Below are 71,227 nucleotides of genomic sequence, written 5' to 3'. Positions count from 1 at the left end.
TTTGGAGCTCTGTTGGCGGGGGAGTTTGGGGACTTTTTAGGACAAGGGAACTATGTGCTGCAGGCTGGCCTCTAACTCAGTTCTCTTGCCTTAGTAAGCTTCCTAAGTGTTGGTATTACAGGCACTGTGTTGTATTTTTAAATAGAGCAGGATCTCCCTATGTAGCTGAGAGGTTCATGATAGAACTCAACAGTTCATGGCTTTCGTGGTGGGATGTGGTATATCCTCTGGGCAACATTAAGATCCTCCCAGACTCAGTTCTGAGGGGCTCACTGATGACACCAGACTTCCTGGCCACACACTCTCTTTACCTTCTTCACCCATGCATCAGAAATGGCAGGGCAGACTCTGGGCTTTGCTCGAAATCACTTAAGTTAGGTCCCTGCCGTATTCCCTCATGGAGAGGAGCTTAGGCAGCCGCATGGCTCAGCCTGAGAGATCACTTATATATAGCCTGTTTCCCTCCAGGCAGATACTAGCAGTGACCGCCTCTTCACAGTGAATGATGTCAAAATTGGAGGCTCCAAGTATGGCATCATTAACCTGCAGGGTCTGCAGGCCCCCACGTTCACGGTGCACATGCATGAGAACCTCTACTTCACCAACAGGAAGGTAGGTCCTGCCGCTCCAGCCTTGCAGCTTGCTTGCCTTTGGGCCTAGGGCCCTGCTGTAGTTGCCTACATTCAGAGAGGGAAAGGAGCTTTATGAAGAATGCAGGAAAAGCTGTCTTACCTTTCTGAGGGACAAATGGCTTGTTAGTGCCTGAGAGCCCACAGGAAAAGGAAGGCCCAGAGCATCTTCAGTTGGGAGACAAATTTAGTTGAGGTGGATGGGATGGGGTGTGTGCCTTCACTGGCCATCAGGGCATTCTTTTCTAAAGGATCAGAACTGATGTGGAGGGGTGTGGTCCCTGGAATGTGGGCAGCAGTGATCATAGCTTGGATGGAGTCCTCTGGACATCACACATGTCAGGTGCTCTCTGACCAATAGCAACTTTTTTTTTTTTTTTGGTTTTTCGAGACAGGGTTTCTCTATGGCTTTGGAGCCTGTCCTGGAACTAGCTCTTGTAGACCAGGCTGGTCTCGAACTCACAGAGATCCGCCTGCCTCTGCCTCCCGAGTGCTGGGATTAAAGGCGTGCGCCACCACCGCCCGGCCAATAGCAACTTTTAAACTGCATCCAAGAGGCTGTGACTTCCTGTTCAAAAGGGACATGAGCCACATGGTTGAAAATGACTTGGGGAGCCAGCTAGAATCTCAGTGCACCAGATGGCTGAGACTGGAGGGTTGCTATTTGCTTGCAGTTAGCCTGAGCTACAACAGTGAGCCTAGCTATATTTTCTTTCCTGTCTCAGAGGAGGCAGAGAAAGGAACAAAAGATGAGAAAATGCAGGTCTGCCTTAGGGGTAGGGGTAGCATGGGACCCTCCTGGTGTGCAAGGGCTGAAGAAGTTTGCTTCTTCTTCCTGTACCTAAGAGCAAAACCTGAAAAAAGAAATCACATGTCAACCTCTCTAATGCTATAACCCTTGAATACAGGTCCTTATGTTGTGGTGACCCTCCAACCATAAAATTATTTTGTTGATATTTCATAACTGTAATTTTGCTGTTATGAATCACAATGTAAATATCTGATAAGCGAGGTATTTGGTATGTGACCTGTGAAAGGACCACTTGACAGCCCTCCTAAAGGGGTCGTGACTCCAGGTTCAGAACCTCTGGATTACGGGTTAACTTAGTAGTAAAGTGTTGGCCTAGTGTGTTCAGAGCTTTGAGTATAGTCTCAATCCTACAGGGGGCGGCTGGTAGGGTCATGTGTTTCTTTTTTAATTTTAAGGGATGTGTAGTATGCATGCATATACACGCACATACATGTGCACGTGTCTCTGTGTCCAGAGACACTGGATCTCCTGGAGCTGGAGTTACTGGCTGTGATACCGGAACCCAAACTCAGGTTGTCTGTAAGATCAGCAAGTGCTGTGCTATCTCTCCAGCCTCTAAAAGCCATTTTTTAGAAAAGCATTTGACCATTATTCCCACGAGCGGCAGTCAACCTAGTTTTCCCTCTCCCTGCTTCCTCTCCAGGTAAACTCTGTGTGTTGGGCCTCACTCAGTCACTTGGATTCCCACATCCTGTATCCTTTAACCTGTGATAGGTCTAATGCACAACCACAACCTGGTATAAACCTAAGCATCTGTGGAGATGGCAGAGGGGGAACGTTCTGTACCCTTGGATCCCTTTCTGGACAAAGACTATACCTGGGTCCAGAGCAGCGTGTCTTCATTAGCAACTGAAGTTCAGAGTTGACTGTTTTGACTGTTGTTGGATGATGATGAAGTTCCTATGTGCCAGGCATCTGGGATTTGGTATGTAATTTCTAGAAACAGCATTAGACCCCAGGAAGCCTAACTCCAGACCCTGCCTCTAACCACTGACATACAGTCTTGGGCTCTTGGGTCACCAGATAGACCCAGTATCCCTGCCAGGGGAGTCAGTGCTTTGGTGAAGGAGTAAAGTAAAAGGGATTAGCACAGTCCTAAAATGGTACCCAGCTGTGAGGCCGGAGGGAGAAAGTAGTGATTAGGGGAACACTGAGGAAGGCAGTGAGGGAAGTACTTTGTTGTTGTTTTGGTTTGTTTATTTTGTTTTTTCGAAACAGGATTTCTTTATAGCTTTGGAGCCTGTCCTGTAACTAGCTCTTGTAGACCAGGCTAGCCTCGAACTCACAGAGATCCGCCTGCCTTTGCCTCCTGAGTGCTAGGATTAAAGGTGTGCACCATCACCGCCCAGCAAGGGAAGTACTTTGACACTGAGCCACAAGACTATATCTCAGACCTGTGCCTTTAGAATACACTGGTTTCTGGCCTCTCAGCAAGCCAATAGGGCTTTGCTCTGAAAACACAGTAACCTACTGGGATTGCCAGCTGGGCTCTCTCTGTAAGATTTAACACACAATCATGACACTTGTCATTATTCATTCCATAGCTGATGAGTTCTTCAGCCTATGTGCTGTCATTGAACTTGAGACTTAGTTCTTCATGTGCACAGGGAAATTCATGTGCAGACATGTTACACTCTGGCCTCCAACAAACTCGCTTCACTCTGAAAACCCTGGTTCTCTGGTAGAAGACAGGAAACAGATTTCCGGGGACTAAGCTCTTAACTGTGACATGTTGTGACATGTTCCTAAGAAACTGAGACCGGATGTGGGAAATGTAAAAAGCGCTGTATCTGGACTTCCTGAGACGTGTTGATGGCCATTTTCTCCCAGAGTAGACCCTGTCCATTACACCTATCCTTAACAGATTTTTTGCAGTCTGTGCCTCATGGGCATTGCAGAGACGCCAGGCTGTGCCACCCTGCTCCCAGCATCACTGTTTGTCGGTACTCACCAAGGTATGACATGTCCTTTCTTTTGTCTTGAGGAAGGCCTGTGTCCTCTGTCTCCCTGAGGGTCTAAGCTAGGTGACCCCAGTTCAGCATATGGGATGGGACGGACTGTGGGAGGGTTCCCAGAGCCTGCCCCAGGAACAGTGCATTTTAGAGTTTGCTGCTTTTTATAAAGCCTTTGTGAGGTCATTTCAGCAACAGAGCAAAGTACCCGTGATAAAGTTCACATGACCAGCCAGCACAAGACGTCAGGACAGTGGGTTGAGCTGCCCTTAGCGACCATTCAGAGGGCGTTGGTTAAGCTCCCAAGTGTGGTAGCCATGTTGGCTGGCTGGATGCAGGTTGATTGCTCCTTCTGGCAGACCTCTGCGTGTGTGCTATGTGCAGACATCAGGCAGAGCTAGCCCAAAGCACAACTATCCCATTCCTATATTCAAGCACATTGCTTGACCTCTGAGTTGGAGGCAGTGCCTACCCCAGCACGTTCCTCATGGAAGTAGATGAGGCCAAGAGCATTTAGCCCTGTCAGGATCTCGCTGCCCAACAGATTTGTGGGACATGTATCTTACCACTTTACAGAAGAGGACAGGCCAAATTTGGCCCCACAGAACTAGTTTTTCAGTATTAGAAGTCTTGATATTAAATTCCCTTAGGGAACGATATGAAGTAAGAGTAGAAATTGGAATGGGATGTGGAGAGCCTTCTGGGATGCTGGTGTCTTAGCTCCTAGTTGGAGTAGTGGACACATGGCTGGATTTCCCCCTTGAGTCTGTCAGTTCATAGTTTCATTGTTTGACTTGAGCACACTGTTGGTGTTGGGACAAGGATTGAAGCCACGTTTCCTGTGACACCACACCGCCCTGTGACAGCTGTTAGCACTATGAAGGCCACAGCCTGGACTGAGGACACGAGTTGTTCCCAAATCATTCTCTAGTTACCACAAAATCCAGTAAAGGTCCCTGTCTTGGTCCTAGAGTTCTGGAGGCTGGGAATTCCAGCAGCACATGCCAGCCTCTGGGGAGGGCAGTCCATTAAGTGCTGATGTCTTTCTACTGTAAATGCACCATTACCACTTTGGAGGCATGAGCTCACCAGATCCTCATCACTTCCCAAAGGCTCCATCCCTGAAATTTTTCAGCATTTGACTTGGGGTGGTTGTTGTAAATCTGGACTCTGGGAGACATCCAGACCACAGCTGGCCTCAGAACAGCTTCTCCCAGTGATGTCCCAGATCTGGTGGTTGCTAGCCTGGTAACATGGAGAGACGTTACTGGGCCTGGACGGCAGCCCTGTTTTCCTTTGCAGGTACAGACCAGCCTGGCATGCTCTGCAGTTTCCGGATCCCTGGTGCCTGGTCCTGTGCCTGGTCCCAGAACACCCAGATAGATAACTGCTTCAGTACAGGTGAGTCCTGGCCACAGACCTGAAGGTCCCACGCAGCGGTCCTCTCCCCAGACTGCCAGCATCTCTGACCTCTGGGACCCATTTCTTGTCTCCACAAGGATTGTCTCGGAGGGTCCTGTTGACCAACGTGGTGACAGGACACCGGCAGTCATATGGGATCAGCAGTGATGTCTTGACTCAGCAATTTGCAATGAAGGTTGGTTGGATCAGGAAGGGTATAACAGAACATCCCTAGATTGACGTGTTTGTGGGAGTCAAACTGGGTTTCCGTGGTATAGCATCTGGGCTGCTGCTTTTACAAGAAAAAAGGCATGGGAATGATCAATGGGTACTTTGTTGTTTTGTTTGTTTGTGATTTTTTTTTTATTGGTTGGTTGGTTTGATTTGATTTGGTTTACTTGAGACAGAATCTTACTATGTAGCCATGGCTGGCCTGGAACTCACTAATGCCAGGCAGGACACACCCTTCCATCCTTAGGCACAGGTGGCAAAAACTGGGCGCTGATCCTCTCTCCACAGACTCCCTTACTGTTCAATGGCTGTCGCTCTGGGGAGATCTTTGCCATTGACCTACGTTCTCCAAGTCAAGCCAAAAGCTGGAAGGCCACCCACATTTTCCATGAGTCAGCAGTGACCTCTGTGCGGGTCCTCAAGGAAGATCAATACCTGATGGCATCAGACATGGCTGGAAAGGTAGGCAATCCTAACTGCCGGCCTCTGAGAGACCCTGGTACCAAGACACCAGGATGGGGATTGCTGCTCCATGTGAGCTTAATCTTGCCTCCATAGAAGTGTAAAGCAGTTAGGGTTCTGGAGAGATGACTCAGCTGTTGTTCCTGAAGTTCTGAGTTCAATTCCCAACAACCATGTAGTGCCTCACAACTATTTGCAATGAGATCTGGTTTCCTCTTCTGGCCTACAAGAGGAACATTGTATACATAGTAAATAAATAAATCTTAAAAAAAAGATAAAGTACAGAAGGGCCTCTAGTTCTGTGGGGCCTCTAGTTCTGTGATTTGATGAACTCAAGCTTTAGGAGTTCGAGGCTTCAGTCTCTATATTCTAAAAAGGCCACTGAAGATCACCTCATCCTCCCAGCTACATACCTGCTAGGCCCTTCCCAAGTAACCCCCGTGCTCTCTCTCCCAGATCAAGCTATGGGACTTGAGGGCCACTAAATGTGTGCGGCAGTATGAAGGTCACGTGAATGAGTATGCCTACCTGCCCCTGCATGTGCACGAGGAGGAAGGAATTCTGGTGGCAGGTGCGTGGGGAACGGGAGATCTCTGTGAGGGCTCCCGCCTCTTAAACAGCAGAGGGAAAAGTGGTAAAACTAGCACTGCACAATGGGAATTATGGGCCACTGACAGCATTACCTCAGAAACAGGCAGGTGATGAACATCAAAACACGGCAGGATTCCATCAGGCATCATCTTGTCCAAACACTGCCCATCCTGCCATTCCTGTCAGAGGATGCTGAGATCCTGGCCTTTTAACATTACCCATGATCTACAGGGGAAGTGCAGCAGTCTCGCCACCAAGCCCTGAGGGAGTTAAAGTAACTAAAGATGGTACTGTGTCCAGGCCACTGCACAAAAACCAGTGTTTGTGTTATGGAACTGTAGGCCCTTGACATGTTCTGTCTTCTTGAAGGCTCACGTGTACTAATGTCTCTACAGACAGCACTCATTCCCTGTTAAATTCTTGGCTAAGCAGCAGCACACTTTAGATGTATAGAAGATAAGCCTTGCTGAGAGCTAGGCACATGTTACAGGGGGGCCTGCTTTTTGGGGTTTTCTGTTCTGCCCAGTTCCCAATAAATCCCAAAGAAAATCACACAGAGGTCTACATAAGTTATAAACTGATTTGCCCATTAGCTCAGGCATCGTATTAGCTCTTATAACTTACATTAGCCCATTATTCTAATATATGTTAGCCACAGGGCTCAGTACCTTTTTCAGTGGGGCAGGTCACATCCTGCTTCTTTCGGTGTTGGGACAGAACTGGGGAGGAATGGGCTTCCTCCTTCCCAGAATTCTCCTGTTCTCATTGCCTCACCTCTACTTCCTGTTTGGTTGTCCCACCTATACTTACTGCCTGGCTGCTGGCCAATCAGCGTTAATTTAAAACATGATTGACAGAATATAGACAATTGTCCCTCACCAGGCACAGGTGTCTGCACAGCTACCAAAGCAAACCCCATACTCCAAGTACATCCTCTGCTGAGGCACACTATGGTTCTACAGTCATTAAGTGCTCAATTGAAATCTGATTGCTGAAGCCCCCACAGATCTCTAGGAGCATGGAGCATCTAGGTGCCACAACCCATTGTGTTCCATGACAATTTGCTCAGAACTAGGAGTCCTGCAGACTTAACTTGAATTCTTCAACCAGAAATAGCTGTCATCTGCTCTGCCAGGATGTAACAAAGTTGAGAGATCTTCCTGCTTAGTTCATCAAAAGGAACCCAGCTGCCTGGCATCTAGATCAGGTGGGCTGGACTCCCACTTGAAGAATCCCTACCCATGAGCGACTGCTGTGTGACAGCCAGCCAGTTTATCCTTGGTACTCTGCACACCTGCAGCTAGTTCGGGTTCTGGAGCAACAGACCGACTCATGGTCTTTTTTTTTTTTAGTTTTTCGAGACAGGGTTTCTCTGTAGCTTTGGAGCCTGTCCTGGCACTAGCACTTGTAGACCAGGCTGGCCTAGAACTCACAGAGCACAGAGATCCACCTGCCTCTGCCTCCTGAGTGCTGGGAATTAAGGCATGCACCACCACTGCCCGGAGTTCCGACTCATGGTCTTAATTTTAAGAATAGATTAGTAGAAATACCTCCCACCATTGGGTTTGTGTTTGGGCCTGAGAGGTCCGAAGAGCATGTCTACATGTCTTTGCATTCTCTGACCTGCTGTGTTGTCTTCCCTCTTTCCTAGTGGGCCAAGACTGCTACACAAGAATCTGGAGCCTCCATGATGCCCAGCTGCTCAGAACCATACCTTCCCCATGCCCCACCTCCAAGGCCAACATTCCTAGTGTGGCCTTTTCTCCTCGCCTTGGGGGTGCCCGGGGATCCCCAGGGTTGCTCATGGCCGTCCAGCAGGACCTTTACTGTTTCTCCTACAGCTCATTCTGTTCAAGCAATTTGGAGGAAGGCAAGTGGGAATGAATGGCAGCTTCCGTTTCTAGTGAGTTTTTTAAGTGGTGCTTGATGTATTCAGATGGTATCCTAGTTCGCGGGCAGTGCAAAATGGTTGACTTGGGGGGCTGGAGTGATGACTCAGCTGTTCAGAGCATTGGCTGCTCTTCCAGAGGACCTGGGTTTGACTCCCCACAACCGTCTTCATCTCCAATTCCAGAGAAGCCAACACCCTCTTCTTCCCCTGGACCAGGCATGCATGTGTAGACGTCACATGCAGGCAAAATACCCATATACATAAAGCAAAGTATAGTTAATAACCGGTAAAGCAGCGGTTAAATTGTGGCCTCGGAGCATGAAATGAAAGGCCTTGTCATGAGAGGTATTTACTGGCTTTGTGTCTGAGGACTCACTGGCTTTGAAGTCATTACACACTGCCTTCTCAGACGGTGCCAGTGAGTTCTGGAGTCTTCTGTTACTGTGCAAGGCATTAGAAGGGGAAGATGGAGTTGGAGAGCCATAGGCAGGCAGGTCTACAAGAGCTAGTTCCAGGACAAGCTCCAAAGCTACACAGAAAATCCCTGCCTCGAAAAGCCAAAAAAAAAAAGGGGGGGGGGGAGATGGAGCTTTTCAAGTGCTCTGGCTCCAAACAATATTCGTGCCTTCTTGAGTTTTCCAGGATGGAAGGGACAGCAGCTTCTGTTACAGTGACTTGAGTGTTAGTTCTAAAGCCCAAGACCAAATTTGACTTTTTTATAATTTTGGAACTGCAGTTTATGAATAGTGTTAAAGTCCTTTCTACTAACTATTTCAATAAAGTAAAAAGAGGTTTGTGTGATGTGTTGTTTCCGCATCTGAATCAGCTCTTGCTTCCTTCAGCTGGGGAAGCGTGGGTCTGCCCAAGGAAATCCCTACCGAGCTTGCCAACGGGGCAGAGACCCTGAGGCCAGCTTTCATAGCTTGCTGGAGACCAGCTTGCTCTGTAACCCCACTGCCGCCCTCTGCTCCTGCACCAGGAGTTTGCTCTTTAGACCTCTCCAACCTCCTTGTCCCCGGCAGTGGAGCAGTGGGGAGGGATTGATAGTCCTCTGGCTGGAGCACGAATAATAACAACCCAGAGACAGATAGTGGGGTTCAACCCGAAGATCAGAGAAGCAAAGCAGCCAACCACTAGAGAGACATTTACCTCTACCAAATCTTCAGACCTAAGGGATGAATGAGATTCTGTCTCCATGAATCCTCACACCTCTGAGTTCCTGTCTCTTCCAGTTTATATTCCTCTCTGCCCAGCCATATTGCTCACCTCCACCTTCCTAGTGCTGAGACACTGGGATTAAAGGTGTGAGCCACCACCACCTGGATCTGATTCTGGCTCGATCTTTGAGTATTCCAGGGTAGCCTTGAGTTCAGAGATCCTTTGGCCTCTGTCTCCTGAGTCTGGGGATAAAAAGTGTGTGCCACCACACCCTGGCCTGTATGGCTGTCTAGTGTGACTGCTTTGCCCTCTGATCTCCAGGCAAGCTTTATTAAAGCACAAATATGCCACTATATCTGGTTCCCTTCCTGTTGGGACTGTGAGTGTCTGACCAGAGGCCTTGGCCTTGACTGAACACAGCTCTCTGTGTCCTAATGACTGTTGTGTTCATCGCAAACATGCAGTAGGCACAGTGCTCCCCATTAAGCAATTACCCATTGAATGTTCTTTTTCCCCAAGAACCCTAATATAAATAACATCCTTGGTAGCTCACATTTTATCTGATCCCTGTAACAATTCATTAAGGAGAGGGAATAAATAGCATGGTTTATATCAGTGTCATCTTACAGACGAGGAAGCCAGGGTCCAGGTTCAGTGGGACAGCATGTGCTCACCAGGGCCAGGGACGAGGCACTGGCCTCCGGTAAAAAGCTGTTGCAATTTTAAACTCCCCTTCAAAGAAGCCGTACCTGAGCAAAGACAAGGATGATCGAGTCCAGCAGCCTGCGAAGTTCAGGCTCTTAGGATAGAATTGTGAAATCGGGGGGTCTAAAGGATAAAGGAGCAATTTAGAGTATGGCCATGGCTAAGCTCACCCAGCAGCAAGCAGTGCGTGTTATTACAGACCATCAGGCTGCTCTGGTCACATGTAGTGCCTGGATCCATGACAAATACCATGGGGGAATGTGGCAACAGAAGCTCACCAAGGGTGGACTATATATGGTATATATTACAAACAGCAAAAGGAGCTAGTTCCATTAACAAGAACATAAAAACTTCAGGCACAGATCCAATTTCCGCCCTGAAGATGATTCTAAGTTGGAAATACAAACATGGTTGCACAATTACCATTACGACAGGACCTTATTTTTCTTCTTTTTTCTTTTTTTAACAACACCTGGAAGCCTGTTTTTGTGTTCCCAACTAGAACAATCTCTAACCCCTGAGCCAGTTGTTGGCAGAGAGAAATATTACTGTTGTCACGTACCATGAACCTCAGAACAATGAGAAAGGTTGGACTGCCAAGCCGTCCTGATCATAACGGAGAGTGGCTTTTAAACTGGCCTCCTACGGAAAAGATACTGACCTTACTGGAAATGCAGACTTCACAGGGAAGGAAAACACAGAAGCAGTCGCTTTGGCACCTCTCAGGGCTTGGTTACTGACACCAGGCAGCGGCTCTGCACTGTAGCTGTGAAACATGAGCACCTCCAGGCAGTGGTGGTGCACACCTTTAATCCCAGCCACTGGGGGGGGGGGGGGGGACCGACAGAGGCAGGGACAGGCGGATCTCTGTGAGTTCGAGGCCAGCCTGGTCAACAGAGCAAGTTCCAGGACAGGTCCCAAAGCTAAAGAGAAACCCTGCCTCGAAAGACCAAAAACAACAAACCCCTGAGCACCAACCACCCACCTTCCAGGACAGTTGGGGAACGCAGCCAAAGCTCACACGATACCTGGCAGTGCAACAGGCAACTAAATGGTTTTCCGACTCCCAGTAAGCCTACCAGCTGAGAGAGCCAGGAGACATATAAGGGTCCCACCAGGCCACTGCTTAAGAGACCACTCAGCCAGGACTAGCCTCCCCTAATCACGGTGCTCATGTCAAGCGACCATCCTTACCTATAAGCTAGCTTTGTGCAGTTCTTTAAAGCCCCGATGAAGGACCCAGAGAGGAAGTGACCTGTGCAGCTGGGGCCAGGGGTTATCTGTGAGGAGAGGGACGGGCTGTTCCTGGAGTGCAGCCATGCCGTTTCTTAACCAGGGTGCTGGTCGGAGTTGTGGCATCCAGCTGGAGAAAACGAACCAAGCTGAGAGGTTTGACGCTTGAAGTTTCTGCAGGCCTTGTTTTCAGCCCACATTTAGCTAGCAACCCCCTCCCTAGCTGAAGCTGGGATTCATTTTTTTGTTTGTTTTTTTGGCCAAGAAAAGAGCCCCTTTCTGATGCCAAGGTGCTTTCTCTCCTCCACTGGACTCAGCATGAAGAAAAGAAGTTTTGCAGATCTCCTGTAAGATCTTCTATGAGAAGATACTGAAATAGGCAGGAGGGTAGAAATGACCCCACCACATGGTTAGCAGGATTCACACTCAAACACCCTAGCAACGACAGAACAAGAGGGTCTTACACAGCCAATTTTCACCTCTCTTCTCAAAAATAAGAGAAGGAGCAGGGGAAATAAATGAAAAAGCAGGGAAAGGAAAAGGTCCGGGCCAGTGTCAGTGGTAACAAAGGGACACGACAGCACAATGGGCCACAGGAAGGAGCGGTTCGGAGGGGCATGGAAGTGGTAAGCACAGGCCTGGGACATACAAGGCCCGCTGAGGCCCAGCACCACAGTTTCCCACGGCCTCTGAAGCCCACTGACCCTCATCTGTAGTTTGGTGTAGTAATGCCCAAACTACACCACGACAAAACCGCACACGGAAGCTCAGACTGAACAGCTGCTGCCAAGCTACAAACCACCAACCCCGCAGGCCAGCCATGTTTGCTCTTGGCTGCAGCTGTCCCTAGCTCTCAGCCCCCACCCCTCCATGTCAGAGTCGAAGAAGAACGTCAGTGTTGTGAGACCTTACAGAGCCCTGTAGTCATGACCAAGAATTCGGAGGCCACAATTCACCTTCTCTAAGTGAAGGGGCATTCACAGCAATCATAAAAATCGGGCCCTTCTTGGCAAGCTAATCTGGGACATGCTGGATACTGACCTGGAAAATGAGGATGAGAGATGCAGTTCAATTGGCAGAGTGCTTGCCTAGCATGCAGGAAGGTTTAGGTTTGAGACCCAACAACATGTAAATCAGGCATGGTGGTGAACACCCGTAACCTGAGCACTTGGAAGGTGGAGGCAAGGATGATCAGAGGTTCAAGTTTGTGCCTGGAGTACATGAAACCTGGGACAGGATATGGGATGTGTGTGTGTGTGTGTGTGTGTGTGTGTGTGTGTGTGTGTGCGCGCGCGCGCGCGCATGCACGCACACGCACGCGGGGACTATAAACTATTAGGAGGCTGGCTAAAACCCATCCTAAATTTAGTGTGGAGACATGCCTCTCTTGCCTTCTGCTCTATTAGCACCAACTAGGAAGGCGCCATGAGAGTAAAGAAGAGCCAACACAGCAGCTGAGCAGGAAGGTTCCTTTATGGTGGTGAACGGGTGACAGTTCTAGAGCAGGCCTCAGAGGCAGAAGGGAGCAGGTCTCAGAAGGACCAATCCATTCCAGGGCTCATGCCAGGCAGATACACACCCAGAAATGACTGCCACATACCTCCCCGAGGCTCCACCCACCCATCAGTTCAATCGATAACAATGCTGCTTTAATTCTTTTTTGGCCACTGATGATGAACTCCACCCCAAGGGAGTTCCGCACAACAGTCTTTCCAGTCATGATCGATGTGACGTCCAGGCTCTTGTTGAGAAACATCTGTTCATTTGATTTCTCTTGCAAGAACCAGAGTATTTTTTCCTTATGATCTGTTGAAATATTTATATATATTTATATATATATATATATATATTTAAAAAAACATAACCAACAGTCCTTTCTGTGCTGTTTCCCTGGGAGGCTTCTCATGATCACCCCTCTCCCCTCTAACAGACAGAGGGGTTATATGTCTGGAAACAAAGAATAAGACACTTTGAGTAATAAAAATTCTAGTGTGACACTCAGAAGCAGGTTGGGACTCCAGGGCAGAGCGGGAGGAGTCGGGCTGGCTCAGGAGTGGGGTGTAGCCTTCTAAGAAAGCCTCGAGGAGACAGATACCCTGCTAGGAGAGACCTGCTTCCTACTGGACACCCCAACTGCAGGGGCCACAAGCACCTGCATTTTGACTTTTTATGTCTCAAGTCCCTGCCCCTCTGCCCCTCTACATACACCAGTGGCTAGCACACAAAGCTGATGATCTCTGCCTAGAACAGGCTAGAATCAAAGACCAGAACTCACGCTGGGAAAGCCTGATAGATCCCCACCCCCGATGCTGCTTCAGGCAAGAGGTTCAAACCAAAGCAGCCATCAAGGCATCCCAGGAGCAGGAGGGGAAAGGGCGGGAAAGCCTCTACCAAGCTCAGGGAGCAGCAGCAAAGGTGACTCTGAACCTGGCTGGCTTCGTGTGGAAGACTGGCACCCAAAGCCACCTTATCCCTGTGCCGGGGACACACTGGGGTACGTCTTCAAAGCAGAAGCAGCCTTAATCACTCCAAATCCCCTCTACATGGATATATGGAGATACAGGTAGATAGATTTATTATTTTTAACTGAAATAAATGTAATGGACTCGGTCCATTCCCCTTTACTGAGAGCTGCTCGGGTCCTGTGCCCTGAGGTGGTTCATGCCTTCAGGTCAACAGCCAGGCTCACCTCCTGAGGGGAAGTGGCCCAGGGACGTGAAAGGAGAGCACACACACCACAACAGGTAACCAGGAGGCCAGCCTCAGTGAGACTTCTGTTTCTAACCCTGAGAACCTAAGGAATTCTGAAGGAATCGGAGAGGGAGCTGGGGTTAAAGGTCACCGGGCTTTTTATTGCAGTTGAAGCAGACTCGGACGGGATGGTCCCAGCCACGAGAGGGGACAGCCCTCCGGTCATGGGAGCACTCATCACAGAAGCCCTGTCCGCAAGCTCGGCAGTGGTGCTTGGAGAGCTTGACGCTGAACTCCTTCCGGCAGCTGTGGCAGTGCAGGATCTCATGGTCGGGCACCCAGTAGGCCGGCCTGGCGGCATCTTTCACCAGGCCTAAATCAGAGAAGGGACGTGAGCAGTTAGGACACTGGAACCCTGCCCCGAGGCCCCCTGCCTGTTCTTGGCTTATCATCCCAACTGCACACAGACCCGTTACTGTGCTGTGTTTTTCAGTTTATTCTTATAATTTTTAAAAGATTATTTATTATGTATAAAGTATTCCATCTGCATGAATGGCTGCAGGCCCAAAAGGACGCCAAGTCTCATTATAGATGATTATGAGTCAGCATGTGGTTGCTGGGAATTGAACTCAGAATCTCTGGAAGAACACTCAGCGCTCTCTCTTAACCCCTGAGCCATCTCTTCAGCCCTTATTCATGTATTTTATGAGACGTGTAGCCCAGGGTGGCATCAGACTCATTGTTGCTGAGGATGACCCTGTACTTCTGATCCTCCTGCCTCCACTTCTCCAGTGCTAGGATTACAGGTACATATCAATGCACCCATGTTATGTAGTGAATTAGAACTAAGGCTGCAGGATTGCCACCCAAACACTCTACCAAGTGAACCACAACCCAGCCCTGCTTTGTGTGGAAGCCAGAGGTAACTTTGTAGAGTCTGTTCTCTTCTTCCACCTTTATTTAAATGGGTTCCAGGGACAGAACTCAGGGCCCTAGGTGCCTTTAATAGCTGAGCAATCTCACCACCAAGCCTGAGTTCAATCCCCAGGGATTACATGGTAGGAGGAGAAAGCCAGTTCCTACAAGTTGTCCTCTCACCTACATATGTGTGCCATGGCCACACCTGCCACACAAACACAATAATAGGTAAATTTGAAAAAAAGGTGTCAGGTTTCCTCCCCTGACCACAGGACCTGTGGCTGAGGCTGAGGCACCATCTGTCTCTATTACACTCTCCAAGTGATCGCAAGGTGAAGCTGCACTCAGACCACACAGACCCTTGCCTCTGTAGTCAGACGTCCAGTCGAACCACAGTACTGAGCATGGATACTACAGGATTAAGCAAGGTGAGTTCATCTCTTAGGGGCTCATTCATCTTTAACAACCCCCTCTAAAGCTATCCTCAACAACCAGGAATCATATGCCTGTGCTTGGAGAGTTGGCTAAGCGGTTAAGAACACTTGTAAGCCGGGTTTGGTGGTGTAAACCTTTAATCCCAGCACTCGGAAAGCAGAGGCAGGCCTGAGTTCAAGGCCAGTGTGGTCTACAGAATGAGTTTCAGGATAGCCAGGGCTACACAGAGAAACCAATTCTCAACAAAACAAAACAAAAACCCAAAACAAAACAGCACTTGTTGCTCTTGCAGTAAAAATCTAAAAGAAAAAAAAAAAAAAGAAAAAGAAAGAAAACACATGCTGAACTCAATCCGATGGCAGCCAGGGGCTATCTGGTAAAAAATCGCCCACATCAAGGAGGCAGCCCATCCTCCCAGGTGGCCAAGAGCAGATGGAATCTGAGCTTCAAGCCAGAGCAAATCCACCTACTCTACACCACTGAGTTAAAAGCACAGGGTGTTTTCTGTACTACCCAGCTAAGTTTGATCTAAGCCCTTTTTTATCCCTAGCAGCCCTGGTCTCTGGTCTCTGGTCTCTCCCCTATCATACACCAAAATACATCCCAGGCCTTACCTACCCTGTCAAGTCCTCCTCCATCCATTACTGGCTTCTCTCTTCTTCCCACTCTGGTGGTAAGTACCCCTCACAATGGGAGCAGAGCAGGAATCTTTTGTTGTTGTTTTGGTTTTTGAGACAGGGTTTCTCTGTGTGTAGCCCTGGCTGTTCTGCTCTGTAGACCTTGAACTCACAGAGATCCACCTGCCTCTGCCTCCTGAGTGCTGGGATTAAAGGTGTGCACCACTACACCAGGTGAGCAGGGATCTTAAATGCTGAGTTAGCAATAGCTTGGCCAATGAGATACCTGAGCAGGTAAAACACAGATCACAGAAGCACACTTCCCATCACTTCAAATGTTAAAGCGTTAGTTGTTTCTACCTCCTCCTTTTCTTTTCTTTTCTTGAGAAAGAATCCTACTATGTATACCTGCTTGGCCTAGAACATGCTATGCAGACCAAACTGGTCTCAAAGTCAGAGACCCCCCCTCCCCTCTCGCCTCTGCTAGTGTCTCCGGATTGATGAGATTAAAAGCCTGTACCACTTCATACATTAGCTTTTTTTCTTTTTTGATTTTTTTTGAGACAGGGTTTCTCTGTGTACCTTTGGAACCTGTACTGGAACTCACTCTGTAGATCAGGCTGACCTCTAACTCAGAGATTCACCTGTCTCTGCCTCCCAAGTGCTGGGATTACAGGACTGTGCCACCACTGCCCAGCCAGTTTTCTTTAAGATTTATTTCTTCATTTATATGTGCATGAGCCATGTGAATGTGGGTGACATGGAAGGCTCTGTCTATCTGTGTGTGTGTACACATGTACACAGACAAATGGAAGCCCCACGAGAGTACAGTATTCCATGGAACTGGAGTTCTAGGTGGTTATGAGCTGTCCAATACCGGTGCTGGAACCTGAACATGGTCCTCCATGAAGGCAGCAAGTGCTCTAAACTACGGAGTCACTTCCCTAGCCCCAAAACAGGAGCTCTTGAAACCCCGAGATACTATGGAGGTTTGCCTGCTACCACGGACTCCATGGGGAAAGGCCAGAGAACACACAGAAGTAGGAGGCTCCACTGAGCGCAGTTCCTAACTCTCCTCCTAAGGTCAGCTTGGAACTCCCAAATCAGTTCAGATCTCCAGGCATGATGCTAATGCCACTAACAGATTCAGCCCAAAAGCAAATGCAGAGCTTCCCTTCATTCCTTGCTGCCAAATTCAATCCAGTAAGCAAGCATGTGAAATGACATCTAGGGCACCCTGAACCCCTCATCCTACCTGCATTACACCAAGAGAGGCACTGCCCAGGCTCACCTAGTGGTATATCAATAGCTGTCACCACGGCGCCCAGGGTGTTCTGCACGGCTTCGCCCACCTTCCGGGCAATCAGTGTTCCACCTTCATCATCTGCCTGCACCTCAGCCACATCTGTGGATGACAAGGGATAGCTGCTGCCTCTCCACAGTCATTTCTCAAGTGGGAACTCAGGGGGCCATGGTGGAACATGCTTCTGGATTCCCACAGTAACTGAAAAGAAGTGACCCTAAAACTGGCAGGGGCAACTCTTGTCCTTTAACCTCCAACTCTCTAGGGATGATTATAATTTATTTTTTAAATCAACCAGATTGGCTCTGGGAGAAAGACCTAGAACTTTCTACAGAAAGAGGACTCAATCTAAGCTTATCTCTGGCTTACCAGAACTCATCAGCTATATGCAGATGTTTTTCTCTAAGAAGCACCAATGAGGGGGCTGGAGAGATGGCTCAGTGGTTAAGAGCACTGGTTGCTCTTCCAGAGGTCCTGAGTTCAATTCCCAGCAACCACATGGTGGCTCACAACCATCTGTAATAAGATCTGGTGCCCTCTTCTGGCATGCATACATTTATTTATGTTATATACATAAATAAATAAATCTTTAAAAAAAAAAAGCACCAATGAGTTCAGAGCTCAGGCCAGGTTCAATCCTGCCTCCCAAATCTCCACCCCCAAAGACCAGCATCATACTGGCCTATGCTAAGAAGGAGCCAGGGGATGCTTGGCCATTGAAGCAACTGCTCTCAGGAGTGACATGGTTGGAGCAATGAGCACCCAGTGCCCAATATTCAGAGAGTGAAGGAGGGTGACTCCCCTTCTCCCTCGCAGCTTCTGAGCCCACGTTACCTAACTGGACATTCCTGGCGTCGTAGCAGTTGTCACACACCCGGACGGGCGCAGGTCCCCAGCCCCGCTCAGGAACTGGCCGTGTCTTGGATGAACAGCTATCGCAGAAGCCCTCACCACAGGCCCGGCAGTGATGCTTGGTGTCGTTGTCTTTGAAGGATGTTGCACACTGGTTGCAGCTCTGTTCCGAGTCCAAAACAAAACAGAGAGGCAGGGGTCCTATATACCTACCTGCTTGACTGGGGAGTGGGCATGAGGACACCCACAAACTCCTAGAGAGGTGGGTTCTAGCTCAGTCAAACCCACACTGTTGTGGAATATTAGTTTAAGATGTGTTACATTCGTTTGTGCTATGGAATATTTAATGATGCAAAGGTGTGTTTCAGTCTTTGTTTGTTTGCTTGTTTTGTTTTGTTTTTTTGAGACAGGGTTTCTCTATAACTTTGGAGCCTGTCCTGGCTCCAAACCTCTTGTAGACCAGGATGGCCTCGAACTCACAGTGATCCGCCTGCCTCTGTCTCCCGAGTGCTGGGATTAAAGCCCAGCTGTGTTTCATTCTTTTATGTTTCACTGGTTTAACTCTGTGAAGCTATGTTACTTTGCCTGCCTAAAGTATCTGATTGGTCTAAGAAAGAGTTAGGTGGCCAATAGCTAGGCAGAAGAGAGAAAGAGGCAGGACTAGAGAGAGGGGCAGAGAGAATAAACAGGAGGAGAACTCTAAGGAAGGGAGTGAGGAGCGAGAATAGGAGTAGGGGAGAATGCCAGGGGCAACCACCCAGTCACATAGCCAACCCTGAATGAAAATGAAGATAAGAATGAAAAAAAGATATATCGAATAAAGAAAGATAAGAAGCCCAGAGACAAAACGTAGTTAAGGAGAAATGGGATAATTCAAGTTTGAAAAGCAGGTTAGAAACAAGCCAAGTTAAGGCCAGCATTCATAAGTAAGAATAAGTCTTGGTGTATTTATTTAAGAGCTGGGTGGTGGGCCCCCAAAGAGTAAAAAACCAACCATGGGGATGGAGAGACGGCTCAGAGGTTAAGAGCACTGACTGTTCTTTCAGAGGTCCCCAGTTCAATTCCTAGCAACCACATAGTGGCTCACAACCACATATAGTGAGATCTGGTACCCTCTTCTGGCTTGCAGGCAGGCAGAACACTATATACATAATAAATAAATATATATTTAAAAAATAAAATAAAATATAAAAAACTATACCCCCTTTTCTAGTTTTAATTCTTCCCTGAATACAGAAAGGAGAGGGGAAGAGTGTTTCCTGTTGCAGGTGTTTGGACAAAAACTGATTCCAGGTTGTGGGTACCCTAGAGAATTGTGGATCAAGACCTCAAAAGCTCCTTTCTCCAGATTCTTTAGCTGTGAATTTTGACATCTAGGCAATATTAATTGGCTCTCACAGGTACGGATATACAATCCATGACAAAGAAAACACAGGATATAAAAGGAAGTCCAGAAGCAAAGAAGCACCCTAAAGCTGAACCCTTCCCAAGCTCCTAGAGTTAACTCTAGGTGGGGGAAAGGTCTGTGCCTCCCTCTTGGAACCAGCTGAGTACCAGGCAAAGTAGCATAAGCAGGGTGGTGTATGTCTGGACTCAAGAGGACTCCTACAACATACCAGGATCTGGGAGTTGGGCCTCCAGTAGGCAGGGGCAATCTGGTCTGTTAGCCAAGAAGTCACAGCCTTAGTAGGTCCAAGGCTAAGCTCAGACACTGATTGAGCCATAAAGTTCATCCCATCCAACAGACGCTGTGCAGCATTGTTGTTGTCCTTCAGAAATGCATCAGTCTGCAATGAAAAAACCATAGGGACTCATTAATCTCTGAGTGCAGGGAGGAAAAGGTGAGGGCTATCTGGGACCAACTCATAACAGTAAGCCACCAGGCAGGGCAGAAGGGAGACAGATTGGCGATCTCACTAGCTGCTTAGCGATATCCCACGCACCAGTCAGCACAGATGGGACTCTCACCGGGGTGACCATGACATCTGATGTACAGGTACTCAACTCAAGACTAAATCTACCCTACAGTACAGAAGGCGATGCATCCCACTGTAACTCCACACTGAGTTCAGCTAGAGAACCTTCCTCCCAGTTCCCCTAATACATGAAAATCTCTAAGAATCCTATAATTGTCAGTATAGTAGATATTACATGTGTATCTAAAACTTGCTGGACTGTGGACTATAGTGGCATTTTATTTGTATTTTAATAAATAAAGCTTGTCTGAAAATCAGAGAGTAAAACAGTCCCACTGGTCAGCCTTACTTACCAGTGGTAAGACACACCTTTACTCCCAATAGTCACACTAGTTGCCATAGAAACCAGGGGTGCATGCCTTTAATCCCAGTGGTGCATGCCATTAATCCCAGAACTAGAGAGGAGTATAAAACAGGGGGAGACAGCTCTCAGGCACAGTCTCATTCTGAGATTCCTGGAGGCAGGATCGCCATTTTGGACTGAGGTCAAGGTAAAAGCCAGTGGCTGGCTATTTTGCTTTTCTGACCTTCAGGTTGAACTCCAATTTCTCTGAGTTTTCATTAATCATGCTTCAGTGAACTCTCAGAATAGTGACCTACCTTATTCCAAGTACCTAGCTCAATTCTGGACATGCAGAACTTTAACAACATACATTAAAATAATGAAAGAACAAATGAATGAACAGACAGACACACAGAATGCAAGATATTCTAGCTCCAAGGACTAAGAAGACTGTAGCTGAGGTGCTGTTTTCATGAGACAGAAACTAAAGTTACTATTTAATTGCTTTCCAAGGCCTTGAGACAAGACAGCCTACACCATCAAGGCCACCAAATCAAATAGGTAGGCTCCAAAAAAAAATCACATGACAACAACAAATGTCTGAAGGCCCAGAAATTCTGTAAGGAGGAGAAAGGCAAAAAATTCTCAACTCTATGTGCCTTCATGACCCAAGAAAGCTCCACGGTGGATTTGCAGAAAGGACTTGATTGCAACTTGTATCTAGACTGCCCATTAATTTGTTCTGCAGCTTGGCTCTATGAAACACTGCTAGACATGAAAAGGATATGACCCCTGGGGCTGGAGAGATGACTCTGAGGTTAAGAGCACTGGCTGCTCTTCCAGAGGTCCAGAGTTCAATTCCCAGCAACCACATGGTGGCTCACAACCATCTGTAATGAGATCTGGTACCCTTTTTTGGTTTGCAAGTAGACATGCAAGCGAAACACTGTATAAAATAAATTAAAAAATTAAAAAAAGAAAATGGCAGGAAAAAATGGCATGTAAAATATAAATGGTCAGGTACTGTTGGGGCATGTGTAAGTCTCAGCTACTCAGAAGGTTCAAGCAAGGAAATTACTTGAGTCTGGGAGCTCAAGGCCAGCCTAAGAGCATAGTGAGGCCCCATCTCTACATAAATAAATGAACAGTAAGAACATATATAAAAGCCTGGCGATGGTGGCGCACGCCTTTAATCCCAGCACTCGGGAGGCAGAGGCAGGCGGATCTCTGTGAGTTCAAGACCAGCCTGGTCTTCAGAGCTAGTTCCAGGACAGGCTCCAAAGCCATAGAGAAACCCTGTCTCAAAAAACAAAAACAAACAAAAAAAAAAAGAACATATATAAAAAATGTACATGTGCATATGGAAAACGAGTAAGAACATACAAAATGACGTCTTACTTGCTAGTTGAGGATGACTATTTCATCCAAGGTTGAGCTCTTATCAACTATGCAATGAAGAAATAAGAAACAAAGAATAGGATGGGCTCTGCAGATCTGCCTTTCTAAACCTCTAACGTGCTCTACCTCTCTAGACACAAACACAGGATAATTGAAGGGCAGGAGACAGGAGGGAAGCCAATGAACAGGTCTTACTCCAGGCCACACATGTACAATCTCGGTCCGCACCACCGTGTCCACAGGATCTTGGTTCCCAAACCAGTACTGCCGGCTCCGGTAGACCACACCACAGTTAGGACATTCGATCACATACCTACAAGGAGGCAAGTTGGCAAGTCAACAGTGTCGCTCTGCCAGGTGCTAAGAAAACAAACAGGAAAACCCTCTAGCCGTGTTATTCAGACTCACCCGGACCAGGCATACTTGGCAAGGCCCATCCAGGGGGAGTCCGTGGAGGCGGATGTTTTGGGCACCACGCTGACTTCCTTGCCTCTCTCATAGCAGGCCTGAAATATAGAGTACTCTGCCAGTTTATTCTAGGTACACTGGGCCCCATGACCTCCTCATAGCCCTACACCGCAAATCATACCAGCTGAGGGGTACAGGCCTTGAGTTTAGCACCCCAGAAGGAGGGCAATTCTCTAAAGAAGTCAGTGAATGCCTTCTATGAGAAGAACTGTGAACTAGCTTGGGACCCAAAACTAGGCTCTAAATTATATGCCTGGCATAGACAGAAAAAAAAAATCGATCTAAATTGGTTTCCTAAGAAGTAGTTCTGCTCAGAAGTGAACAAATGATCTTTAGCCATGAGCTCAACAGAAGGAGAGACGAATAAGCAAAAACAGAGACGAGGCCCCAGAATGAAGTGTAGGCATTGATGGGTCATGGGTTTCTCATTCTGATCACCACAGGGTTTCTAGAATTTTCCTGGCTGGAGGAAGGAGTGGCTCGGCAGACTCACCTTACAGGTGTAAACCCGGTTGTCGTACTGGTGGGAGTACCTGCAGCGGCTCTTAGCTTCATGAGGCACTCCTTCCTTGCCATGGTTCATGCTGTTCTTACACCCAACCCTAAAGGAGGCCAAACATGACAGTGAGAGGGGGCTGAGACAACAGATCCCTCACAAGGAAGTGTCTGGATCTGAGAGGCACGGGGCCAAAACCAGACCTGGTTCCCACACACAAGGCCCTCTGCAATACTCATGGTCAGTCACAACAGAGAGTAAGTAACATTAGCCTGAATGGGGAAATGGGGAAGAGAAAAATCGACCTGGCTCCTCAGGAAAACTGGAAGAGACAGAAGACACCAGCGCTTGACTAGAGATGAAAGTTAAGCAGGTCTTAAGAAATTAAAAATACAAAAGGAATGAAATAAAGATGGGTAGTTTAAATAAGAATAGTACTAATATGGTTGTATGTTTGAACGCTTGGTCCCCAGGTGGTGTGTTTGGGAAGGATTAGGAGGCATGGCCTTGTTGGAGCAGGTATGTCACTGGGATGGCCTTTAAGGTTTCAAAAGCCCACACCATTCCCAGTTCTCTCTCTCTCTCTCTCTCTCTCTCTCTCTCTCTCTCTCTCTCCCCCCCCCCCCCACTGCCATGCTTCCCCCATGATGCCATGGGCTCCAAATCTTCTGGAACTGTGAGTCCCCAAATTAATTGCTCTGTTTTGTAAGTTGCTTTGGTCATGGTATCTCTTCACAGCAACAGAAAAGCAACTAAGACATGAAAGTTAAACTATATGGCTATCAAAAGGTAAAAATGAAAAGCAAGCCCCCAAAGTGTATCCAGGGGAAGCTCAATGATGAACCACAAAAAACCTTTCAAGTGAACAGCAAGCTCTGCCATGCTGACAAGGCAAAAACAGAGATCAGCACTTTAGGGTTTCTCTGTGATAACAGAGAAAATTCTAGAAATCCTGCAGATGTTCAGAATGAAAGGCGATGACCCAACAGTGCTCAATCCTCTCCTGCTGGACTCAGGCAGAGTAAGAAGGTTAAGTCACACCAGCAGCTAATACAGCTCCTTCTGAGTATTCAAGGGCCTTTTTTAAAAATTGTTTCTTTTTGTGGGGTTTTGTTTTGTTTTTTGCTTTGTAGCCTGTCCTGGAACTAGCTCTTGTAGACCAGGCTGGCCTTGAACTCACAGAGATCTGCCTGCCTCTGCCTCTAGAGTGCTGGGATTAAGGGTGTGCACAACCACCGATCAGCTTTTTTATTTGTTTTTGAGACAAGGTTCCTCTGTGTAGATTCAAAAGGCTTTTCACCCAGGTCAGAAATGGTTCTGTAGCCCTTGGATGGGGTGTAGAGTTCAAGGCCAAAGGCCATTCATAAAGAATCAGGTCTCCTGTAAATGGGCAAGGATGAAGGATATGGAATAGACGGTGGGAACAATCCAGAGGTAAAGAGAATTTGGAAGCGTGTCTACAGGTACCATGGCCTTAACACACTATGTTTAGACCCACAGGACCCATCAGGCAAGGAATAAGACTGTGATTTAGTTGCCCTCAACAGCTTAAAATGATACAACAATCCCCAAGCAGTGTCACCATCACCTGGGAAGGTTTCAGTACCACCAATTCTCAGATTTCTTTGCAGATCTACTAAATCTGAAGTGGAACTAAGCAGTTTAACATCCTCTGAGTTCCTCTGTTCATGTGAACATTTGTGAGTCACTGCTCCAACCCCTCTGCAGCCAGGTGGGGTCCACAGACAGCAGCAGCAGCAGCACCTGGAAACTTCATCAGGACACAGGCGTGTCTCAGGCCCCATCCAGACCTGCTGACCCAGAGCCTGTACTAAACAACTAAAGGTGTTACAGGTTGAGAATGGAGAATTATTCCAACCCAATGCTTTCAGCTTACGGTACACAGGAGCCTTGTGAATGCACCACTGCCAAGAGCACACCCGAGATCCATCCAGGGAAGATCCCTGGATCCTGCAAGATTCCCCTGGGGGGTCTTGGCCTCAATTCTGAATGTTCCTTAGAAAATTCTGCTGTGTTCTAAGGATTTGTCCTTATGAAGAAAGTAATTCTCCAGGACCAGTACCTATCACAGAGCTCTGTACACAGCAGGGAGGGAGGGAGCACTAGCTGAAAAAACAGAATAGTGTGAAAAAACAACCACCCCTGAAATGTGGGGCCGAAGAACCAGAGAAAAACAGGCAACCCAGTCTCCTGCCTACACCAGAAGCCAAGCACTAAGATCTACACCAGGCTTCAGGCAGCTTCTCCTAGCAAATATTCCTGAAGCCCTCACTGCGCCAAAGGTGATCTCCAGACCAGGAAGATTACCTGGACTTTATCAGAAGTGCACCAGGAGGCCTTACCGGTACCTGGGAATCTATTTTCTTAATTTTTAATCTCTCTCTCTCTCTCTGCATGAGTAGAGGTCAGAGGACAACTTGTGGGAGTCAGTTCTCTCTTTCTACCACACAAGAGTCCCAGGGATCAAACTCAGGCCTTCGGGGTTTAGCAGCAGGAGCCTTTACTTGGTGAGCCATCTTGCCCGCCCAACCGCCCCACCCCCACCCCCAGTCTTTAATAACTAGCAATCAGGTGGCTGGACCACACACCCAAGTCAGGAGCAACACTCTCAGCCTCTGCCTCCAAGCTGGAGGATGGGCAGGGCTGCCCTCACTTACCCACAGCTGAGGCAGAGCGAGGAGCAGGTGAAGTACTCATCTGGAAAAAATGAACTGTGCGCCATTTGGTCATCGGGGATTTCACCGCTGAAGCGGTCGCTCAGTGCCTGCCAAAGAGGGAAAGGGATCCGTGAAAGCCCTCAGCAGAAGCCTAGGCTTGGCTCTTCCCCACCTGCCTCTGTAGGGTGGCCCGCTCACTCCTACAGACTCCTGCAAGGACTACAGGGAGCACCAACTCTCACCACAGCAAACCTTGGAAAAAGGAGTCTATTGCCCAAGAGGGCAAAAGTAAATGGTTACTCGCATCCCTTAATTACCTCAGAAGTCACAAGCACCTCTCACACACGCAGCATTTTATTTAAAACCATCACCAATACTGACTGATGCTCACTTCCTATGGGAAAGAACTCAGACTCAAGGGTGGGAGCCAAGAAGCAAGCTGGAAGTGTCCTAGATTCCCTCCCCTTTCTAACAACTGGCTCCCCCATGCATGTTACTAGGCCACAGAACCATCTCAACACAGAAAAAAATGAATCTGTAAGAAAGAAAAAAAAACAGTAAGAATGATGGTATGTATTATTTCTCAGTCATTTATCAACTCTATTAACCCAAAAGTTGGCAAATGGCCAACCACTGAAACGAAAGATCAAGTGCTTGAGAGGCAGAGAGAACATTTCATGCGGAGAGTGAGTGCCTTCCATTTCAAATCGATTCCTCTATTACTGTGTAGCTGAAGTATTCTTCAGCCTGATGATACAAATAATAAAGGGCACGCCAGGCTTTAAAGCCCTCCGTGCCTTCTGATGGTGTTCCTAATTTCAGCAACCCAAGTCTGAGGCAGCCAGGCACTACAGATGGAAGAAAAGGGGGAAGGGTTGAAAACAAAAGCATCTGGTGTTATTCCTTCAGTGATGACCATGAGGAGTGCTGAGGTGGCAACTAGAGGCCAGCATAGGTGGAGTTGCAGTGGTGGTTTTGAGACAGGTTCTCACATTGCCAGGCTGGCCTTGAACTCCTGACATTTCTACCTTCACCTTCCCAGTGCTGGGGTTACATGTATGTGTTGTAGCACAACAGGGTTTCTCTATGTAGACCTGGTTGTCCTGGAACTCACTCTGTAGACTAGGCTGGCCTCGAACTCAGAGATCCCCCTGTCTCTGCCTCCCGAGTGCTGGGATTAAAGACATGTGCCATCACCTGGTTATTTATTAGTTTTTGTTTTGCTTGTCCTGGCTAGTTTGGAACTAGCTATGTAGGCCAGAGGGTCCCAGAGTCGCACAGATTCATCCGCCTCTCATGTGCTGTGATTAAAGAGTGTGTCACTATGCCCACTTTTCAAGCTTTTTAAAAGAGTCTCACTTCATGGGAACTTACGTAAGGATCATTCCCACAGCTGGGCTGTAAGTTAGCAGTGAGCACTTGCTTAAGAATGCATTAGGACCTATATAAATTCTAACCCAGAACTGCAAAACACTAAAACAGGTTTCTTCTTCCTATCAAGTCTTAACCTGAGCTGCAGGCTCAAGGGCTACAGAACCACGTGGTGCCAGTGCTGAGTGAGGTCAGTGTGAGACCAGTGGTAGGGACTCATGTATGTGCTAGAACACAGCAGGGTTTCTCTGTGCAGCCCTGGCTGTCAAAGGCACTCAAATTTTCAGATCCTGCAAGGACAGCCAGGAGGCCCATAAGACACCATTTGTAAGTGACAGCAACCAAGCAGCATCCTTGAGTCAGGCTAACAAAGACTTCACAAGTTAGAATCAGTGCTAACCTACTGGGGGCTTAGCAAAAGCACAAAGACCTGAAAGTGAAGGCTAGAACAGTCTGTGGAATCAAGAGAATAAAGTGATAACAAGGGCACAAGAAAGGACCCACTTGTGGGCTCTGACTTCTTCAGCATGGAATGTGCTGGTCTCACTCACCTCTTTCACTGTAGCCTTCCCAACCACTCAAGACCACATCTCCAGCCTTCTTGGGAGCACCAATTGCATCAGACACCTGAACTAGGCACTAAGCAGGCTGAAGTGAACACTATGGATTTCACATGTTCTCCTCCTAGGTTAGGGCACCAACACTGCAAATTTCCTTTGCAGCCACCTCCAGACTCTAGCACTGGTCCTCAAAGGCAACTAACCAGGTCTTCTGGGGATGGGATGACCAGTATCGACCCCCACTCCTAAATCAACTCCTATCCCCTTCCTTCTGGTCGTGACCTTTCCCCAGCCTTTATCTCATGCCCATAAGTCCTCAAAGTTTTTTTTTTTCTTTTTTTGGTTTTTCGAGACAGGGTTTCTCTGTGGCTTTGGAGCCTGTCCTGGAACTAGCTCTGAAGACCAGGCTGGTCTCGAACTCACAGATATCCGCCTGCCTCTGCCTCCCGAGTGCTGGGATTACAGGCGTGCGCCACCACCGCCCGGCTAGTCCTCAAAGTTTTAACTCTTTAAATAGCCAAATTTTTGATAACTCTTAAGGCTGTGTTTCTCAAAGATTATTGGCATAATATTTATATAATAATTTATAGTATAACATTGTTAGTATGAGTAATTTATGAGGATAATTATAGAAAAACAGTGAAAAACAACATCTTATTAAATCACCAAAAGATTTTGGAAGTTTTATTTTTTAATTTTTTATTTTATGTGTATATGTCTGCATATATGCCTGTGCACCACTGTAGGTGCACAGGTGTCTGAGGACACCAGAAGAGGGTGTTGAGTCTCCTGGGATTAGAGCTATGGATGTAAGTCATCATGTGGGTGCTGGGAATTGAACCAGACCCTCTGGAAGAGCAGTAGGTGCTCTAAACCTTTGAGGCATCTCTCCAGCCCCCTTGGGAAGTTATTTTTATAAGAGAAAGGGTGAAAATGTGATGATTCACTGTGGCTCTCCGTCTGACTACACCTGTAATTAACTAAACCCAAGCAGCTGGACACACCTGGGAGGAATTCTAGGCTGAATCTTTTGAGGTCAGAAGACCCACCCTAAACCTGGGCCACACCCTCTGGTGGCAGCCCACATAGAAGGACATGGGGCAGGGAGCTTTTGCCTTTTGTCTGCTTGTCCTCACTCTCACTGGCAAGTCTGTCTATCCTGTCCCCGAGCCACTCCTTCCCTGGAGTTAGAACCAACTTCGGGATTCTACCGTGGACTGAAATGGCCGCTCTCTAGAGCTTCCCTAGGACTCCAGCACCAGACTGGGACAGCTGAGACATCCAGTCTTGTGGACTGAACAACTACCAGATCCTTTCCATGGGAGACAGCCACTGCTGGACTACTTAGAACACAGCCCGTAAGTCACTCTAATACATCCTTGCATATTTGTTCACATGACTATCAGTTCTGTTCCTTTAGAGAACCCTGACAGAAACCCAAGGCCTGCAGAGTAATGTCAGTGTGTGGCTGGCAGCTCTGCACTGTGTGTTTGGTTTTTTAACAGAGTCACACTGGTACCGCTTTCCTCACAAACACTAAGAACCATGTGGAACGTGTGGCATGTTAGTTGCTGCTATTATCCTTGTGATGCCCTTCTGTACACAAATATGTGCTGCTTTTATTGGCTGATGAATAAAGCTGCTTTGGTCTATGGCAAGGCAGAATATAGCTAGGCGGGAAAGCCAAACAATTCAAGGAGAGAAAAGATGGGGTCGGAGATGCCAGAGAAGCAAGATGTAAGATAATAAGACATGAGACTCGTAGTAAACTATAGAAAAATAGAAATAGGTTAATTTAAGTTGTAAGAGCTAGTTAATAATAAGCCTGAGCTAGTAGGCCAAACAGTTTGTAATTAATATTAAGCTTCTGAGTGATTATTTTAAAAGTGGCTGAAGAACCAAGCAGAACAAAATGCTTCTGGTTATATCCTTGTTGCTGGTTTTGACGGTGGGATTGTTTTCCTTTATTCCTAAGTCATTCTCACTCCCCAAACCAGATAATGCACAGGACCAAAATGATGTGGGAGTGTCATCTATCAATCTGTTGATTTCATGGGTTAAGCAATAAAGAAACTGCTTGGCCCTCATAGGTTAAAACTTAGGTGGAAGGAGTAAACAGAACAGAATGCTGGGAGAAAGAAGCTGAGTCAGGTGTAGTAATAGGGGCGGCGGGGCTGCGTCCCACCACCCAGCTAGCTTTATACCTGAAATAATTACATGAAAACTGTATTCTTTTAAACACTGCTTGGCCCTTTAGCTCTAGCCCTTACAGGCTAATTCTCACATCCCGATCAACCCATCTCTAATAATCTGTGAGCACCAGTCTTACCGGGAAAGGTTCATCATGTCTAACCTGGCGGCTTGCTTCATCGCGTGCGTCTGCCTGGGAGAGCGGAGCATGGCATCTCTCTGAGGCGTCTGCTCCCGAGAGGAGAGCTGTGGAGTCTGAGCTCACTTCCTCTTCCTCCCAGCGTTCTGTTCTGTTTACTCCTCCCACCTATCTCTAACCAATGAGAGCCAAGCAGTTTCTTTTTATTTAACTAATGACCTTCCTCCATCATTTCCCCTTTTTCTTTTTTTTTTTTTTTTTGGTTTTTCGAGACAGGGTTTCTTTTTCGATTTAAACAAAAAAAAAGGCTTTAACTTTAACATAGCAAAATTACATATAACAAAACAGTTATCAAGTAAAAGTTACAATAATCTTTATCAGAACTAAGGAAAACTATAACTATAACTAACTGTTCTTAACTCCATCAAAGACTCCAGAAAGATACAATACTACCTAAGCAAACAAGAAAAAAGCAACTTTTAAAACTCGAGAAATGACAGAGACATCTCGCTGCCTGGACAGTCACCCAAAGTTCCTCTGTACCGTTGGGGCATCAATCTTCAGCCTTCAGGCCCATGCTATCCAGCAGACATTTCCATAAAGCAGGAAAATTCAAAGTCAGTTCAGTCACTATCTGTTGTGTCCTGCAGAATGTCTCGCAGACTCTTTCATGAATCAGGAACCCCAAAAGATCATCTCACCTTTAGGCAAGTTCAGTAGTCCTCTCTCTGCGGGTTCTCTGTGTCCAGTTTATGCAATAGTCCAGGCAAGAGCAGTTTCTTGCCCAAATGGCTATCAAACTCCATAAAGATCCTCTTCGATGCCCATCTTCTTCCTGAAGTAGATTGGTGCTGCCAGGAGCAGAGTGTCTCATTGTCATGAAAAGTCCTCAGTTATTAAAACTTTTAAAATGCCATATTCTATAATCTTTGAAAATATGAAAGATGCCTATCTAAAATATATCTATGCACATCTAGAAAATCTTAACTAACATGACTACAAACTTGACTATTATGATTATCTATTAACTACCTATATATATTACATTTTTTTTTAAAATATTTATTTATTATGTATACAATATTCTGTCTGTGTGTATGTCTGCAGGCCAGAAGAGGGCACCAGACCTTATTACAGATGGTTGTGAGCCACCATGTGGTTGCTGGGAATTGAACTCAGGACCTTTGGAAGAGCAGGCAATGCTCTTAACCACTGAGCCATCTCTCCAGCCCCTATACATTACATTTTTAAATGAACTACACAATCACAATACCTTAATCAATATCAGAAATACATATACATATAACAAAATTGACCTTAAATCGCTATCAATAAAGCAAAATCTATACTAATGCAAATTATTCATACCTATATCATATCCCCCTTTAAATGTAAAAGAACGTTTATAAACATTTTTTGGGAATATGGGCGCAGTTATTTCTCTCCAAACTGCTTCCTGCTGAATGGGGGCGTCGTTAATTAGGTCTTTCATGGTATAACCTGTGTGCTAGTTTCATCTCAGTTGGCAGTTGAGCGAAGCAATTTTTTGAAGGCGTGCACAGGAACCATTCAGGAGGACGTGGTCTATCATACCACATTGGGATGGAAGCAATCCACAGATTCTCACCCTCTGTGAAAACAAAATAAGAAACTCCTTTCCAAAGTATCATATCCTTAGATCCAAATTCAAAATATCTATGTTGGATTAGTTCAGCAGCATTTATAGGCAGACATTAGCCCGAGGCGAACACGCCCCCCAAGGGGCGGGACTTATCCCTACAGTCAGGAGTTGCCATGATTCTCCCACTCCAAACAGACGTAGGCTAGAATCTCCCTGGTAAGCGCACCTCGTGGTGCTACATAGATTAATAGAAATGGGTTAAGAGGCTGAAACTAAGGGGCCAAGCAGTGTTTAAAAGAATACAGTTTCCGTGTAATTATTTCGGGGCATAAGCTAAAGCTAGCCGCGCGGGCGGCCGGGTGCTGGGGACGTAGCCCCGCCGCTCGTACTACAACAGGAGAGCCTGCCGCTCCTATTTCAACACCAAAATACTTTTCGTAGACTGTACATGCTTATAATCCCAACACTTGAAAGGTGCAAACAGGGCTAGAGAGATGGCTCAGCAGTTAAGAGCACTGGCTACTCTTCCACAGGTCCTGAATTCAATTCCCAGCAACCACATGATGGCTCACAACCATATGTAATGAGATGCAGTGCCCTCTTCTAGTGTGCAGGCATACATGCAGGCAAAACACTATACATAGTAAATCTTAAAAAAAAAAAAACGGTGCAGGTGGAGGACCAAGAATTCAAGATCATCCTTGTCTACACTGAGAGTTGGAGGCCAGGCTAGGCAATGAGACCCTGTCTCAAACAAAACAATGGAAAAATACCCTCTCTCCTTACTGGTCTTCATGGCTGCTGGCATCTGCAGGTGAACACTTACCTGCAAGATAATGTTTATATAATCTAATGAAGTGTCACAGAAAATACAATTGAAAGACAGTGAAGGGCCAGATCGTAGTGGCACATGCCTTTAATCCCAGCACTTGGAGGGCAGAGGCAGGCAGATCTCAGTGAGTTTGAGGCCAGCTTGTTCTACAGAGAGAGTTCCCAGACAGCTAGGACTGTTACATAGAGAAACCCTGTCTCAAGAAGTGAAGGAACATGGGACAGAAGACATATAGTGATATTTTAACCTTGGAAGTTTTGCAACAGATTTTTATTTGTTCTGAGACAGTCTCATGTAGCCCAGGCTGGCTTCAAACTCACTCTGTGGCCAAGGTTAACCTGAATTCCTGATCCTCCCACTTCAACCTTCTAAGTCCCTGCATCAGCGTGCCACCATGCTCTGACAATACTTGTCCTTGAGGACAAACAGTACCAAATCTAGCTGGCAGGACACATCAGTATCTGAGCTGAATTCAGAGGAGAGACTGGTCACCCAGTAAAACTGACAGAACGCGCTCTAGTCTCCCAAGTAGCTCAGTAAGCTACTCTGAAACTTCTTTATCGACATGAGGGCATTTGCCACTGGTGGCGCAAGCTTTTAATCCCAGACTCCTGAGGCAGAGGCAAACGGACCTGAGTTCCAGACCAGCCAGAGCTACACGGTGAGACCCTGTTTCAAAACAATCATTTTAAAGTATCTCTGAGCTTTTCATGAGACAAGCTGTGGTTTTTCCCTATAGTGCTCATGCCTTGAAAAGTGCAGCATCCTCTGCCCCAGACAGATTAACTGCTGGCTTACATTGTCGAAGGCAACAGTAACCTCTTATGACATCAGAGAGAGAACTCTTACACAAACCAGCCTAATCCCTTCGGAGACTGGGTAAGAAAGCAAGCGTGCCACTTCTTTCCCATGTCACAAACTGAAAGTAATATATCTGGAGGAGGACTTAGAAACATCAAGAGAATGGGAATAGAATAGTAACTTAAAAGAAAATCAAAGACAGCATATTTTCAACATGAGAATAGAGGACAAACTGCCCTCCTTCCATTGTAATCTTTTCTAGTATATAGACATAACCTACTACCTGACCTATAGGCTCAGCCATTCAAAACTTCCAAACCCAGGCCTGGGGATGTACAAGCATGAGGTCTTAGGTCCATTCCCCAGCACTGAAAAAAAAATTTCCAAATCTCACATCATTCCATAGTTCTTGGTCTCTGCTCCTTTCAGGTCCCAAGCTACAAGGGAAAGGCAGGGAAGGGCTTCTCTTGAGAGTGCCTGTGAAAGTATTTGAGGCAAAATTGGAGGTCTGGTTGCCAGGAGACCAGATGATCTTGAACCTAAGTTGTCTTGGCAACAACAGGGCCCTCTCCATTGTACCTTTAAGGTTAGCCAGTTATCAGGAGCTAGCAGTGGAAGGCCTGGTTCCAAATGGACATTCTTCGATCAGAGCTGCCGCCGTCCAGGAATAACTTCATGAATATTTGACAGATGCTTGCTAATGTGATGGAACTGGAAAGTCAGAGTTTCTACATTTAAGGATCGGAGGCTAAAGAAGGTATCACAGGACACCTACGCAACTCCAACCTGAAAGTGCATCTCCCAATTATTGAGAACAGTAAGTACAGACATCCACATTAATTCAGTTTTCAATTTCCCTTTCATTCAATAAGGACTTGGGCATCTATGAAGGCATGCTTATGGGTAGGCTGGTGCTGCTGGGCATCTATGAAGGCATGCTTATGGGTAGGCTGGTGCTGCTAGGCATCTATGAAGGCATGCTTATGGGTAGGCTGGTGCTGCTGCGACCCTCACATAAAGGAGCAGTTACTACAAACAGAGAATGGTACTGGGACCTGGAGAACATCTTGTGTACAGATGACAGGGAAAGGCACAAATGGGCAAGCCACTAGTGGCCGCAGACATCACTGACACTTGTGTAGGTCTCAGCCAGCGCATACTCCCTCTCACTGCTTCTGACCTTCTCTTTCCAAAGCATCTTTCCCATTCAGCAATGAACAGTGACAGCACTCGCCTGGTCTGTGTAAGCCCTGGTTTCAATTCCTAGGAACTCCAAAACCAGAAAGAAGAGGGTAGTAAGGCCAGGCATTGTAGCACAGGCTTTAATCCCAGCAGAGGCAGAGGGATCTCTGGGTTGTTAGAGGCTAGCCTAGTCCACAGAGAAAGTCCCCGACTAGCCAGGGCTACATGGTGAGACCCTGTCTGTCTTAGTCACTGTTCTATTGCTGTGAAGAGACACCATAACCAGGCAACTCTCCTAAGGGAAAACATTTACTTGGCCTGGCTTACAGTTCAGAGGTTTAGTCCACTATTGACATGGTGGGACACAGACAAACATGGTGCTGGAGAACAGCTGAGAGTTCTAAATTTATATACACAGGCAGCAGGAAGAGAGTGAGACTGGGCTTGGCTTGAGCATTTGAAACTACAAAGTCCAAACCCAATGACACACTTCCTCCAACAAGACTGTACCTCCTAATCCCTGTCACCACACCCTAATGGCAAGCATCCAAAGAGAGGAGCTATGTGAGCCATTCTTATTCAAACCACCACACCATCTCAAAAATAAATAAACAGAAAAGAAAGAAAACAAAAGAAATGAAAAAGAACAACAGCTGCTTGGCAGTAGCTGGACTCCCTTCAAATTCAGTGCTGCTGCATCCATCGGGGACCGCACAAAAAAACAGAGCTAGTTTTTTGTTTTTGATAGCAGGTCTTGCTGTGTAGTCCACATTGGCCTCGCACCAGCACCATTCTCACTCTGGTCTGCTAAGTGCTGATATTATAGACATGAACCTCACTGTACATTAGTTAATGTTAAAGGATAAGCTACATATTATTTACTAATATAAAAAGGTCACCAAGATGCATAATTAATGGGAGGAAACCAGACACAGACTAGTATCATGATACTATGATAAACAGTATCTTAGTTCCTGGCTTACAGCTCCCTCCCCAAAGCAATCTATAGAAATTTAGAATTCACCAATAACTAATTAAACTGAATAGGGAGGGGAAGCTGCGAGGCGGGGAGGGAAAAGGGGAAGAGAATTAGACAGGGAAATATACTGAGAAGAGGGGTGAGAGGAAGACAAGGCAGTAATGAGGGGTGAATACAGTCAAAATACATTTATATATGTATGAAATTGTCAAATAATGAAAAATACTCCAAAACATAATTTCTTTTATTGTGTATGAAGGTACATGCTAGGAATCCTAGCACTAGGAGAGACAGAGGCAGGGGATCATAAGTTCATGACCAACCTGGGTTACATAAGACTCCAGAAAACAGAAATAGAAACTAGAATTTCTCTTCCAACTCAAAGAAACTCTAACCTACCCTCCCCCAAACCTGCCTGTCTCAGCATCAACCAGAAAAATTCTCTGACCTACTTCTGTCTGATAATAGTTTTACTTCCCTCCTCACGCCAGAGAAATCTCCCCCATCCCCTGGAGAAAGCAAGGCTGTACAGAGACTACGAAGAAGCTGCACAAACCTTGCTGAGCCGCCTCACACAGTCCAAATTATATCAGCTCAAGGCCACTCTAACCAGTCACAAACACTTCAGCAAGGCTGACCAGGCATATCCACAGGCATAAATAGGCAACTGCAAGCTAGACATGGTGGCAAATGTCTTTAATCCCATTACTTAGGAGGCAGCAGCAGGTGGGTCCCTGTGGGCTCAAGACCAGGCTGGTCTACATAGAGAGTTCCAGGACAGCCAAAGCTACCTAAGAGACCCTGTCTCAATAATAGTGATGATGATGATGATGTAATCAGATTTTAAAAAGGAAGACAGTGCAATATTTTCTTCACAGGCACCTCACAAATCCACCTTGGGCAGGACATCCAGAACTCCTCGGGGAAAGTCCCCAAGCGCTCACCACTGCTCCCAGCATGCAGTGTCTCCAGGATGAGCTCAGCAATTAGGTTGGGCTCCTTTGGGGAAGGGCTAGAAACTGCTTTATTAACCTGCCCCAGCCTAGTCACCTCACAACCCCTGGCAACCAGTTACAATCCTCTGCACATCATAGCATGGACTGTCTGCATTGCTTAAGACTAGTCTGCCACCTTAAAGCCAGAATGAGGACCTGTTGAGCTGGACAACTGTAGCCAACACAGAGTACAGAGTGTACTCTAAATACACTCCAGCCACAGATGTAACAAGTACTCCGCAAATTATCCAAAGAGAAATTTGTATGACTTTTTTAAAAAAGGGTTTTAGAAACTGGGTCTCTCGGGCTGGAGAGATGGCTCAGTGGTTAAGAGCATTGCCTGCTCTTCCAAAGGTCCTGAGTTCAATTCCCAGCAACCACATGGTAGCTCACAACCATCTGAAATGAGATTTGATGCCCTCTTCTGGCCTGCAGGCAGACACACAGAATATTGTATACATAATAAATAAATAAATAAATAAATATTTAAAAAAAAGAAAAGTAGCTGCTTTCCTTTTAAAAAAAAAAAAAAAGAAAAGAAACTGGGTCTCTCTCACTATGTAGACCAAACTGGCCTTGAATTTGTGGTGACCCTTCTGCCTGACTCCAGTGTACAATGAGTACTTGCAGGCACTTCCACACCAACATGGTTTTCTTTTCTTGTTTCTGTTTGAGACAGGGTTTCTCTGTGTAGCCCTGGCTGTCCTGGAACTCACTCTGTAGACCAGGTTGGCCTCTAACTCACACAGAGATCCACCTGCCTCTACCTCCCAGGTACTGGGATTAAAGGAGTGTGCCACCACTGCCCAGAAAGATGTTTTTCAAAGAAGCAAGGAAACTAGACACCAAGTCACAGTACTGCAGAAGAGCAGTGGCCACACAAAAATGGAGATACTGAAGTTTTAAAATTATATTTATTTATAGATGTGTGCTCATGGGGAGCTGATACACCTGCCACAGCATGTGTCTGGAGGTCAGGAGATAGTCTGCAAGACTTGGTCTGTCCTTCCACCATGAGTCCTAGAGATCAAAATTAGGTCATCGGGCTTGGCAGACAGCACCCTAAAGCCACCTTGCTGGCCCACAGTTGACTTCTCATTTCTACTTATGAATTTGCATAAGAGCCTTAAGAACAGTTAAGGAATACAATTCACAAGTTATGCAAACTAGCCAGGTGTGGTGGTATACACCTGTAATCTCAGCACTGGGGTAAAGAAGCTAAAGGCAGGGCTGGAGAGATGGCTCAGAGGTTAGGAGCACTGCCTGTTCTTCCAAAGGTCCTGAGTTCAATTCCCAGCAACCACATGGTGGCTCACAACCATCTGTAATGAGATCTGGTGCGGAATACAGTATATATAATAAATAAATAAATCTTTAAAAAAAAAGAAGCTAAAGCCAGGAGGATGCTAGCCTGGGCTACAGAAGAAAACTCTCAAAATAAAAACTCTAAAACCTGGGCTGGAGAGATGGCTCAGTGGTTAAGAGCATTGCCTGCTCTTCCAAAGGTCCTGAGTTCAATTCCCGGCAACCACATGGTGGCTCACAACCATCTGTAATGACGTCTGATGCCCTCTTCTGGCCTGCAGACATACACAGAATATTGTACATAGACAGAATATTGTAAACATAATAATAAATAAATCTTTAAAAAAAAAAACCTCTAAAACCATGAATTCAATTATTCTATTACACTGTGCACCACTGCACTAAGCAAAACCAGAATATGTTAGCCAGGACCCACCCAGCTTTATGGCAACTCCTATCTTTTTCTTCCCACCCTTCCCAGGTCCACAAGTCCAACCGCTGAGTCACTCGCTGGGTATCCTCAACCTAGCTCCCATCTCTTGGCCAAGGTTTCCTTTGTTTCTCTCCAAGAGCTCAAATGCTAACACTGTGTCACGACCCTGCTCCTTTCCTGTCACCCACTGCATGTTGCATGCAAGCATACAACACAGTACACAAAGCAAACATCAGTAAAGAAGTAGTAATACTAGCCAGGCGGTGGCGCACGCCTTTACTCCCAGCACTCGGGAGGCAGAGGCAGGTGGATCTCTGTGAGTTTGAGGCCAGCCTGGTCTACAAGAGCTAGTTCCAGGAAAGGCTCCAAAGCTACAGAAAAAAAATAAAAACTGTCTCAAAAACACCAAAAAAAAAAAAAAAACTGAAGTAATATACTCAGAAAAAGAATGAGCCAATGCCAATGTGTTTAGTACAAAGAATGATGAATGAAAGTATATGTACTGAAGATACACTTCAAGAATACAGAGACAATACACAATGCAGAGATCTCCCCAAATAAGGCCCAAAGCACATGCACACACTCACACACGCAAGCACACATGGCACACACCAAGCATATATATGGATCAACAAAACCAGGCTTAATGGCAAACTCTATAAAGCACTTGGAGTAGGAGGCAGGAGAAACAGGAGTTCAAGGTCAGTTTCCAAACAGCAAATTTGTGACCAGCCTGAGCTACTTGAGATCCTATCTCAAAGAAAAACCACCTGTGGCTCAGTGGTTAAGAGCAGATACTGTTCTTATACAGGGCCCAAGTGTGCTTCCCAGCATCCACTACAGGGGGCTCACAATTGCCTATAACTCTTTCTAGCTTCCAGGGACACCTGTGCTCACATTCATATGCATATGCATGATTACAAAATAAAGTTTGCTGGGTGGTGGCACAGGCCTTTAGTCCCAGCACTCTAAGTTCGAGGCCAGCCCGGTCTACATTGAGAGTTCCAAGACAGTCAGAGCTGCATAGTAAGACCCTTTCTCTAAAAGGGGGGTGAGGGAGGCTCAGAGGTTTAGAGCACCTACTGCTGCTCGTTTGATTCTCAGCACTCACCAGTTGTAGCAACTCACAACCATCTGTAAAACCAGTCTCAGGGGAACCAACCTCCTCTTCTGGCCTCCACCAGCACCAGGAATACAGTTGATTCACAAACACACAGGCAGGTAAAACACCCATACACACAAAGAAAATAATTAAAACAAAAAAAAACAAACAAAAAAATGAAGGGCACCAGAATCTGCCTAATAGGTTACTCAGCACCTGCCATGGTTGAAGAGCAGGCCTCTCCTGCCGGGGTGTCACGCTTCCAAGGCAGTAAAGCGCCCTCCCTTAGAACATATGACAAATGATCAAACTTTACAACAGGATCTCATGTCACTGTGCTAGCAAAACAACAGATTGACCCTATCACCTGAATGGATCCACAATACGCCTGGCTTAAAGGAAAATGATAGTTTTGTTTGTTTTGTTTTGTTTTGTTCTTTAAGACAGATAGATATCTTATGTAGCTCTGAAAAGCCTGGAACTCTCTATGTAGACCAAGCTGGCCTTGAACTCACAGATCTGCCTCCATAATGCTGAGATTAAAAGCATGTACCATCATGCCTAGCGAAAATGATATAATTCTTAAAGATGAGTTTCCCAAACTGTGAGCCCACTATCACTTAATGGGTTTTAGATGATCTGGGACATGACTGCAGGCAACACATTGAATGATATCAAATCCCACAGTAGAAGTCACCCCCCTGGCGATTTTCCCATCAAGTTTCGGAATCCGCTCTGAAGAAAGTCTCATGCAAAGATCCTCCTGAATATTCCCCACTCCTAAATCCCAAACTTGATAATTAGTAGTCAAAATGTGCTTGAACTCTGATGCTCCAGCCTCCACTTCCCCAATACCCAGATTACAAGCACATACAACCCTGCCCATTGTATGTGGTATAGGGGAGCCAACACGGAGCTAAATTCCTGCTAGGCGAGCAGTCTACCAACTAAGCTACAACCTCCACACTCTTTATCAACTGTTTGACTGAGTCAAGATTCCTTCCCACTGGAACTCCTGGCAAGCTGAAGGCATATGACCTCCACTCCCACTTCCGCACTTCCTCTTCTTTACCAAAGGGACTCTTTCCAGCATTGCAGCACCTGCACTAGCATGCTCATGAGAAGTACCTAGGGCAGGAGCCCACTGACCTTCAGGGCTTTGAAGATGACCCCGGGGTGCCGGGGAGACCTGGTGGTATTGTTCTCTAGCAGCTGCTCCAAAGCGCGCCGAAGCCCGGAGAAGTCTGTAGGGGGATTATATGTCCTCGTTCCCTTGTAATGAATGGAGCTAAAGGCTTCGGGGAAGCGGCCCAACTTCCTGAACCGGTCCTGGATGAGTTTCTCGGGCGCCTCTGAGGGGTGATCTGTGCAAACAGAAACAGGCATGTGGGCAACGAGTTCCTTTCTTGAAAACAAGCCACCTTTGTTTCATTGTAAACATAAGATAAATTTTACTCTGCATACATAAAGAACATGTTTAGAATTATAGCATTTCGTCGGGCAATGGTTGCAAACACCTTTAATCCTAGCACCTGGGAGACAGAGGCAGGCAGATTTCTGTGAGTTCAAGGCCAGCCTGGTCAACATAGTAAGTTTCAGGACAACCAGGGCTGTTTCTTTGTAAGAAACCCTGTCTCAACCCCACCCCACCCCCCCAAAAAAAAGAATTACAGGTAAGGAGCAAGGAGAGGACATGGGCATCTCACAAGCTGCCACTGACGGGTGTGTGATGCACCGCCTTACACCCTGTGGTATAATGTACACTTGTCTGTATGTCTACAGAGAAGAATCTTGAAAAGGATTCACTGGAAGAAAAATGTAGACATGTCAGCATAAAAGGAAAGACAAGTATTGTCTGTGTCTTCCTCCTCCCACACGCTCACCCTTTCTGCCACACTTATCGTCCATACTCAGCCTGCTTCGTACTCGCCTGTTACACTATACACTGAAGAAGAGCCTTGTTCTCTTTAGGAGCTACACAGTTTTCTAGCCTGTGGATATACTTAGCCAGTTGTCTACTAGTGAACACTCACAATTTTATACTTCGAGAACTCTGGTCTTGCACGATGAAGCTGCAAAGCTGTGGCAAGCTAGCAGCGCAGGGGAAGTGGCTCGTGCACAGGCTCAGCACCTGTCCAGCAGCTAGGCAGAGGCAGTGTACCTTTCAGAGGTAAGGGTGTGTTTAGACAGATGCTTTGGCTTACCTTCCTCCAACACTGTAATAAAATCACGCAGACATTGGAGACACTAGTTCAAACTGAAAGGGGCAGGCATTAACTAGCAGCCATCAGAATTCTGGACCTACTCCCTACACCCAGCTCAGCTGAGATCTACAAGAAGTGGTGGGGGTGTTAGTCCCTGCCTTCTTCCAGATCAGCCCAGGAACCTGACCTGGCGGCTTCCCTTCATGCCAGCATCTCTTCACGCTTTTCCCTGAACACACAATCACTGCTCCCAAATGAATACATCTGCTCCCCTGTACAGCTACACCCAGGCAGTGCATTCCTAAAATGAATATCCTAACTCAGAAACGATCTCAGCGCTGTCCTGGAGCTTGATTCCCGTGGCTGACCAAAAGCAACTTGGGGAAAAAAGGTTTTACTTTCCTGCACAACCTAGGCCTGCCTGCAGAGGGATGGCACTGCCCACAGTACTAATTAGCAATCAAAAATCAGGGGTTGGGGCTGGAGATGGACCAGTGGTTAAGGTCACTGGCTGCTTATTCAGAGGACATAGGTTCAATTCCCAGCACCCACGTGGCAGCTCACAGTGATTTGTAACTGGAGTCCTAGGGAGTCTGGCCTCCTCAGGAATCAAGACATGCATGTGGTGGACAGGCATACATGTAGACCAAACACCCACACATATTTTTTTTTTTCTCTTAAGAAAATATGGTCTGGAGAGATGGCTCGGTAAAAGCAACACTGACTGCCCTTCAGAGGACCAGGTCCAAAATCCCAGCACTCACATGGTTAGTAACAACCCTCTAACTCCAGTTCCAAGAGGATATTAGGCCCTCTTCTGGCCCTCATAGACACTGCATGCATGGGGCCAGATACACACAGGCAAAGCATCATACCCTTAAAAAAAATCTCAGAAAAGTGCCCATAGACAAATCTGAACAAGCCTGTTCCCCAACTCCCTCAGACAACCCTGGGCTCTGTCGAGCTGACTTCTGAAACTAATCAGGAGAATACTTCAGATTCAGCATGTTCCTTTCACAAGGCTTTGCAAACATCCCAAAATCCAAAACCCGCAATCTTACTTGGTCCCAAGCATTCTACATAAGGAATATTCAACCTGCCATTCATTTTCCTATTCAACTCCTACCTAGCACTCCTCTATCCAGAAAAGGAGCAAGATGGAAGAGAAACCTGAAACTAAACAGCTCTGAAACAAGAAAACTGCAATGATCAATTGGCCCACTTTTTGACCCGTCTCCTACCCTGCTCTTCTTGCTCTGTCCTAAGGCTTCAAGAAGCCTTCTTACTCCAGAAAAGGTTCTGGACTTTAGAATTCAAAGACTTGGTTCAACCCCAATTCTGCTAGGACTGCCTTGGTTACAGACTGCGAGCAGTTCTCTGTGCCATCATCTGGGGCTGCTACACACAGCACGGTGCATAGCACAAGGCAACAAAGACGGCTCTGTGGGCTGGCTATTACAAGAGCCTGAGCAGACACACCTTGCCCTTAAAGACCCAGAATGACTTAGGAGGCTGATCACAGGGGTGATCCAGAGACAGCACTTCCTGCTTCCATACCAATCTCAGGGTCATTTCTTGTTTTGTCTCTTCCTTCACTCTGGAAGGTCATGACTCTCTGGAACCACCACAAACAAGTGGTCCCAGGCCTATCGAAACAACCTCTCTTCTGGTCCAGCCTGCCCTTTTACCACCACAGTCATGGCTCAGCCCCTGTATCTTCCTCCCTGACTACCATAGAGACTCCCCAACACAAGACATGCTCCTTTACTTGTTGCTGGGGGCAGGGAGTGGTGCTCTGAAATACAAATCTGACATTATTTAGGGCTCTGCCCAAGATCCTACAGAGAACTCATCCAAGACCCGTGACACCAGTGGAGTGTCATGTTCTAGGCCAACTCCCCCACCTGAGAGCCATTCCAGCTGCTTCTGCTCTTTTCATTTTTATTTTGAGATGGGGTCTCACTGTGTAGACCAGAATGGCCTCAAACTTGCAGTAATTTTGCTGCCTCCCACAGGTGTGTACCTGACAGGGCCCAGAGGTATAGGTCCATTCCATCTTGACTAAAGGGAAGGTGTGGCTTATATCCAGACCTGGTTACTTCAGGTAAAGTAGATCTATTTCTACCTCAAAGATCCAACTAAGTTTCTACTCCCTTAGGAAGATAGACTCCACCCAGGGAGTAGTTTGCCTATAGAATGTTTTGGTCTAGGGTGTCTTGTTCTGGAGACAAAATGTTTAATTAAAAATGTAGCCCATAATCTTTCAACTGACCTGTTCATTCTTTGTATCATGTCAATGCAGGTTTTTTGTTTTTTTTTTTAATCTTACTCCTACCTTTCAGGATAAGGCACTTAATGAAATGGAAATTTTTTTTTCTTTTTTTTAGTTTTTCAAGACAGGGATTCTCTGTGGTTTTGGAGCCTGTCCTGGAACTAGCTCTGTAGACCAGGCTGGTCTCGAACTCACAGAGATCCGCCTGCCTCTGCCTCCCAAGTGCTGGGATTAAAGGCGTGCGCCACCACTGCCCGGCTGAAATGGAAATTAAACGCGGGCAATTTCAGTATTCACTGGACTCCTGACACTATCCTATGCTTTTGTCTCTTTTCTCCTATATCTATGTTCTTTTTGTCTAAAAATTCTAATTCTCACGTTCCTACCCTGGAACACTGAAATCTACCTCGGCTAGGGGCCCGGCAGAAGTCACCCCAAGCAGGTGGCTTGCGACATGGACCATCACACTTCTCACTTTTCTTTTCGGTGCCCAGGGTTCAACCAGAGCCTCCAGCATGGAGGTATCTGGTCTCTTTCTTGTATTTATCCCCTCTCTACTGAATCATCTCGTCAGCACACCAATATCTTAAATATTTATGAAGGGAAATTCGCAGAAATTCCCTGTGAGCCACTAGCTACCACTCTGCACTCCTTCCTGCTTCCCACTAGGAAACTCTTGGAAAGAATTCCTTTAGCATCCTCACGACCTTAATAGTGACAGTGACAGTGCCTTTGGGCATCTCTTCCTTTCTGGTTTATCTGAGACAGAGTTCCATGCTGGCCTTGGCTGGGCCTATAGGCACGCCCTACCACACCTGCCTTTCTTTTTTTTTTTTAAATATTTATTTATTTATTATGTATGTATTCAATATTCTTTCTGTGGGTATGCCTGAAGGCCAGAAGAGGGCAGCAGACCTCATTACAGATGGTTGTGAGCCACCATGTGGTTGCTGGGAATTGAACTCAGGACCTTTGGAAGAGCAGGCAATGCTCTTAACCGCTGAGCCATCTCTCCAGCCCCCACACCTGCCTTTCTTGTGTTTTGAGTATGACAAGATCTCTCTGTGTAACCCAGGTTGGCCTAAAATTCATAATCCTCCTGCCTCAGGTTCCCAAATATTGGAATTTTAGGCATGCATCACTCCCCCTAGCTCTTCTAGTTTCTCTTGATGCTATTCTGACCGAGCTTTCGCTATCAATATTGCAAGGAAACACATCTGACCCCAATAGCCCAGGTCTTTAGTCCACTAGCATGTCCTAATCCTTGCCATAGTTGATTACTCCTGGAACATTTTCTCAGTCTTGCCTGGGCACAAGTTTTCCTGAGCATCCCACCATCGCCATATTGCATCCCAGAGGCCACCTCCTTGTTCCCATTCATTCTGAGACAGCACTGTCTACTCACCAGAACCCAGGAGCTGCGTGTGCACAGTCTCATGGAAAATAATAACTGCAGGGCCCAGGGTGGATAAGGGGACATCCAGGCCACAGCGTGCAGTGGTAGCCTTGAGTTCCTTGGTAAAGTGCTTCAGGTAAGCTTCCGAGGCATCCCCGAGGAATTTGAAGAGATCATTGTGCAGCCGGTCTGCGTGAGTTCGATAGATGACCAGGTCGGAAATAGCCAGGACCTTCAGCAGCAGCCGTGTTCTCTGGCTTAGGTTCACAGTGGCCCCCAAAAGCCCTTCTGTGTCTATCACTGCTACTTTATTGACTGGGTCATAGGCTGCCCATACTCCCACCGTGCAGGACTCCTGAGCAGGGGAGGTTTTGAAGACTTCTCGGCCATAGAAGAAAGTGTGGTTGAGGGTATGAGACTTTCCATCACCAGTATTTCCAAAAATGGAAACCACCTTGAGATGCTGATCGGGCTTACAGTCCAATTTCCTAATAAAGTCCTCTTCATTTGTTACCTTCAAAAAACAAAAAAACAACAAAAAAGGAAACGACAATAAAATATGGAAACTGAAAAACTAACTGCTATAAAAAACAGAAATGCTTCCCAGGGCAGAGGCCCTTTCTGACCTGTTGAAGTGGAGGGAAAAGGAAGTCCCAGCTCTACCCTTAGCAAATGGCTCATGGGACCCTCTGAAGCTTCAGTCAGTGGAGGAACTTGGTAGTCATGGAAGAGCTAACACCAGGGGCTGATGAGATGGCTTGGTGGTTAAAAGTATTTGCTGCTCTTGCAGAGGACCCAAATTTGGTTCCCAGAACCCACACTGAGATGCTCATAACTCTAACTCTAGCTCCAGGGGATCAAATGCCTGCTTCTGGCTTCCATGGGACCTGCATTCACCTGCATAACTGAAAAAACTTAATAAAGGGCTAAAACCATAAAGTTCTTAAAAGATAACATGTTAATCGTTGAATTAAGCAGCAGTTTCTAAAAGACAGACAAATAGTTTAAGTTCAGACCATGTGCTGTAAAGCCACCAAGACAGTGAAAAGATGAGCTGGAGAGATAGCTCAGTGGTTAAGAGACCTGGCTGCTCTTCCAGAGGACTGGGCTCCATGTCCCAGAACCCTTATCTTGGCTCACAATCATCTGTAACTCCAGCCTCAGGGGTTCCAATACTCTCTTCTAGTCTCCACAGGCATCAGGTATGCATGTGGTGTAAATATATATATATGCAGGTCAAACAGTCATACATACAAAATAAATATAAATTAGTGCATTGTTTTTTTTTTAAAAAAAAAAAAAGCCGGGGCTGGAGAGATGGCTCAGTGGTTAAGAGCATTGCCTGCTCTTCCAAAGGTCCTGAGTTCAATTCCCAGCAACCACATGGTGGCTCACAACCATCTGTAATGAGATCTGGCGCCCTCTTCTGGTCTGTAGACATACAGACAGAATATTGTATACTAAATAAATAAATATTAAAAAGAAAAAAAGAAAAAAAAAGCCAAGAATTGGAACAGATATTTCTCCAAAGATCTGGAAAAGGCCATACATACATGAAATCTGCATACCATTCACCAGTGGAGAAACACAAATCAAAACCATGTCAGCACTTTCTCCACCTAACAGAATGGCTATGCTCAAAAAGGCATTAACAAGTGTCGGCAACAACAGAAACTGCAGCCTTGCAGGAACACAGAATGGCATGGTCACTTCAGAAATAGTTTTTTTTTAAAAAAGCAGGTATGCCAGCACATGTTTGTAATCCTCCTAGGGAGGCTGAGACTGGAAAATCACAAGTTGGAGGCCAGCCTGGGCTACATCAAAAAATAACAGAAATGCTTCTTTTCCAATTATGTATGTATATGTGGGGTGTGTGTGTGTGTGTGAATGTACAAAAGGAAGGAAGAAAGGAGGAATGGGAGGAAAGGAGGAAAGAGAGGTAAGAGGCAGGGGAAAGTTGGGGCCAGAGAGCACTTGTTGCTTTTACAGGACCCAGGCTCAGTTCCCAGCATCCACAAAGCAGCCAGCAACAACCTTTAACTTTAGTTTCAGGGGCTCCAACGCCCTCTTTAGCATCCATGGGCACCAAACATGCATGAGGTACACTGACATACATTCAGACAAAACAACCACACATACAACAATTTTAAAATGTAATAAAGAAAAGAGTATATGCAAGATTGCCATGGCTCAGAATTTCTACTTCTAGGTTTATTTTTGAGACAGGGTCTGATTATGTGGACCTGGTTGGTCTGGAACTTACTATGTAGACCTGTCTTGCCTCTAACTCCCAGATCCACCCACCTCTGACTCCCAGAGTGTTGGGATTAAAGGTATATGCCACAACAGAAATGAAAGCACATATCCACAGAAACTCTCTCTGTATAGCATAAACAGCAGCATTATCCGTACCGACCAAAAACGTCAATCTAGCCCAGATGCCTATCAACCAACCGATGAATGCATGAACAAAATGGGGTACATCCCCACAACGACTATTATTTAGCCATAAAAAAGAATGAGCTCTTTTCCATTCATTATTGCAACTATTATTTTCACCTTTAAGACATTGCTTAAATGTGTCCTTACTACCTGGTTCTGTAGAAATTCCCAGGGTACCCACATTGGAGCACCAGACTGAAATCTCAAGGTCCAAATCAGGAGCAGAAGGAGAGAGAGCACGAGCAAGGAACTCAGGACCGCGAGGGGTGCACCCACACACTGAGACAATGGGGATGTTCTATCGGGAACCTACCAAGGCCAGCTGACCTGGGTCTGAAAAAGCATGGGATAAAACTGGACTTGCTGAACATAGTGGACAATGAGGACTACTGAGAACTCAAGAACAATGGCAATGGGTTTTTGATCCTACTGCACGTACTGGCTTTGGGGGAGCCTAGGCAGTTTGGATGCTCACCTTACTAGACCTGGATGGAGGTGGGTGGTCCTTGGACTTCCCACAGGTCAGGGAACCCTGATTGCTCTTCGAGCTGATGAGGGAGGGGGAGGGAAATGGGAGGCGGTGGCGGGGAGGAGGCAGAAATCTTTAATAAATAAATAAATTTAAAAAAAAAAGAAAGGAAAAAAAAAGAAATTCCCAGGGTATTTGTATTGACTGTGAGTGCACAATAATAGTACTATAAAAGTTTCAATAAAAATTTCATTGTTATCAATAACATTTAGACAAAAATGTCAAAAATTGGGCTGGAGAGATGGCTCAGTGGTTAAGAGCATTATTTGCTCTTCCAAAGGTCCTAAGTTCGATTCCCAGCAACCACATGGTGGCTCACAACCATCTGTAATGAGGTCTGGTGCCTTCTTCTGGCCTGCAGGCAGACACACAGACAGAATATTGTATACCTAATAAATATTTTTAAAAAATGTCAAAAATTAGGACATAAGAGTAAACAATTATCGGCCAGGTGTTGGTGGCGCACATCTTTAATCCCAGCACTTGGGAGGCAGAGGCAGGCGGATCTCTGTGAGTTCGAGACCAGCCTGGTCTACAAAGTGAATTCCAGGACAGCAAGGACTATGCAGAGAAATCCTGTCTCAAAAACAACAACAAAAAGTAAACAACTATCAGTATTTGATCAATATTTGCTTGATATGCTGGGAAGACTAAAAAAACTAAGTACCAACATATGCTAAACATGATTATAGGAAAATGAAATTAAATCAAAATAACCAGACAGAAACGACCACATATGATGTGACCCATTTATATCAGATGTTCAGAAAAAGCCCATTCATAAGGCAGGAAGTAGATAGTGTCTGCCAGCAGCTGGGAGAGAAGGACACAGGGAGAGGCTGTTAATGGGGACAAGGTCTCTGCTCGGGGTGACGAAAATGTTCTGGAATCACACGGTGTCCTGGGTTGCAGGCTTTATGAAAAAACTAACTGCACCACTCTAGCTCACCGGTTACTATTTCATCTGCAGAGCTGGGGATCAGACCAAGCATGGGCTGCTAGGGAACTGCACGCTTTAAAGATCAATCTGGACTGGTTGCCAGGCGGTGGTGGTGCACGCCTTTAATCCTCCCACTCGGGAGGCAGAGGCAGGCGGATCTCTGTGAGTTGGAGGCCAGCCTGGTCTACAAAGGGAGTTCCAGGACAGGCTCCAAAGCTACAGAAAAACCCTGTCTCGAAAAACAAAAACAAAAACAAAAAAACAATCTGGACTGGTCAAGTGCAGTAGAACAAGACTAGTCGGGCATGTACAAGGCCCCACATCTGATCCTCACACTGAAATGGCAACTCTGAAATACAATAAAGGGTGGATTTGTGGTATGTGATATTCTTAAGGAGCTTGCGGTTCCAACTTCACACATTCATAACCCCCCTGACAATCTAAAGAACATGCAGGGGCAGATGGCTCACTTCTAACACCCTGTAATCAGGAATCCTCCAACCTCTTCACACCCGCCACACATGCACTCAAGAGCCAGAGTACATACATACACACACAGTCTCTCTCTCTCTCTCTCTCTCTCTCTCTCTCTCTCTCTCAGTACGGCAGGGGTTTTTGTTATTACTGTTGTTGTTGTTTTAAAATCTAGAATAGAGTTTCAGAAAGCCCCCCTCAGGACCCCTACTCAGACTCCAGAACCCCACATCAGACAGGTCTTCTCTAGCCAAAGGAGTAACAAGCCTTTTGTTTTTTTAGGGTAGGGTTTCTCTATGCAGCCCTGGCTGCCCTAGAACTCTGGCTGACCTCAAATTCAAGAGATTCTGCCTCAGTCTCCCAAGTGCTGGGATTAAAGGTGTATGCAACCACCATCTAGCAGGAGTGACAAGCCTTTATAACCAACTTCTTTCAGCCATCAGAGAAAAAAAACCACAAGTCTGGTTCAAGTGTCTGCAGCTTGACATAGAGAATGGAAATGCAGACAGACCACTGGGTGTAAAGATGAAAAATTATCTCCTTTAATCTCATCAAGGTGAAGCATTCATTATTAATGATGTGACCATTGTTAAGATTATTAAGTGCGTTCCGTTAATGCTGATGACAATACCAATAATTCACTAACTATCCTGCAGTGACAGGGCTCACATTGCAGAGAGCACAGGGCTGTGTCCTGCCTTATCTCTGCATGCATGGCACTTAGGAATCAGTATGCCTGCTACTCCAGATCGACACCTTGCTGGAAACTTTAATCATTCCCCTCACCTGCCCCATCCCTTCCACAGAGCTGAATACTGCAGCATTTGATAAGCTTGAGGACAGGCTACTGAGCTAGCTGACAGTCCAGAGAAATGAGAGACCCAGAAACTGCCACGGGAGTTCAGATCTGTAATACCAGCACTGAGGAGATGGAAGGAGAAGGACCACAAGTCCAAGACTAACTTGGGCTACACAGTAAGACTCTACCTCAAAATGCTAAGTTAAAAAGTTTTTTTTTTAAATATTTATTTATTTATTTGTTATGTATACAATAGTCTATCTGTGTGTATGCCTGCAGGCCAGAAGAAGGTATCAGACCTTATTACAGATGGTTGTGAGCCACCATGTGGTTGCTGGGAATTGAACTCAGGACCTTTGGAAGAGCAGGCAATGCTCTTAACCACTGAGCCATCTCTCCAGCCCCAGTTAAAAAGTTTTAAGTGGGCCTGGAGGGACCATTAAAGGCTAGGCTCACAACAAAAAATGTAAGAGTTCGGTTCCCAGAACCCACGGCTGTCCCTCCAGGTATTTAAAAAAAAATTTTTTTTAAGTGAGCTGAGCAGTGGTGGTGCATGCCTTTAAGTCTTTAATCTCAGCACTCAGCAGACAGAGGCAGTGGGATCTATGTGAGTTCGAGGCCAGCCAGGTCCGCAGAGTAAATTCCAGGACAGGCTCCAAAACTACACAGAGAAACCCTGTCTTAAAAAACAAAAAGGCGCACGCCTTTAATCCCAGCACTCGGGAGGCAGAGGCAGGCGGATCTCTGTGAGTTCGAGACCAGCCTGGTCTACAAGAGCTAGTTCCAGGACAGGCTCCAAAACCACAGAGAAACCCTGTCTCGAAAAACCAAAAAAAAAAAAAAAAAAAAAAGAAGGGGGCTGGAGAAATGGCCCAGAGGTTAAGAACACTAGCTAATCTGTCAGAGGCCATGAGTTCAATTCCCAGCAGCCACATGATGACAGACAACCACCTACAATGAGATCTGGTGCCCCCTTCTAGCATGCATGCAAGCACATTGGCATGCAGTCAGAACACTGTATATATAGTAAATAAATAAATCTTAAAAAAAAAAGAAAAGAAAAAACAAACAAAAAAATTAAGTCACCAGGTGTGGTGGCACATGCCTTTAATTCCAGCACTCTGGAGGCAGTGGCAGGAGAATCTCTGTGAGTTTGAGGCCAGACTGAACTACAGAGAAAGTTCCAGGACATCCAGAGATAAAATACAGTGAGACCCTGTCTCAAAAAAGAAACCAACAGCCGGGCGGTGGTGGCGCACGCCTTTAATCCCAGCACTCGGGAGGCAGAGGCAGGCGGATCTCTGTGAGTTCGAGGCCAGCCTGGTCTACAAGAGCTAGTTCCAGGACAGGAACCAAAAGCTACGGAGAAACCCTGTCTCGAAAAATCAAAAAAAACAAAAACAAAAACAAAACAAAACAAAAAAGAAACCAACAAAAAATTTTAAGTAACACAGAACAGTCCATTTTGGACCTGTGTCCCTCAGCCTGTCTGGTTCCAAGTTGCTAAGGTGGCCAGCTCTTAAGACACAAACAAAAGCTCCATAAACTTCTACTGGTGAGATGTCAGCTAAGGTCAGGGGAGCCAGCTGGAAGAATCATCACTTTCTCAAACACTCCTGAGGCAGAAAAGACCAGGCTTTCTGGGTTTCTCCACTCAAAATCTACCATGTGATAAAACTGTCAGTGCAGAAACAGCAATTGGTACCCAGAATATGGTTAAGAACAGTTATACAGAAGCCTTTAGGTACAGAATTGAGAGTTTCCAAATTAATAGCAAGTGCTGTTGAATTATGTATGTAATATATGAATAAGCCAGAAGTGCTGTCGGGCTCCTGGAATCTCAACAATCAGGAGGCAAAGACAGGAGGCTCTTTAGTTCAAGCACAAGCTATAGAATAAGACCCAACTCAAAACAAAAAAGCAGCCGGGCCGTGGTGGCGCACACCTTTAATCCCAGCACTCGGGAGGCAGAGGCAGAGGCAGGCGGATCTCTGAGTTCGAGACCAGCCTGGTCTACAAGTGCTAGTTCCAGGACAGGCTCCAAAACCAGAGAAACCCTGTCTCAAAAAACCAAAAAAAAAAAAAAAAAAAAAAAGCAAAATTAATACATACACTTGTCTCGGTGTGTTTGTGTATATGTGTATACGCTGAAACTAACATCTGGAATATATTATCTGGTATTTATTTAATATCCTGAGATGTATTAAAAACATGTTATGTTCTTTTGTTGGGTATGGCTTCTTGAACCAGTGAGCAGACTCAGAGAAAGAACTCACAGTCTTTGACAGGTTTGTTGTCCTGTGGTCTATGGACAATCAGCACACACCGGCGGCAGAGTGAGGACATAACCATTGTGAGCTCCAACTGGAAAGTACGGTGGCTTAACTAAATGATTCTTGGCAGACCTGAGAGTAGGCCCCACCCTTCTGCCCCTGCTAACACTTTTAAACACATCCCCACCTATGGACATCTTTCCCTGAGCCAGAAAAGACTCAGCTGCCTTCACTTAAGTAACAGCAAGACCTGTTTGCTTTTTCTTCCCTCTCTCTTCCCCTCTTTCCCTCTCGCTCTCTTTTGTTTTGTTATTTTTCAGGACACAGTTTTCTCTGTGTAGCTTTGGAGCCTGTCCTGGTACTTGCTGCTTGGATCAGGCTGTCCTCGAACTCACAGAGATCCGCCTTCTAGATGCTGGGATTAAAGGCTTACCACCATCTGGTTTGTTGCAACACCGGTTTTCAAACTGGGAAAGCAAAGGTCAAGGAAGATAAGAGGTCAGGTGTGCAGGAGGCTGTGGCTGGAGGGTCAGGTCTGCAGGAGTTCTAGTCAGCCTGGACAACCTGGTAAAACCACATCTCAAAAAACGGGGGGGGGGGGGGGTTCCCTTTGATAACAGAAGGAAGGATCCGGAAGGAACAATATTCCTATTTTCCTGTTCCTCTATTTCTGTCTGTTCACACTCATCTACCCCATTTTCACTCCACTTCTGAGGTGAAGGAAGTCCCTTGCCACCCCACCCAATTCTGACGGTCTGAAATAGCCCTTGGCCCTGCCACAACAGCAAAAGCCCGAGCGGCAGCAAAGCCTCCCTCTCCAGCTCCCCAGTCTATCACCTTTGCTCCTCCCCCATCCCTCACCAAAGCCTGGACTCCGAGACCTCAGGCAAGTCAGCTGCTCCCAGATTCTACCCTAGGCTTAGCCAATGCAGGGCCTTGAAAGAGCTACTTCACTGAGAAGCCTCAGGGACATTAGATAAGAGCAGACTATCCAACCCTGTGGGGACACAGAGCACCGCCTAAGATAAAGCACTGCCTAAGATAGCAAAGGGCACAGCCCAGTGCACAGCAGTGAGGGAGAACAGGAGCCATTATTACTTAAAACCCACCCGCCTGTCACCCAGGAAGTCGCTAACTCAGCAGCATGGCCAGAGCTAAACCATCTCTACCTAAGAAGGGACATTTCCACTGCAGTTCAAATAACGCCTTTCCTCTCCCTCACCAAAGGTTTAACAAGGTGCAGTGGCACGGGTCTGAATCCCAGGACTCAGATGGCAAAGGCAAACTCACTGCTGTGAGTTCTAGGCCAGCCAGTGATACACAGTGAGACCATGTCTAAGAAAAGGAGAGAGAGACAGACAAGGAGTCAGGCAAGATGGCCCAGTGGGTAAAGGCACTTGCTGCCAAGCCTGGTGAGGCTCAGTCTCAAAAAAACAAAACAAAAATCTAACGTAAAGACGTATTATTAATACTGGTGTTGCATCCAACTCTTAGTAAAGCGACCACTTCACTAAGTGGAAAGGAACCCGACAAGGAGCTGGAAAGCCAGCTCAGCAGCAAGAGTGTGTACTACTCTTCGGGAGGACCCCCAGCACCTACACCAGGAATGTAACCCAGCACCAGGAACCCACCGCCTCTAACCTGCACTCACACACACATGCCCTTACACACGTACACACATATATCACACATATACACACACACAATTAAAGGTCAGTCTTTCAGAAAGAAACTCAGCAAACACCTCGAACTTACCCACATCTCTCTCCCACTTCCCTCCCTTACTCCAAGCCCAGTTTGTAAAATGAATTAACAATTTTCAATGACCCCCACTATTCCTATTTGAAAATGAGAGTACTTCACGGGTGGAAAGTGCCAACAAGAGGAGCACGTCACCAACCCAGCCACACTCCAGAAGACAAGCCACAAAGACGTCAGGAGGTGCTCTGATGGCGTTCAACATCAAGGCCCTTCCAGTCCTGGCCGCTAAGGAAGATCCCAGCGGTACCAACCATCAGGCATCCCTCTCAAGCTTACTAAGCTGTTCCCAGTGCCAGGGCCTCCAGCTCAACTCCTTCCCCTAGTAACACAACGAGCTGGCAAAAGCTCCGCTATCTCATCACAACAGAAAGCTCGTGATAAATTCCGCCCCATCCAATAACGATTATTTTATAATTTTCCATTGAGATTTGTAAGTTATTCTCAACATTGAGTTTCTATTAATGATTTTTATTTGTTGGTTTCTAGTTCATCTTGCTTTCTTTTCTTTTTTGGCTGAGTTCAGAGCCAAAGAACCCAAACAAGAGTCTCTAGTTAGAACTGACACCACTCCCTAAATACAGAGAGCTTGCCTGTAACCACTGACCTGATGACGACAAACCACTCACTCACACACAAACCCGATAATATAGTCTTGGTTTTCTTCTAGAAGAAGAAAAGAGATGCAAAGTGGGGGGATTTCCCCTTGAGAAACCCAAAGTCGTTTCCATCACATTCAAAAGAACAGGGCAGGAGCGTTGTCTCAGCACTTAAGAGCACTGGCTGCTCGTCCAAAGGATCTGAGTTCAGGTCCCCATGTCAGGCGGCTCACTACCTCCTGGAATGCTGCTCCAAAGAATCTGATATCCTCTCCTGGCATCCATGGGTACCTGCACACATATGGCGTTCACTCACAGACATAAACACATACCCATAAATAAAAACAATAAACCTTTTTAAAAAACTATCAGAAGCTCAGTGGTAGGGCATTGTGAGGCCCTGGAGGTTCCAATTCCCCCAAAATAAAAGAACATCAGGCAATGATTTATGTTCATGGTCTAATTTGGCTGAATACAAAGTTCTAAGCAGGGGCTGGAAAGATGGCTCAGTGGTTAAGAGCATTGCCTGCTCTTCCAAAGGTCCTGAGTTCAATTCCCAGCAACCACATGGTGGCTCACAACCATCTGTAATGGGGTCTGGTGACCTCTTCTGGTCTGCAGGCATACACACAGACAGAATATTGTATACATAATAAATAAATAAATATTTAAAAAGGGGGGGGGGCAGGAGAGATGGCTCAGATGTTAAGAGCACTGACTGCTCTTCCAGAGATCCTGAGTTCAATTCCCAGCAACCACATGGTGGCTCACAAACATCTGTAATGAGACATGGTACCCTCTTCTGGCCTGCAAGTATACAAACTGACAGACAGAACACTGTATACATAATAAATAAATCTTAAAAAAAAAAGACAAAGTTCTAAGCAGGCAGTGGTGGCGCATGCCTTTAATCCCAGCATTGGGGAGGCAGAGGCAGGCAGATCTCTGTGAGTTCAAGACTAGCCTGGTCTACAAGAGCTAGTTCCAGGACAGGCTCCAAAACTACAGAGAAACCCTGTCTCGAAATCCCCGCCCCCCGCCCAAAGTTCTAATTTTTTCAAATAGAACTTTACAGGGCTGCAGAAATGGCTCAGCAGTTAAGAGCACTGGGGATACTCTTCCAGAGGACCCAGCACCCACATGACCGTTCATAACTGTCTAACTCCAGTGCCAGGGCATCAGACACCCTCATACAGACATACCTGCAGGCAAAACACCAATGCATGTGAAATAAAAATAAATCAAATAGGATTTTACTAAAACTATGTCCAACAGATCAGTACTCTAGTACTTTTGTCCCAACCAAGGTTCTATTCCAGTAACAAATCCCTATATCATGAAGCAGAGGCAGGCAGATCTCTGTGAGTTCAAGGCCAGCCTGGTCTACAAATGAGTTCCAGGATAGTCAAGGCTGCTACACAGAGAAACCCTGTCTCGAAAAGAAAAGAAAAAAAGAAAAAAAAATCCCTATAGCCAAAACATTCTAGAACCCCTGCTTTTACATCACAGGAAGTTCAGAAGACTTCCCTGCAGTCGCTCCTAAAGGAGAGCATACTCCCTGGAGGTTCACAGGAGATGGCAGAGTTCCTCGCTAGACAGCCACTTCCCTATCAAAGGTTTTCTTAAGGTGACTGGAGTCACAGTTTGGTCACACAAACACAGTACATTTGGTAAGGACAAAGATCACTTTCTTCCACTCCATTGTCCCCAAAGTGTCCCATGACTTGAAAGGTCAGGAATTTCCCTCCTAAGTCTTACACCTCTCCAACAGTGCCTGGCCCTAACTCAGACACTGCCCAGGGATCCTCCACTGACTCAGCAGTGAGAAGGAGAACACATCCACCCAGAAATGATGTCCACACAAGTTCTTCAACAACAGTTCTTTGTAGCTCCATGACGAGTTTCTTTGACATACCCAACTAACCCAGTTCAGCTCTCCTTTTATATCTGAATAAAAAGTCTTCCAATTCTGAAGACAGGAAACACCAACTCAAGAGATCCAAAGCCTTTCCGAATGGACATGCAGCTCCCTCTCACACAGCACAGCAAACTCCTATTTAGCTACGACAAAACCAGAATGAGCTCTGATGACAGTTGGGACCTTAGAAGGGAAAGTGCCAGACTAGAAGACAAAGAAACAGGCCACAAAAAAAGAGAGAGAGAGAGAGAGGAAGGAAGGGAGGGAGGGAAGGAGGGAGGGAGGGAGGGAGGGAGGGAAAGAAAAGGCAGGATGCTATCCAGTACTGCATGCCTAGCACAACAGTGTGTATGGTTAAATGAATGGACGAAGGCGACACTGGATGTCTAGATGCCATGTTCCCTCTAAGGGAAAAAGAGCACTGTCACCATGGAGGATTTAGTCCAGCTGACTCTTGACACACTTGGTTAACTTCTTTAGGCCTCAACTGTCTACTGTGAGGTGAATGAAGCAATGTAATTTATTCGGCTATTTTTAAAGGCTATGATGGTTAGTTATTTTGACTGCCAAGTTGATCATCTAGAATCATTAGGGAGAAACACCCTCTGGATACATCCATGAAGGGGTTTCCAGAGCAGCCTAACTAAAGATAGAAGGGCCACCTGAGTATGGGGGACACTATCCATGAGCTGGAATTCCACTGAATAAAAGGGAAAATAGAGAATAGGAAAAGGATTCAGATTTAAATAAAAATTAAGAAGGCCAGCTGAGCACCAGCATTCCTGTTTCCTGACTACAGACACCACGTGACCAGCTGCCTCCCCTTCCTCCTGTCTTCAGGCTGTGAAAGACTAAATCATTGCACTCTGAGGCTGAATAAACCCTGCCTTCCTTAGTTCACCTTTGTCGGGCATTTTATCACAACAGTGAGAACAGCAACTAAGGTAGCTATTTCCTGGAGCTTACATTCTGATACAAAGAAGAATGCCATCCAATATAAATATATCAGTATAAGCAGAGTCCCAGGGTCACAACTAGCACTTAGAAAGACTGATGCAAAAGGATCATGAGTTGAAGACCCTATCTCCAAACAAACTATATATACACATATAACATATTCATCAATAAATGAATGAATAAATTACAGTATACCCATATAACTCAGCAATAAAATGAACTATCGTGAATTATACACAAAACTCTGGATGACTCTCAAAAGCACAGTAAGCTGGGTATAACAGCTAGAAGCCTAGGTACTCAGGAAAGTGAGGGAGGAATACCCTAAGTTCAAGGCCAGCCTGGACAACTTACTGGCAGGGTATATCAATGTGATCAGTGGTAGGAGGCGTCATAGGGACCAGACTCTGAATTTATCTAGTATTGAGATGGAGTATGGTAAGTCATTTACATAAAACTCTAGGACATTCAATCTCTAATCCATAGTGACGGAGAGCCTTTTGGTGACTGCTGGAGACTTCTTAGAGGCACATGGGAACCTCTGAAGTTGGTGGAAATCTTTCTTTTCCTTTCTTTCTTTCATTGTGTGTGTGTGTGGGGGGGTTGTTTTGTTTTTTGTTTTTTTTTTCCTGAGACAGGGTTTCTCTGTATAGCCCTGGCTTTCCTTGAACTAACCCTGTAGTCCATACTATCCTCAAACTCAGAGATCTGCCTCCCTCTGCCTCATGAGTGCTGGGATGAAAAGCATGCGCACCGCTGCCCAGCTGGTGGAAATGTTTCATGTCTTTTTTTTCCCCCTCGAGACAGGGTTTCTCTGTCCTGGAACCAGTTCTTGTAGACCAGGCTAGCCTTGAACTCACAGAGATCCGCCTGCCTCTGCCTCCTAAGTGCTGGGATTAAAGGCATGTACCACCACTGCCTGGCAAGATTTATTTTATATGTATAAATGCTTTATTTACAGGTATATCTATATGTCATATACATGTTTGCATATTCGGTGCCCTAGGCAGTCAGAAGAGGGAGCTGGATTCCCCCTGGAACTGGAATTAGCTAGCTGTGATCTATGTGGGTGCTGGGAATCAAACCCAGGTCCTCTGTAAGAACAAGTGCCCTTAGCCACCAAGCATCTCTCAAACACAATGTTTCATGTCCTCATTGTAGTGGTCATAGATATATACATGTCAACTCATAAAACTACATGTTTTAATGAAGTTGGATTCTGTTCTTTGTTGAGTTTTGTTTTGTAGACAGGCTCTCTCAATCCCTAAATTCCCAATCCTCCTACCTCTACCTGCCAAGGCAGAACGCCTGGAGTTCAAGACCAGCACAGTACACATACCAAGTCCCAGGTCAGTGAGGGCTACAGGGTGAGACCCATCAAGAAATAAATAAATAAACAGCACACACAGAGAAATTTCTTTAGTAAAGGAAGAAAAAAAAAATCAAGAACAATCCAGAATGAAACATAACCTAAAATCACTTGTATTTGGTTATACCTACTGTTTTCCCTAACAATGGGAGATTTCAAGTCTTAATTCACAACCAGGAAAGAAAAGAGGTGTGGAAAAGGAGAGGAAAAGGGAAAACGAGAAAGGAAAGAAGCAAGCAGGAAAAGTGGAAAGTTGTTTGCTTGTCTGCCTGCCTGCCAAATAATCCAGATCTAAATAGAGTTTACTGAAACACAGGCGGAGGAGGGGCACAACAGTGACCTACTAACTAAATTAAAACCATGGTCACCAGGACCAGAAAGGCTGTGCAAAAAGAAATATAGAATCCTCAAATAACCTCTACTCGGGACAACAGAGAACTGGGCATTCCAAGCGATGCTGGCCTCTATCAGCCCTGCCAGGCTTACTTGCCACCGTGAGACTCCACTGTAAGGACATTTTGTAGTGAGGTAGGGATGTAGCTCAGTGGCAGAGCATTTGCCTGCCGTGCATAAAGCTCCAGGTTTGATCCGCAGTACTACAGGATAGAAAAAGTCTGCACAGAGATGATCCCAACCACTAAGATGCAGAGTCAGTAAGAACTTCAATTCCAAGGCAGTGTACTGACATCTGTCTGAGCTTTGAAAGAAAAGATTACAAAAGGATACAGAACAGTTTAGCCGTGTGGATGACACAGTCACCGAGCTAGCACAGCTTGAACTAGAAAGCGAAAAGTTTTCTAGAGTATTCTTTGACTACTAAGCTGCTCAGGACTGTGTTGTCACTTAATTTGAACTTGTAGCGTCTGAAAGGACCAAACCTGGTTAGTTCTTTTTAACCAGAAATGATCCAGTATCAGGAAAATGGGGGGGGGGGGTTAGGTTCTAGGGGCTACCAGAAAATCAAACCATCTTCCAAAGATGTCCAGCCAGTGGTCGGGTTCTTACTCTCTGCCCTAAAATTCCAACCACTGCCACTGTGACCCACAAATCAAATGAACCTCTTAATTGATGGCCAGATATGGTGGCACACATTTCTGATCCTAGTACTCGGGAGGCAGAGGCAGGTGGATCTCTGTGAGTTAAAGACCAACCTGGTCTACAAATCAAGTTCCAGGCCAACCAGTGTTAAAAACCTGTCTTAAAAAAAAAAAAAAGGACAAGGGGCTGGTGAGACAGCTCAATGTAGAAAATCCATACACTGCCAAGCCTGATGACCTAAACTCAACCCCCAGCCCTCGCCTCTCGTGTTAAAGCAGAGAATGGACTTGTGCAAATTATCCTCTGACCTCCACACTCAGACACTCACACACATGCCTACCACATGTCATGCACACAGACACGTACGTAATAAAGTTTTTAATTTTTTAAAAAGGCAAAATTGAGAGCTGGAAATATAGCTCACTTAGTAGATTGTGATGGAGCCTTGGGTATGGTCTCCAGCACTGCATACATCAGGGGAGATGCAAACCTGCTTATCCCAATTCTAAGGTAGAGCATGAGGATCAGAAGTTCAGGGTCATCCTCAGCTACCAACTGAGTTCAATACCAGCCTGGACTACACAAAATTCTACCTAGGAGGGGTGGGAGGAAGGAAACAAATTCCAAGGAAGCTTCACCAATTCCTGCCTCAGAAAGTTATTCTGTATCCTTTCCCAGAGACCTTTCTAAGTGTTCTTGCCTGGAACATTCTACACCCTTGAGTCCCTTCCCTTCCTCATGGTCTCCCCACCACTAGATCCCTCTAATCTCTCATTACCAGTCAGTTGTGCTCAATCCTTGAGCTGCTCCTAGGCGCTCCTTCCAAAGCAGGCCAGGTGCCCCGCACAGTCCAGCCACCAGAGCTACACAGCCTCAGGAAAGCCCCAGGAGTGGCCCAGCCAGCAGACACATCCCCAGAGAAAAGGCGCAAAGTCAGTTTACAAAGAAACCTGCTCAAAAGAAAAGCACTTGCCCAATTTAAAAAAGATCACTTCAAAACTGACAGACAAGGAAGAGGGGGCGGAGGGTGGGGAGAACACACAAAGTGGAGGTAAATCAGAACAGCTAAAGACAGACTCCTTAAAAAGTTGACCCACTGTGATTTTTGATTGTGTTGATCAAATTTTAAACAGCCTTGTACTAAACAAAATAATCTCCTAGGCTAAAAACCAGGAGTCAGTCACACCAGATGGAGCCCAAAACTGAGGACACTCTCAAGACCCTGAGCAGAGTGAAGGCACACACACGTCTTTCATTTTTCTGGCTTTCCGAGTCATCTCCATGCTGTTTCCCAGGGATCCATTAGGGGCAGTCCAGCCCACCACCATCACTAAACAAAGGGGCTTTTACTCTCTATGAGTAAAGGGGGGGGGGGGTACTACCATTCATGCAATTATTGCTTATTATTTTTTTTTTTTTTTTGGTTTTTTCGAGACAGGGTTTCTCTGTGGCTTTGGAGCCTGTCCTGGAACTAGCTCTGTAGACCAGGCTGGTCTCGAACTCACAGAGATCCGCCTACCTCTGCCTCCCGAGTGCTGGGATTAAAGGCATGCGACACCACCGCCCGGCTTGCTTATTATTTTGACAGTGGCAGAGAGTTTTTGTGTTTTATCTTCTTGGCACTGCACCTAAGAAACTAATGGCAAAATGCATCTATGTTCTAACCAGAATTTGCCAATGTACCAAAGTCAGTTCTTACTTTCTGTCTGACCATTAAAAATAAGAACGGGAAAAAAAAAGTTCAACAATGTAGAAAATTAGGATCCCTCTGGCTAATGACCTACTGTCCAAAATCTAAGACTTGGGGATTTAAACAAGCCGGCCCCCAGAGAGGGCCCAGAAGGAGCAGAGCCTGAGAAGCTGCCTAGAGCAGGAGCCAGAGCACAGCGTGAAACAGGCCCACGGCACACGACACGAAAACAGAAATGCGGCAGACCTGCCCAGTCAGTCGCTGAGAAAACATCCTCTGCTGTTTTCCATTTTTGAGGCCTACTAAAATGAGGTCTCTTTTGGCCAATTTAAAAAAGAAAGAAAGAAAAAGACAAGTCCCAGTATTTTGAGCAGCGCTATTCTGGGACCGTAAACAAGTGAGACAGCCAAGCACTGCGTTGGGTCTTAAAGGACCAGTCTCGGTGAGGTAGGCCATGGCCAGGCAAAGGCAAGGGCAGAAGACTTGGGGGTCCCCAGTAGCCTACGGATGCTTCTAACTCAAGGAGGGCCTGGCACACCCAGATACCATTAGCCTCTCTTTCCCCCATGAGCCACAGGGTCTCCTCAGAAAACAAATCCCCAGGCCCTCTGAGTCTCAGTCAGTGGTCAGTGAGCATGAAGGTGAGAGAGTTCTGGGCAGCACGCTTCTCTGTTCTCCTGAGTTCAAGACCATAGGCTACATAATAAGACACTAACTGTTTTTTTAATTTTTATTTATTTCTGTGTAAGACTGCATGAATGGACACAGAGCACATGTGGCAATCAGAGGAAAAGTATTCCAAGGCTGTTCTCTCCTGGCAACAAGCATCTTTGCCTACTGAACCATCTCCCTAACCTGTCTAAAAAAATGAAGTCAAGGGCTGGAGAGATGGCTCCGTGGTTAAGAGGATTGCCTGCTCTTCCAAAGGTCCTGAGTTCAATTCCCAGCAACCACATGGTGGCTCACAACCATCTGTAATGAGGTCTGGTGCCCTCTTCTGACCTTCAGGCATACACACAGACAGAATATTGTATACATAATAAATAAATAAATAAATAAATAAATAAATAAATAAATAAAAGAGCCAGGCGATGGTGGCGCACGCCTTTAATCCCAGCACTTGGGAGGCAGAGGCAGGCGGATCTCTGTGAGTTCGAGACCAGCCTGGTCTACAGAGCTAGTTCCAGGACAGGCTCCAAAACCACAAAGAAACCCTGTCTCGAAAAACCAAAAAAAATAAATAAATAAAGTCAACACTAATAATGTGCTTATCCATTTCAAATGATACTGTATAGCAGGATATAAAACAACAGCTAGCTGGTACTGGCGAGACGGCTTAGAGGTTAAGAGCACCACAGGGCGGCTCACAACCATCTGTAAGTGGGACCGATGTTCCCTTCTGGCATAAAGGTGTACATGCAGAGAGAGCACTCGCACACATCAGATAAACAAGCATACCCTAGCTAAATTCATAGGCTACATTTGTTATCATACAACTTTTTGTTTCCCAACAAATGAGCTGGATTCATCTCATTACATTTCTTTCTATCTTCTTCATCCCTTGCTAAGAATCAGGGACTATTTTGTGGTGTCGAACACCTTGAATCCCAACCCTCAGAAGGTGGAGGCAGGCAGAGCTCTACAGAGCAAGTTCCAGGACAGCAGGGGCTGTATAGAGAAACGGCCTCAAAAAAGAAAGAAAGAGATACATAAAAAAAAAAAAATTGAACATCGAGATGCATAAAAAAAAATTGAACATCGAGATGCATAGAAAGAAAGAAAAACAGGGCACCAGGTACACAGTGAGACCCTGCCACAAACTCTAAGAGGGGGCTGGAGAGGTGACTCAGAGGTTAAGGGCATATACCATTCCTGCAGAGAACCAGAGATTGCTTCCCTTCAGCCACATCAGGTGGTTCACAACTGTCCCTTCCCTCCAACACCCTCTTCTGGCCTTCCCTGGCACTGCACACATGTGGCACACATGAACTCAAGACAAGCACATACACACACATAAATAAAAATAATTTTTATGAAAAAATAAATATGCGGGGGCTGGAGAGATGGCTCAGAGGTTAAGAATACTGGCTGCTCTTCCAGAGGTCCTGAGTTCAATTCCCAGCAACCACATGGTGGCTCACAACCATGTACTGAAATCTGGTGCCCTCCTCTGGCGTACGGGCATACATCAAGGCACAATATTGTATACATAATAAATAAATCTTAACAAAAATAAATAAATAAATAAAAATAAATATGCCTTCCTGGGGAGCTCTAGGCATTTAATAGTTTCTAGGGAAGGGAAGATATTTTCTTCAGGGGTGTAACCACTGGTAAACTGCCCATGCTCCTTTAAGTACCCCTAAATAAAGATACTGGTTCACACACATTAAAAAAAAAAAAATCAGGTTATTTGAAAGTGGTGATACTGAGTTCTTTTGTTTTTTGTTTTTTTTTTTCCCAATCTGTTTTGGGAAAAAAGTACTTTAAGAGAACAAGATAGACGTAAACTCATGGACAGACAGATTGACTGGACTGTGCTGGGAATGGAGCTCTGTTGGTCAAGTGCTGGCCAAGTATGATGAAGCGAGCCCTAGGTTCGATCCCCTGCCACATAAACCATGCATACTGGTACAATCTGCAATCCCAGCAATAAGGAGGTGGTATCAAAACTGGGCAGTGGTGGCACACGCCTTTAATTCCAGCACTCAAGAGGCAGAGGCAGGCGGATCTCTGAGTTCGAGGCTAGCCTGGTCTACAAGAGGTAGTTTCAGGACAGCTAGAAAACCCTGTTTCAAAAAGCAAACAAATAGGGGGCTGGAGAGATGGCTCAGAGGTTAAGAGCACTGCCTGCTCTTCCAAAGGTCCTGAGTTCAATTCCCAGCAACCACATGGTGGCTCACAACCATCTGTAATAAGGTCTGGTGCCCTCTTCTGGCCTGCAGGAATACATGTAGATAAAATACTGTATACATAATAAATAAACAAATATTAAAAAAAAGCAAACAAATAAACAAAAACAAGGTAGTGTCAAAAGGGATCATAACTCAAGACCAAGCCAGGTTTGTTGGCTTTAAATCACGGAATATCCAGGGCCTGTGAAACCCTGTCTCAATAGGGGGAAAAATTAAGGTCATCCTCTATTGCAAAGATAATGTCTTTAAAAAGTCTCCAAAAAGAAGAGGAGGAGGAGGAGGAGATGAAGATGATACAGGTGCAGGGGTAGCAACCCTAGTGCTGGCATATGGTTTGGCTAAAGGTGGAAACAGAGGGAGGAGGTTCCCAAGGGCTTTCAGGCCAGGCAGTCTAGGTTCAACAGCAAGCTCTCTGTTCAGCAAGTGTCCCTGTCTCCGAGAACTGCTGAAGCTCGGCCTCTAGCTTCAGCAGGCAAAAAGACATATCCACCCTCACCCTCACACAAAGGGTGGGGAAAATGTTAGTTTAAAATGAGCATGGATCTTAATTTTAAGTAGAGCACAGCTTTTCATTCATGAAAGAAAATTACTGGTTCCTCAAAAATCTTCCTCTCCCCTTTAGAAAAGTGTCAATAGCATGAACTGGGACTGACTTGGGCTGACATCATACCAGAACAAGCAAGAGCCACCCAAACCCAACTGCTCCACTTAGAAAATATTCAGTCCACAATGCTGCCCAATTAGAGCATAATCCATAATGAAGACATTACTGCTGACAAGGGAGGCAGAATGGGATCTGGGTCATTCTTCCATAACTCTGTTAGTTCCTCTCAAACCAATAAAGGGACGTCTGTGTTAGCCAAGTATCCAGCACCAGCACAAGAGTGGAAGCCAATAGGAATCATGACGTAATTCATTTCCATCAGCTTATCCACATAGGAAAAAGGCAGAGGTAAAACATACTTAGTGGACAATTGGGAGGTCTCGCTAATGGTGACTTATATTGGTTTTCCTCCCACTGGGGTCTGAGTCATCACCACAGGTACTAAGTCAGTGGGCCACAAATACCACAGGGATACTGCAACAACAAACTGGTACTGGACATGAGGTTCTAGGCCCTGGGACAAGTCTTTTCCACCCCTAATCTCTGAATCCTCAACAGTTCCTATGAAGCTGAGATGGAGCTGGAATAACTTGCTGTGGCTGCACAGCCTATGAGCACTAGCTAGCATGTGAACGTCAACACCGAAAGGGCCTGCCTCAATCAAGATGGCTTATCCAGTGAGAAGCTTGTTGCTACCAACACTGAGTTCAATCCTAGGGAAACACGTAGAAGAGAATCAACTCTTAAAAATTATCCTGACAGCTGGGCAGTGGTGGCGCACACCTTTAATCCCAGCACTCGGGACACAGGGGCAGGAGGATCTCTGTGAGTTCGAGGCCAGCCTGGTCTATTGAGTTGAGTGAGTTCCATGACAGGCTCCAAAGCAACAGAGAAACCCTATCTCGAAAAAACAAACAAACAAAAAAGCCAACTCAAATAAATAAATAAATAAATAAATAACATTTCCCTAACAAGGCAAGGCAGCACAGGCCTTTAATCCCAGCACTTGGGAGGCAGAGGGAGGTAGATCTTCGTCTAGTGACTGGGGATTCTAGGACAGCCAAAACTACATAAAGAGACCTGTCTCCAAAAAATAAAAACCAAAAAAGAAACAAAAAATATTATCTATTCTTGATGGTCACAGGCCATGACCACCTCCCTCCCAGCTTATGGGACGTGCCCTTTGAACTTACTATTTTATATCTCCTATCCTTGGCAATCCTCCCACCACGTGGGGAAAACCAAAGACTTTCTAGGCATTCTGGAAGACCTCACTCTCATTAGAAGTCACCATGGCTGGAATACTCCTCTGAAACTACTTTGTAAATGACGTTATGTTCATGTGTAGTAGAGATCTGTGCACATGGTGTTACTGGAGGACCAAAGAGGGCACTGGGTCCTCAGGACTGGAATTACAGGTAGCTGAACAGCTCCTAACAGGAGTGCTGGCAACTGAACTTCGGTCAGCTGCACGAACAATCCACTGCTCTAAACCAACAACCAGTCCTGCCCCACCCAAACTTAATCCTCGTGGTTTTTATATGCTGATGTTCTAGAGGTGGACCCTACAAGTAACTGATATAAAGCTGGAGCCCTGTGATGGGAGAGGTGATTTATCGAATAGTGACACTTGAGCAGGCCCCTGATATCCCCCCTGCCACACCATAAAGCCCCCAGATGCTCATATACTCCCGAAACTTCCCAGCCTCCAGTCCTGTGAGCAAAAGGAACTTTTATTTCTCGTAAGTAAGTTACCCAGATTCAGGTAGTTTGCTATAGCAACAGACAATGGACTAAGAAGCTTAAGAAAGCTTAAGAAAGCCAAGAGGCCATTGAAAGAATATTGTCTTTGAGATGGCCCAGCGGTTAAGAGCACTGACTGCTCTTCCAGAGGACCCGGGTTCGATTCCCAGCACCCACATGGCAGCTCACAACTGTCTGAAAATGCAGTTCCATGAGATCTGACACCTTCACACCGACAAACATAATAAAGTTAAATAAATAAATAAAGTTTTTAGAAAAAAAAAAAAAGAATATTGTCTTTGTAAAAGAAAAATCTCCTTTGCTGGCACACACTTTTAATCCCTGCATGGGACGCAGAGGCAGTCAGATCTCTGTGAGGTCAGAGCCAGCCTGGTAGACAGAGCGAGTTCCAGGATAGCTAGGGCTATTACACAGAAAAACCCTGTTGGGGGGAGGGGAATGACACTTCCTTCAATACTGAGGATACACAGTCCCTTCTCTGTTGCATTGTTCTTGGTTTTTTGAGTGCTCCCCTGCAGACCCCTGTTCTAAGATGCTCTTCCTGCTACTACTGACAGTGCTGGTCAGCGACAGCCTGCACAGCCTCAGTCACCTCACAGCCACTGCTGACACAGATGAGGAAACGCAGGCTAAGGGGAAAGGAAAATGAATTATCCCAACGGTAAATGACTACAGCTCACTCCAGTCTCAGCACCTCAGGAGGCTGAGGTAGGAGGATCAAGGCCAGCCTGGACTACCCAGCAAGATTCTGTCTCAAGAAACCAAAAGGTAAGCCAGGCATAGTGGCTCACACCTACAGTCCCAGCACTTAGGAAGCTGAGGCAGGAGGACTGCTGGGAATTCCAGGCCAGCTGAGCTACGGAGTGAAATTCCTCAAAACAAACAACAGCAACAATAAAACTAAATAAAGATGACACCAGGCAATTGGAGGCTTCTGAGGCCTTAGCTTTTCTGCTTCTAAGGAGCACTCCGGGACTTTTGCAGAGCGACCTCCCAGAGATCAATACACCAACAGGAGTCCCTTAATGGCAGGGTGCTTACCTGAATCTCTTCGTTTTCATCGACCAGGAGGAAGCTCACAACCCTCTCTGTCATCTTCTTCCTCTTGGTCTCCTCATCCATCTCTTCCCCCTCCAGGGGTTCCTGGACCTTACTGACATGGTACACAGTAACGGGGTGTCTCCGCTTGTTACCTCCCGAATGAGTCCTCTTCTGGCATTCCAGACACAGGTTGATTTTGCAGGTCTGGCACCTCACGGCTGCCCTCTGCCTCACACCTGGAGAATGCCCATTGGGGCCCTTGCAGGGGTCACAGTACGGGACGTGGCCAGCTTTGAGTCTTATCCGCTCGTGGTTTCGAAGGCGCTCTTGCCTGTGCAGTTCCTCCTCACAGCGGAGACACTGCAAACTGCAACACTCATCACATTCGAAGACGGCTTCGTCAGTCCCGCTGCAGGCATAGCTCTCCTGGCACAGGAGGCCCGGATTCAGGCCCTTCTCGGCTGGGGAAGCCTGGGCACTCATAACTTAGACTGTCTAAAAACCACCCCGCCTGGACCGCTCACTACTGTACTCTCCCGGGAATGAAGGAAGACAAAGGCTTGGAGTCTGAGGTGGCTAGTGCTTCCACAGGGTTCTGAACACTTTTAAAAAGCAAAACCTGTCCAGCTAAGAATTTTTGCACACGCACAAATGTCCAAATTTTTAGTGCTCTGCCTCCCAGGCTCTTGTTTCAGCAGCACTGTCGACTTGAGTTTGAAGGTTTCATCCTCTGCAAAGTGCAGAGAAAGTTGTGGTCAGAAGGAACTGGGCTGAGTCTTGGATGTGCCAGGTGAGAGGCTTGCTGGGTTCACAAAGGTAGTAGGCTCATCAGCAGGGCCTCAGCCACAAAGTCGTAGTGAGGAAAGAAGGTGGGGAGGGAGGAGCTGTCTGGATTTCAAGGGCTCCCTAGAACAGGGGAAGAGGATTTCACTCACTTGGAAAAAAAGCAGAAGTGCACCTTAAAATGAACAAACAAACAAACAAAAAAAAAACCACCTAAATGCCAGGCCGAAACCACTGAGAGACTCATTCTTGCTTATGAAACTTACAGTGGCTTATTTCCAGGACTAGAAATTCCATCTCAAAATGACGGCTAAGGATCTTCCTTCTAAAAAAACAATCACCATGCTAGGTATGGTGGTACTTCTGTAACCCAACCACTCAAAAGGCTGAAGCAAGGCTACTGGACTACCTACAAAAATCTTATCTCAAAAAGCCAAAAGCCAGCCTAGAGGCACCTAAACCTGGGAGGTAGAGGCAGGTGAATCTCTGTGAGTTCCAGAGTAAACCATTGTTTATACCACTCCACCCTCACCCAGGCTGCTTAGAGCGGCACCAGTCCAGAGCTATCTAGAGAGACCCTGTCTCGAAGCAAACATATATCAACAACCAAAACTTTCTGAGCCCAGAGCCTCTACAAGATTTTACAGCTTTGTTGTTGGCAAAATGCTCTGTTTGTTTTATTAAATTCTAATTCAAAATCACTAAACAAACAGTCCTTGGGAGGCTAGCCCTTTGCACCTGCTCCTTAAGTGAGGAATGGAGAAGGCAGTCCTTTTTTGGGGAGTGGGGGGGTCGAGACATGGTTTCTCTGTGTAACAGTCCTGGCTGTCCTAGAACTTTCTTTGTAGACTAAGCTGGCCTCAAACTCAGAGATTTGCCTGCCTCTGCCTCCCATGTGCTAGGATTAAAAACCATGTGCCACCACCGCCCAGCCAAGAAGGCAGTCTTTAGAAAGGTAAAGAAAAAAATCGTAACAATAAACTTTAGACCTCTCTCAAAGACCTGAACAAAACCTACTTATCCTTACAAGTGGACTACTTCGGCTTTGGCCAGGTAAAGACCTAGCAAGGACTCTAAAGTTGGCAACAATAGTCTCAATTTCACATTCAAACACTGAAACAGCTACTATGCTTCCTTTTGTCTCTTACTTCTCTGTCTAGAGCAAGGGAGCTGGGAGCAACAGGAGGCAGAATTCCTGTACTCTGGTGCACAGTAGAGTCAAGCCCTATAAGTGAGTCAGAACAACTCATTTTCTCTTGACACTCAAAAACTTAGTAACTTTCAAGAAAAAAATGTGGGGAGACAGAAAAGGGGTTTGGGTCACTTCTTCATGTAATTACACTAATTTTCCCTAGCTTTGCCTTCTATTCCAAGATCACAACAAAGTGTAAAGTCCTTTCAGATAGTCACTCCTCCCTTACAGTAATCTATCCATCTGATCTTCAGATAAACAAGGAAGGCAACGGAGTAACCAGGGGACCTTATTTACACCCTAACCTCAGACGTGCCCAGCCAGCTCCCCAAAAGGGAAACAAAAATCAAAACTTGTCACTACTGAGAAAAATAGAAAAATCAACCTTCAGAATACCTGACCCCTACACCAGACCAAGCAAACAAATCTGCCCCCTCGCGCCCCCCACCTTGACGCCTCTCTCCAATCCCGGGTTCCTCACCCCACCTTGTTTTCGGACACCGCCACCACAACCCGAGGGGTGGCAGCGGAGCCGAAGAACAAAGAATGCCCCCCAAATCTCTCCCACACCCGCACGTCCCGGAGCCGAATCCATTGTTTATGCCACCCCACCCCCACCCGAGCCGCACCCGTCCCCCCTTCCTCCTAGAAGCGACCAGAGCCCCGGGACTAGCGCTCGCCCGGGGCTGGGCCGAGCTGCCCCCGCCCTGCCCGTTGTGCCCGTCGTGGCCCGCAGAGCCCACCCGGAGCAGCTTGGTCGCGGCAAGGCGATGTGGGAGACGCGGGTTACCGGCGGGACCTAGGCTGCTCTAGGGCCCCGACAGATCCATCCTCAGCAACATCTCCGCCCCCTCCTCCTCTGCTGCCTCCCAGGCTTCCTCCTCTCTTGTTGTCAGTTGGAATCAGCTGATCAGAGTGAACTTCTCCCGGCTCTGACCAACAGGAAGGCATGAGCAGCGCAGCACAGAGAGGGAGGAGCAGCCGAGGGGCGTAGCACGACGGGCTGCGGGGCGGGAAGGGCGCGCGTGGCTTCTCGGGAGCTGTAGTTTTCTAGTTGCGTCCCTCCGTCCCACAGTCCAGAAATACGGGCTCCAGATGACTACAACTCCCAGGTAGAAATGTCGCCCTTGCGAACAGGCGGTGCAGCTAGGCCGACGAGCATTTCGGGACTTGGAGTCTCCTCTGCGACTGTTTTTTTTTTTTTTCCTTCCAAGTAGCAGCCCGTTGTTTAGTGCAGTGGCCTGGGAAGAACTTCTGTAAATTCGATAAATAATGTAATGTTTATGTAAGCGAGAAGTGGAGCGGTATATTATTAGTGTACATATTTCCTTCAGAAATGCTTAAAGTGGGAAAAGACTAGTAAACATTGAGAGGATATTGGTGTAATTGAGGGTATTTTGTTTTTCCTTCAAAGGTATTTAACAAACCCACTGTAATTTGTTCCTGTCTACTCTTTTTCTGTCTTTTTCCCTACATAGACTTCATAAATTTTAATTTTTAAATTGTGCAAGATAAAAAAAAATAAATTGTGCAAGATAGCAGGGACACACCTTCCAGTAAACATTAAGATTCCAGTGCCTG

At 46.2% G+C, this 71,227-nt stretch overlaps 2 protein-coding genes across 5 annotated transcripts in view; one reads left to right on the top strand and one right to left on the bottom strand.

The window, feature by feature from the left end:
- Positions 1 to 8,766, top strand: part of Dcaf4 (DDB1 and CUL4 associated factor 4) — a 19,466-nt gene extending 10,700 nt beyond the window's left edge. For all 3 annotated transcript variants that reach the window (XM_041658753.1, XM_041658754.1, XM_041658755.1), the window contains 8 exons: positions 469 to 612; positions 2,084 to 2,133; positions 3,316 to 3,395; positions 4,695 to 4,793; positions 4,892 to 4,989; positions 5,313 to 5,486; positions 5,943 to 6,057; positions 7,729 to 8,766. In XM_041658753.1, coding sequence (XP_041514687.1) covers positions 469 to 612; positions 2,084 to 2,133; positions 3,316 to 3,395; positions 4,695 to 4,793; positions 4,892 to 4,989; positions 5,313 to 5,486; positions 5,943 to 6,057; positions 7,729 to 7,961 — 993 coding nt within the window. In that variant the 3' untranslated portion in view covers positions 7,962 to 8,766. The remainder of the gene's footprint in view (positions 1 to 468; positions 613 to 2,083; positions 2,134 to 3,315; positions 3,396 to 4,694; positions 4,794 to 4,891; positions 4,990 to 5,312; positions 5,487 to 5,942; positions 6,058 to 7,728) is intronic.
- Positions 8,767 to 12,529: 3,763 nt separating this feature from the next.
- Zfyve1 (zinc finger FYVE-type containing 1) lies at positions 12,530 to 70,591 on the bottom strand. Of its 2 annotated transcripts, none has more exons than XM_041658364.1 (12): positions 70,390 to 70,590; positions 67,672 to 68,577; positions 44,571 to 45,075; positions 39,839 to 40,053; positions 25,180 to 25,286; positions 22,499 to 22,607; positions 21,946 to 22,043; positions 21,733 to 21,850; positions 19,497 to 19,667; positions 17,863 to 18,043; positions 17,017 to 17,130; positions 12,530 to 14,128 (listed from the first exon to the last, which is right to left on the bottom strand). In XM_041658364.1, exons 2-12 carry the CDS (start codon positions 68,152 to 68,154, stop codon positions 13,896 to 13,898), a joined length of 2,334 nt encoding a protein of 777 aa, XP_041514298.1. In that variant the 5' UTR covers positions 68,155 to 68,577; positions 70,390 to 70,590; the 3' UTR covers positions 12,530 to 13,895. The 2 variants fall into 2 exon arrangements, 1 of the variants encoding a protein (XP_041514298.1); XR_005974837.1 differs by having other exon boundaries at positions 14,094 to 14,128; positions 17,868 to 18,043; positions 70,390 to 70,591.
- Between the last annotated feature and the right edge of the window lie 636 nt (positions 70,592 to 71,227).

The sequence above is a fragment of the Microtus oregoni genome, unplaced genomic scaffold (genome assembly GCF_018167655.1).
Source record: "Microtus oregoni isolate MIOR12 unplaced genomic scaffold, Mior012 000009F_ref0000495, whole genome shotgun sequence".
Lineage (NCBI taxonomy): Eukaryota > Metazoa > Chordata > Mammalia > Rodentia > Cricetidae > Microtus > Microtus oregoni.
This window is presented reverse-complemented; position numbering and strand designations above follow the sequence as displayed.

Bases quoted from the DNA above. Each gene is read 5' to 3' on its own strand.
- Zfyve1 (XM_041658364.1), bottom strand. From the start codon at position 68,154: ATGAGTGCCCAGGCTTCCCCAGCCGAGAAGGGCCTGAATCCGGGCCTC. The intron at 21,851-21,945 runs GTGAGTCTGAAT...GCCTCCTTGTAG, and splicing joins GCCAAGTATGCCTGGTCCGG to GTATGTGATCGAATGTCCTA. The intron at 18,044-19,496 runs GTATGTTGTAGG...GACTCGGAACAG, and splicing joins GGCCCAACTCCCAGATCCTG to AGCTGCAACCAGTGTGCAAC.